Source organism: Schistocerca cancellata, chromosome 1 (assembly GCF_023864275.1).
Source record: "Schistocerca cancellata isolate TAMUIC-IGC-003103 chromosome 1, iqSchCanc2.1, whole genome shotgun sequence".
Classification (NCBI taxonomy): Eukaryota; Metazoa; Arthropoda; class Insecta; order Orthoptera; family Acrididae; genus Schistocerca; species Schistocerca cancellata.
Window position 1 is genome coordinate 1,006,625,212 of NC_064626.1, and position 72,089 is coordinate 1,006,697,300.

The window sequence follows — 72,089 nt, forward strand, 5'->3', positions numbered from 1 at the left end:
ATCACTAGCGTATTTGATGAAATCTGTGTAAAATACGAGAATAATCTGGTTTAAAAAAACCAATTTCGACAAACTCTTGCTTCGACTATTGCCCTCTATGCTTGCTTCCTCTTTCGAATGGATGTGTAGAGAAACTGGTTCTGTGATCCTTTTTGTAACATATTTAATAATTATAAATGCACTTTTTTCAGTCGTTTCACCAGTCATTATGATCCTGTCCTACTAATTGTAAACACGTCATTTTTTCCCGTTTTCCGTAGTTCCATTTTTTTTTTTTTTTTTGTGACTCATCAGTCTTCTGACTGGTTTGATGCTGCCCGCCTCGAATTTCTCCCCTGTGCCAACTTCTTCGTCTTAGAGTAGCACTTGAAACATTCGTCCTCAATTATTTGCTGGATACATTCCAATCTCTGTCTTCCTCTACAGATTTGCCCACTACAGCTCCCTCTAGTACCATGGAAGTCATTCCCTCATGTATTAACAGACGTTCTATCACTATGTCCCTTATCCTTGTCAGTGTTTCCCACATATTCCTTTCCTCTTCAATTTTGTCCGAAACCTACACATTCATTACCACATCAGTCCACCTAATTTTAAACAGCCGTCTGTAACACAACATCTCAATTGCTTCAATTTTTTTCTGTTCTAGTTTTCCAACAGTCCATGTTTCAGATCCATACAGTGTTGTGCTCCAAACGTACAGTCTCAGAAATTTCTTCATCAAATCAAGGCAGTGTTTTTGGCGGTACTAGTCTCCTTTTGATGTCTTTCTTGTTCCGTCCGTCATTGGTTATTTTGCTACCTAGGTCGCAAAATTCCTTAACCTCATCTACTTCATCACCATCAATCCTGATGTTAAGTTTCTCGCTGTTATCGTTTCTGCTACTTCACATTACTTTCGTCTTGCTTCGATTTACTCTCAATCCAAATTCTGCACTCATTAGACTGATCATTCCATGAAGCAGATACCTAATTCTTCTTCACTTTCACTCAAGTCAGCTATGTCATCAGCGAATCGTAACATTGATATAACTTTATCTTGAATTTTGATTCCACTACTGAACCTTTCTTTTATTTCCACCATTGCTTCTTCAGTGCAGAGATTTACCAGTAGAGATAAAGGACTGCTTCCCTATCTTACAGAGTGTACATATTGTACTCACATCAAAATAAGTTTTGCATCGCCTCGGTTCCCAGAACACCTGCAGATAGACGTTTACTCTGGCTCTTGTATCAGCGACATAGTCCCTTTGACTGTTCACATATGTCACTATGCCGGCCCAAAGATGTAAACAACCATACATGAGCAGCGTCTATTACACGGAGGGGGTCCGACAGCCGATCAATTCCAGTCATTCCATCAGGAAGGAAGTACACGGCTCGTGTTGTCAGTAGATCAACCATGCCTAGACGGTCAATACCGTCCGCATTGTTACTTTATGCCAGGAATGGCTCTCAACAAGGGAAGTGTCAGGCGACTCGGAGTGAACCAAAGCGATGTTGTTCGGACATGGAAGAAATTCAGAGCGGCAGGAACTGTCGATGACATTCCTCGCTCAGGCCGCCCAAGGGCTACTACTGCAGTGGATGACCGCTACCTATGGATTATGGCTCGGAGGAACCCGGATACCAACGCCACCATGTTAAATAATGCTTTCGTGCAGCCACAGGGACGTCGTGTTACGACTGAAACTGTGCGCAATGGGCTGCATGATGCGCAACTTCGTTCCAGACGTCCACGACGAGGTCCATCTTTGCAACCAAGACACCATGCAGTGCGGTACAGATGGACCCAACAACATGCCGAATGGACCGCTCAGGATTGGCATCACGTTCTCTTTACCGATAGTGTCGCATATGCCTTCAACCAGACAATCGTCGTAGACGTGTTTGGAGGCAACCTGGTCAGGCTGAACGCGTTAAACACTCCGTCCATCGGGTGGAGAAAGGTGGGTTTTCCCTGATGTTTTGGGGTGGCATTATGTGGGGTCGACGTACTCCGCTGGTGGTCATGGAAGGCGCCGTAACGGCTCTAGGGTACGTGAATGCCATCCTCCGACAGATAGCGCAACCATATCGGCAGCATACTGGCGAGAATTCGCCTTCGTGGACGACAATTCGCGCCCGCATCGTGCACATCTTGTGAATTACTTCCTTCAGGATAGCGACATCGCACAACTAGAGAGGCCAGCATGTTCTACAGACATGAACCCTATCGAACATGCCTGGGGTAGACTGTAAAAGGGCTGTTTATGGACGACGTGACCCACCAACCGCTCTGAGGGATCTATGCCGTATCGCCGTTAAGGAGTGGGACAATCTGGGGCAACAGTGCCTTGATGAACTTGTGGATAGTATGCCACGACGAATAGAGGCATGCGACAATACAAGAGGTCGTGCTACTGGGTATTAGAGGTACCGATGTGTACAGTGGTCTGTACCACCACCTCTGAAGTTATCGCTGTATGGTGGCGCAACATGCAATGTGTGGTTTTCATGAGCAATAACAATGGCGGAAATAATGTTTATGTTGATCTCTTTTCCAATTCTTTTTATGTGTGTATATTACCCGTCTCTGCCTGTAGCTTACCCCTATTTTCTCAGAATTTCGAACATCCTCCAACATTTTGCACTGTCGAACGCTTTTTCCAGGTCGACAAATCCTATGAACGTGTATTGATTTTTCTTTAGTTTTGCTTCCATTATCAACCTCACGTCCGAATTGCCTCTCTGGTGACTTCACCTTTCCTAAAGCCAAATTGATCGTCATTTAACACACTCTCAATTTTTTCCGTTCTTCTGTTCATTACTCTTGTCAGCAACTTGGCTGCATGAGTTGTTAAGCTGATTGTGCAATAATTCTCGCAGTTTTCAGCTCTTGCAGTATTCGGAATTGTGTGGATGATATTTAGATGCTATCTTGCCACACTCATAGGTTCTACACACGAGTGTGTATAGTCAATTAGTTACCACTTCCCGCAATGAGGATAGGTATTCTGATGGAATGTTATCTATCCCTTCTGCCTTATTTGATCTTCCAACGTCAAAGTTCGATTGTAATATTAGATCCACTGTCTGTTCTAAATCGACAACTCTTTCTTCTTCTATCACATTAGACAAACCTTTCACTCACAGAGGCCTTCAATATATCTTTCCACCTATCCGTTTCTCAGTTTCTTTAAAATTCATGGGGTTATATTCCATCTTTGCGGCTAAGTGGAAGGCAGTTTGTTCTTTGCCTTATGCGTTTCGCTTCTTTATGTATGAGGTATCTTCAGTGGTGGTTATATGTAGCCAGTCCTTGTGTGTCGTCCTGGGGATATGTTTACTCGGTCTCCATACGCCAGATGGCCAGTTTTAGACGTTCTTTCACCCATATTAATTACAACACTTCACTTGAACGTTTGTTAAACCCACTGCGAAATGTGGATAATTGTGCACTATTTGTATGGTTCAGCTATTAAGCTTTTGGAAGTGGTTGGTTTGATGACGTGAAGATCCTGCACCATCAGCGCACTATCGAATGTACATTCACACGTTCACACTTTCACAACTCGAGGCTGCAGTTTAATTTTTTTTTTTTTTTTACGACGACCGATTATCATTGGTGCTAATTAATACCGAATTCATTTCTTACACGGCAATTTAATATTGTCACAGTCCTGCGTCATCAAGTATTCCGCATTCAAACGCCGATTTTAACTCTTGACTTTTACAAGAATTTCAGTTTTATTATTAACATAAATTTCAGCGACTCCATGTCATTATTACTGCACTCCTGCTCTCGCGAATGTGGTGTGTCCCACCTCTCGAATAAACATCCAAAAAATCGCTTCATAATTTTATTTATTTATTTTTTTAGTGTTACATGACAGAAGCCATCTTGTATGACTTCATGTAACAGCTGTCATTGCTTAGGCAACTGACAGCACAACAGTAGGTCATGGACATCCTGCATCCTCATGTGTTACCTCTCATGTGACTGTAATATAATCCAATTTTCGAGCAGGATAATGCTTGACCACATGTGGAACATGTCTCATTTCTGTGGCTAGCAAGATCCCCAGATCTGTTACTGATAGATCATGTGTGGGGACACGCTCGGTCGTAAACCCTGTCCGTGTGCCAGTATCTTGGATATCGAGGAACAGTTACAACAGTTGTGGGCCAACTTCAGACAGAAGAGACACAATGGATTTATGACATCCTTTCAACAAAATCAGCGCATGCATCCAGGCCAGAGAGGGTGCAACGTCACACACATAAGTGGACTCGTATTGCCAAGGACTTCACAAATCTTTCTCGATTTTGCAATCATTGAAATAACTTATGCTGTCCTCCAATCTGTGAAGTTTCGTTTGTTTTCGTCCTCCTCTTCTGAGTGGTCGATTTCTTTTCTTTTGGCACTATATATTCATAGCATAGTACCCAGTATTATTTCGTAAATTGAAACGTTACAAACAGTAGAAGCGCAGACGTTCCAGCCTCAAAAGACAATGCGGCTCTCCTTCAGTTTTCCACCAGGTTCGTCTGTCTTCGAGATTCTTGTGCGTCACTGAACTGAATGTATTTCGGAGAATCCCTTTGACGCGTGAAAAGAATTTTTACATCTGTTCTTTGGAGATAACAAGCGTGAAACAAATAGTAGCGCTGGGCTACACAGAGTCACATCTCGGTTGTCTGACGATCGACAGAGCGGGCTAAAACAGTACGGGCGCATCAGGTAAAACAGATTAGTACACCAATTACCTGGAGACGAGCGCCGCCCGCCTGCGGCGAAGCGACGTCAAAGGATTGGCCTGCGCTTGCCGCCCACACCAATTATCGTTCGGCAAACAATTACCATTGTGACGCGCACAAAAGTTATTTATTGTTTCCTTTGTGAGGGGACAGACGCTGCGCAAACCAGCGGCCGGTTTCGAAGTTATAATTGCACAGAGAACCGTGGCAGGGCCTTACCATTTGGCTGTCCGGTCCGGTGGGAATCAGCGAGGAAGTCTGTCCTCTCCGTAACACGGCGCGCGGTAATCCCTTTCCCTGCTTTCTGCTCTTCTAACTGACTAGAGTTCTATGTAATTAATATAATCAGTTTATGTCACTTTCGTTTAATCCGGTTACTCCACGCATTCTGTATCCGGCATTGTAAACGTAGCACCTTGGCGGTTTTCGGCGGGCTTTCCGACCTTCTGGCGACTTTTAGCATCAATTATGGGGTCTGCTCTACTGAATATCCATTGTATTTGTTTAGGGGTGATGCTGCATTTATGGAGAGGACCTTTTGTTTCACAGCTGGCGGTTTTTAGACCTGTCGGTAATGTCGAAAACAGAGATGACAAGTGGTACGGAGATGGTCAGTCAAACACAAAAGCGGTAAGATACTTGTGTTTGTTGGTAAGTCTTCTGAGTTAGACACAAAATCCACTATATTTCCACGAAATAACTAGTAGCGAATCTCCTACTGAATATGTTTGTGTGTGCAGATAACAGCTGCTTAACCGGGGTATGCGCCACTCATGGAAGCGAACAAAATAAAGGCAGCAGTATTGGTGCAGAAAACATATGTGATGATCTAGACTTTTCTGATTTCCTTGCACTCATGCTGTCCGCAACGAGCCTATGCAAGAGCATTGGACAGTGCTTTCAGATGTCTTCTTCGGGAGTGTGTGTACGTTTTTTGTTTGTGTATGTTTGTGTATTTGTGGAGCTGTAGGATTTGCAGTGCTTAACAGACGGAAAAGTTTCTGGTAAATGCCTTTGGTACGTGTTCCAAGTTCCTCTTAGAAACTGGCTGAAAATATCACTATTGATATTCTTATTTATCACGTGTAACTTGATAGAGTCATCAGTGTTTATTTATTTATGTGTTTAATTTCCATTATCTAGGATTGTACTACAGATTATACACTCCTGGAAATTGAAATAAGAACACTGTGAATTCATTGTCCCAGGAAGGGGAAACTTTATTGACACATTCCTGGGGTCAGATACATCACATGATCACACTGACAGAACCACAGGCACATAGACACAGGCAACACAGCATGCACAATGCGGCACTAGTACAGTGTATATCCACCTTTCGCAGCAATGCAGGCTGCTATTCTCCCATGGAGACGATCGTAGGGATGCTGGATGTAGTCCTGTGGAACGGCTTGCCATGCCATTTCCACCTGGCGCCTCAGTTGAACCAGCGTTCGTGCTGGACGTGCAGACCGCGTGAGACGACGCTTCATCCAGTCCCAAACATGCTCAATGGGGGACAGATCCGGAGATCTTGCTGGCCAGGGTAGTTGACTTACACCTTCTAGAGCACGTTGGGTGGCACGGGATACATGCGGACGTGCATTGTCCTGTTGGAACAGCAAGTTCCCTTGCCGGTCTAGGAATGGTAGAACGATGGGTTCGATGACGGTTTGGATGTACCGTGCACTATTCAGTGTCCCCTCGACGATCACCAGTGGTGTACGGCCAGTGTAGGAGATCGCTCCCCACACCATGATGCCGGGTGTTGGCCCTGTGTGCCTCGGTCGTATGCAGTCCTGATTGTGGCGCTCACCTGCACGGCGCCAAACACGCATACGACCATCATTGGCACCAAGGCAGAAGCGACTCTCATCGCTGAAGACGACACGTCACCATTCGTCCCTCCATTCACGCCTGTCGCGACACCACTGGAGGCGGGCTGCACGATGTTGGGGCGTGAGCGGAAGACGGCCTAACGGTGTGCGGGACCGTAGCCCAGCTTCATGGAGACGGTTGCGAATGGTCCTCGCCGATACCCCAGGAGCAACAGTGTCCCTAATTTGCTGGGAAGTGGCAGCGCGGTCCCCTACGGCACTGCGTAGGATCCTACGGTCTTGGCGTGCATCCGTGCGTCGCTGCGGTCCGGTCCCAGGTCGACGGGCACGTGCACCTTCCGCCGACCACTGGCGACAACATCGATGTACTGTGGAGACCTCACGCCCCACGTGTTGAGCAATTCGGCGGTACGTCCACCCGGCCTCCCGCATGCCCACTATACGCCCTCGCTCAAAGTCCGTCAACTGCACATACGGTTCACGTCCACGCTGTCGCGGCATGCTACCAGTGTTAAAGACTGCGATGGAGCTCCGTATGCCACGGCAAACTGGCTGACACTGACGGCGGCGGTGCACAAATGCTGCGCAGCTAGCGCCATTCGACGGCCAACACCGCGGTTCCTGGTGTGTCCGCTGTGCCGTGCGTGTGATCATTGCTTGTACAGCCCTCTCGCAGTGTCCGGAGCAAGTATGGTGGGTCTGACACACCGGTGTCAATGTGTTCTTTTTTCCATTTCCAGGAGTGTAATATCCAGTTGTTCTACAGCCCACTTGTTTGGATAACGTCTATGTGGACCCAGAAAGGCTACTGTTATCTTTGGCGATTGCAGACAAGTCGTCTGCCGAGTGAGCTCTCCAAACATGAGTCATGACCCGCCCTCACAGCTTTGCTTCAAATGGTTCAAATGGCTCTGAGCACTATGGGACTTAACATCTGAGGTCATCAGTACAATAGAACTTAGAACTATTTAAACCTAACTAACCTAAGGATATCACACACATCCATGTCCGAGGCAGGATTCGAACCTGCGACCGTAGCTGTCGCGCGGTTCCAGACTGAAACGCCTAGAACCGCTCGGCCGCAGAGGCCGCCCAGCTTTGCTTCTTCCAGTACCTCAACACCTCAAGTATGGTAGGTAGAAGACGAGGTGCTGTTGGATGTATGGCTGTGAGGGGGTGGAAGGGGGAGGGGGAGCGTGGTTAAAACGTTCTTTGATACCTCAGTCGGTAGAGCACTTGTCAGCGAAAGACAAAGAACCCAGTTTCAAATCCCTGACTGGCGCGCACACACACACATACACACACACACACACACACACACACACACACACACACACACACACACACACACACATACACAAAGACAAGAAGCTGAAACGTTATATTTAGTGTTCTTGAAAGGGTTTGGCTAGAAGGAAACACCACCACACAAGTACACCATGCCTTCACAGGTAAATTCTCAGTTACATATTACTCCAAGTCCCGCTCTTGGTACCCAGATCGTCAGATTTTGGCCTTGCTATCTACACAGAGTATCGCTGGGGTTAGTAGTAGATTTTTGCGGAGGATTAACGGTTTATAAGCACATATCTCACATTCGTTCTTCATTCAGAACTTGGCTCGGCAGTACTCTCTCCTTATCTCTAAACATTCAGATGAAATTTCCCTACCTTCGATACAACTTGGGACACCGTGTGTATATTTAATTCTATAACTGGTTTAGACAATTTATTCCATTATCAAGTGAACCATCAGCTAAAGATACTATAGCAGAACTGGTTTTTCGGGAGCGGTGGTGCTGGATTGACAGACGTGCACACATTTTCAAAAACATCTTTATTTCTCGAAAGGCCATTGAAAGACGAAATTCCACTTCCAGAGGGTGAGGCATAGTCCTGCTCACAAATACACTCAGTATATTAACCCTCGTGTTCAAATAGTAGCAATGCTATTAATAACACACTTTCAAGGCACAAATACAAGCCAGCCTATAACAACGGCTGTCCAAGGTCCAGCCTCAACTAACATGACAGGCACTGAAGGTATCTACCCAAAATTCTTACACAAAACTCAGTCGTTTAAGAACAAGTACTTTAGCAGATATAATTCAAAGTACGACGACGGTCAAGCTCTAAATTCAGTTGACTTCAGACCGGCAGTGAAGGGGCCCATCCAAAATTTCTTACGTTGAAATTCAATTTATTTATAAACACAAAACGTTAGAAGGGGTAATTCAGAACAACGCTGTCAAGCTCCAGCTCCAAATAACGTCAGACTGATCAGAATGGCTCTGAAGGTGCTCATCCAAAATTACCATGTAAAAATTCAGTAAATTGAAAACAGAATATTACAAGGTTAAATTCAAACCACAATGCTGGTCAGCCCCAAGCATCATTCAACCTTAAACCGGCACTGAAGGTGCCTGCTCGAAATTGTTGGTAAAAATTCAGTTACCAATGCAAGTATCAATTTTTCGAACCACAATTGCTGGTCGAATTCCAGCTTCAGTCAAAACCAATTAATTCAAGGCACAGGTGCGTACCGGTATTGGTAAAGTGATATCAGTTACTCTGAACCAGTCCTAATTTTTAATCCCAATACAACTACTGTTCAGGGTTCTGATCCCGTTACTGTTACTACCAAGAAACGAGGTGAGGCCAATGGCTGCCATACGTAATAAAAGTGTGTTCTGTGAATTTCTCAAGGAATCTCTGTTTCGTGTGGTTGGCACACGCCTATAAGTGCGTTTTCTTATCATGACATTTAAAGTAGAACATGAATCATAATATATTTAACAGCTTCATAACAAAGTATTTTGTCTTACTATTGACGTCTAAAATTTAAGCTGAGTTAAACTCCTGCATTCCCATGCAGGCGTAGTCGACAGGAAACCTCGGAAAACAGCGACGTGGTCTTCAGATGTTAACACTTAACAAGTGACAGGTATTATTGTTCATTGAGAAATGAAAAAAATATCATTTACTATACGGATGTGAAAATTCTTTCGTACAATTCTTCGAAAAACAGCTTGTCATATTGTGCGATTTCCGAACTCAGATACAATTTCTTAACAGTTTCTGATTTTATTAATTTCTAATCCAGTAATTAAAATTCTTGTAACCAATTCTTCGTATGTGATAAAACTTTGTGTATTTTTAATCAAGATAAGTATTTTCAGTTCAGTTATTTCTATAAATAATATATTGTCACTGTGGTATAATACAAGGGTTGCCCAGAAACTAAGTTCCGATCGGTCGCTAAATGGAAACCACAGTGAATACCAGAAACGTTTTATTTGCAAGAGTTAGCTACACTTTCCAGATACTTCCCTACATAGTCGCCGCTCGGACTTAGAAATTTGTCGGAGCGTTATACCGAATTTCCAACACCATCGTCATAGAAGGCTGCCGACTGTGCTTTCCGATAATTCTCTACGCTAGTCTGTAGCGCATCGCCTGACCCCAAGTGTTGTCTTCGTATCCAGCGTCTCATGTGAACAGATATGATACTCAGGACCAGCTAATTATGGCTGTGTTGTGGGTGATCAAACACTCCCCATCGAAAAGGCTGCAGCAGCGTGTTCACTGCCCTTACAGCGTGCGGCTGAGAATTGCCATGAAGAAGGAAGTGCTTGGCAGTTGTGTTAGGTGGGCTGCATTCATTAAGGCGAAGCCTCTCAGCGGGCCCTCCTACTTGGCGGGAGACATCGTTGTTCTAGGCACCTTCACTCGCTCACAGATCGCTCATAACTGAAAAGAGCGTCTTGATGCGATCGATGTTCACACTAGAGACACTACCCAACACGTCTCTGCAAAGCTTCATCGGGTTTTCACTGTGGTGTCCATTTCGCGACCGATCGGAACTTACTTTCTGGACAACCCTCGTGTATAAGATGGTCACAGTAGTAAGATTGATTCGACGTCGGCATCTACTGTGCATTTCATATACAGCTTCCAGAGTGCAAAGGTTACAACTACTAATCATAAAAAATTGGATAAATAGTTTAAACATCATCATACAAACAAGTGAAAAACCCCAGATGTAAGTAATTGAATACAACTTAATCAGAATTAATCATGATACAGGCACACCCATGAGGCCTAATGCTGGATTTAATGTATATAACGGATTGATTAACGCTATGAAATTTTGTGGCCCTAACAGTGAATCTGAAGGTGCGAAATTTGCATTTCATCATCGAAAAAAAATTAAATATGATAATAAAACACAAGATTTAAATTATCTCTGTAGTTTATTACAAAAAAACTATTAGAACTGTAAAGGATCTGAAACAATCGTGAAATTACGCAGTTTACAGTCACAGAATTAACCATAAAAATTACAAAAAATGGTTCAAATGACTCTGAGCACTATAGGACTTAACATCTGAGGTCATCAGTCCACTAGAACTTAGATCTACTTAAACCTAACTAACCGGGGATATCACACACATCCATGGCCGAGGCAGGATTCGAACTTGCGACCGTAGAGGTCGCGCGGTTCCAGACTGAAACTCCTAGAACCGCTCGACCACAACGACCGGGTGAGAATTACAAAACTGGAACTATCGGCCCGCAGACTTCCTCAGTAATGCCAATAGTGCTTAATAAATTAGCATCTGACTTTGCCAAACTTATATCAGCCTGATTATATACCGATTAGATTGAATGTTTGTCTGACTAGAGAATCAAAGAAACCTATAGATCCGATGCTCCACATGTACGTGGGATAGTGAAAGCTTTCATGAATCGAAACTCACCTCCAAAGCTCGATTGCCCTAACATGCTGGAGCTGGTAGCTATGCTCCCCATGATTTTCATTGTAATATGAACAGAGTGATGGCACCGTGTCTCAGTGTAATGAAGTTCGACGCCAGAATCGCTTTACCGAGGACTCAAACACTGGACCTCAGCTGGCACCTCCAGTTGAGGGCACAGCCTGCGGAGTAACGATGTATTCAGCGCCAAGCCCAGAGATGAAGCCCCTCTTCTGAAGTTAGTAACGAACTGAATGCTCCTTTATTCCTGCCAAGAAAAATGCGACCACCGATGCTCTCTTAAAGTTACATTGGTCCACCAATTGTGTTGTTGTTTCTTTAACAAATCATCGGGTAAGAAGAGGCAAAAAGTAAAAAACCGATGGTCTCTACTTTCTCCCCTCCTTTCTAAAAAGAATTCCCCCAAGTGTTACAACCTCTTGACATCACATCTATTTCACCAGTCAGTACCCTCTCAACCGGCAGTTAGCCTCGCACTACAGGTCTCAGAAAAGCTAAAAGAACTGCGCATGAGGCTAGTGACAAACTCTGAGCCATTTTCTGAACCTATGGTATGTCAGAGCTGTTTTTCCACTTTTTTCGGAAGCCAGGATACGTTTATCTGCTGAAAGAATTTTTCTCAACATGGTCAGGGCACCTATCTCCTGCTGGCAAAGTTCCGTCGTCGTCAATTAATGCGTTCATATCGGATGTCCAAGATGGTTTTGTGCAACAAACCGCAAAATAGGCTGGCGCTAGCACGACGCTAGCCGAGGCGACCCTGTCCCAACACAAGGCAAGGGCAACTACACCTGCCGGTCCCTTTCCTGTAGTTCTGCGAAAGGCCGCGTTCCCTCGGCTCATTGGGAGTTTTTTGTCGGGCCTCTCTATAGGTCACCTGTCTCGTATCTACAGCTTACGCAGAAAAGCAACAGACATAGCCAGCACCATGTTAGATTAAAGAGAATTAAAAATAGGAAATGAAATCAGAGCATGCAATCCATCTAACCGAGCTCAACTTCCCTATAATCCAATTAATAAATATAAATAAATGAAAAGAGATGAACCAAATGGCTTGCCCTATTTTTCACTAGTAACAGCGTGCAGTTGGCTTAGGATAGCTGCACAATGAAGTAATGATGTTTCACTGTTTTTCTGTGACTTAAGTGCTTTCAATGTCACTAGAAATTTGTCCTTTAAGCAACGATCGTAATTAAGAAACAGTGCGCAAATATGAAGTGATTGTGCTAATGATGTTAGCAAGGATTAACATGCCACACACATTCATTAGATTATTATTTTATAATTTTCTGTGCTACAATCGTTTGCCTTAAAGTTATAATTAACGATTTTAGAGAGTAGTTATAAACAAAATGACTGTACAGAAACCATTTTGATCTGCTCTTCAGCAAACAATCAACGATGTTGTTATTGTGTTAGTAAGTTAATTTTCATAAATAATTACTTACATGCTGATGTGCCTTTAGATCGGTCCGTTAATACATGACGTTTTGGAACGCTTCAGACGGCATATGAGAGGTCAGAGTATGGTGAGCAAGACTTGGCGTTTGGTCGCAGTAACAGAGGTACGTGTTGTGGTATCAGCGCCAGTAAGGCCGCTAATTTCGAACATAAAATATTCTACTGCAAGAGCTGGTGGATAGTAGCATTTTAGTATGAACAATTTATAAGCGTTTCATAAGACATTTGGTGAACTTGTATTTGAAGTGTTCTCTGGAACGGAGGACTGGCTGTATCATGGCAACGCACCTGAAAGCTATGTGTGTTTAAAAATATATATGCCCAAAATTAGTTTTTATGAGCATATAACGTGAACCAAAAGACTATTTACCTATTTATTTATCTATTTGCAATTTTCTTTTATTCTGGTATCTGTATAAATAACAGACCGAATGTTACACATGAATGGGCATGAATAAGCACATAATATTTTAAGATGATTTCAAATGTGATGGTAATAACTAAGCATTTTGATATTTAAGGGCGGAAATCTACAAATAATATCTACATCAAAACGAATTGATAAGAACTATATTAATAATAATATCCAAACGAAATGTTTACGTACTACCATCTGGTCATCTGGCGACCAGATATCTGTTCATCCGTAACCCAGAAGGCACACACTACTGGTCTATTATATTATCCGGCTTTGTTAGATCACAAATTTTGTAATTTATAAATCTGGACTACACTAGTACTACCAAGACTATAAGACTCAGTACTGCAAATCTTAAACGCTTCATATCGACGGACAAAATATTACGTATGTGGCCGACCATAACACAGAGAGCGAGGCAAAGCATTTCACTGCAGGGTTCCTACATCTACATACTTGCTCCGTAAACCACCATACTGTGCATACCACTGCTAGGAATTCGCTTTCCTGTTCCACTCGCAATGGAGCGAGGGAACTACACCTGTCTATATGGTTCCGTTCGATACCTGATTTCTCTCGTCATCGTGGTCCTTGCGTGAGATGTATGCTGGTGGCCGTAGGATTGTTCTGCACTCCCAGTCATAGTAAATGCCGGTTTTATTATTAGTGTTTCACGAAAGAACATGTTTTGTCTAGGACTTCCCATATGCGTTCACGTAGCATTTCCGTAATACTCTCATCAGACCATGTAACGCTCGAACCAGTTGTTCGAACACACTGGTTACAAACCATGCAGCAAGCAACAGAATTACTTCGATTTCTTCCTTTCATCCGACCGGGTGGGGACCCCAAACCACTCGAGCAGAACTCAAGAGCGGGTCACTGAAATGTTCTGTGCGCTGTCTCCTTTGTAGATGTGCTGCACTTTTCAAGAAGTGTTCCTATAAACCATAAATTCGAGCATTCCGCTTCCTTACAAGCTCCTTTCGTTTTGTTTCATGTCACTTTGCAATACTACTGCCAGACATTTAATTGCCGTGGCTCTTCAGCGCACCACTATTACTGTATTTCAGTGCTACCAAAGCTAAAGTTACATTTTGTCGCTAATGTAGGATGTTCTCGACCAACACTGATGGAAGCTGATATCAGGAGCGCTACTTCCCACCAAACATCAGCTATGTGTACCTACATAAGTACAACTACTGAAATGACTGCATTTCTGTTTCAAAAACAGACATTTATTTAACATTTATTTAATGGTTTCTAGAGATCATTGTACAATATTCCTAGCCTGTGACAGTCCTAATCTGACATCAGCTCCACTGGCGAACAGTACAGTCCTCCATCTGGTGTAGGCACTGTAATGGCGGTATCGTGTGTTGTTGATGAGCGTCACGTCGTCTTCGGCAGGTGAGCTGCGATGACTGGTGCTGTAGCGGCGGCTGCGGCTGGAACTAGAACTGACTTTCGCTGGAACTCTGGAGAACACACTAGATGGAAGAAGAAACGGTACGCAACTTGTATACCAGTGCGCTGTGATACTAATGTCTGCACTGTTTGTTTTCACAAGATGTTTGACGTGAAATGTAGTTCTGCTCTGTCATCAACATCTGCAGCAGTAACCTGGAGTTTTTTTTAAATCTTTATTCAAACCAATAATATCATACATGATAACCCACCACCTCACACATTAGTGGGTCTTGAGATCTACAATACATTCAGTGATAATTAACAGCATTTTTTGTTCTAGTTTTAACCTTCTTACATGCTACAGGATATGATAAGTTAGTTGTTCAATAGGTAAGAACTAATCTCTATACTCTATACTAGAAGCTACTTCCTGCATCGTTAAATGCGTGCCAGTGAATGTGTAAACCTACTTTTTGGCCGTGCCCACCGAGCTAATCCCAGTGGGTGTGCCCCTGGCGCCGGGCTGGCCTTTAGAAAATCGCTGCAGGTACTGTTTAGAGAAGGCCTAATCTACTTCCTACTGAAAATTATCTATCTACTAAGTCATTATTGATGTGCAGTTGTCAAGTACGAGATATTTACGCACCTTCCCCCTGTTCTAGGACATGACGGATTCCTACCGTTACGGTGATTGGCCTGTCCACGCCCTGGAGGAATGGGATAGGTCGCAGTGTGTCATATCGTGATCAATAGTTCATATGTTTTCCCTACGATATTCCCGCAAGACCTTTGCCGATATCTCGCTGGCAAGGCGGTTTAAGATCTAAAATGTGGTCGGGTTCCTAATTAGGTGATAAGTGTCATTATTTGGTAGCTGGTGTCTTAAGTCAGTGGTTACATCATCGAAGATCGGACACTCGTAAATCACGTGATCCGGAGTGCCCAATTCAGCTCCACAGTCACACGCGGGGTAGCCCTTTTCCCGAATAGGCAAAGATATGTCGGGTACGGTCCATGACCTGTGAGGAAGTGCAGTATTCCCTTACTTGGTTGGAAGTGCGAAAGTTGGAGCCGTTCTTTAATGTTTGGCAGCAATTGGTGAGTCCTTCTGCCTGTTTCCTCTCTGTCCCAGCGTTCATACCATAGTTCTTCTCCTTTTCTTTCAATTGTAAACTTATCCCTCACCCGCACCCCCAAAATGCTTTCAGATTTTTCTCTTCTCCTCTTTTTACCCAGTACCAAGACGCCTGTTCCCGAATTTTGAAGTCCAGGAGGCACACCCCCATGGGTATCAGCAGTGCCCCTCCCGGAGATGTTCTGTTTGCTCCAATGGAACGTAGAAGCATGTTGCACTACACGCTCCTCACGGCCATAGCAGGTTCGACCTTCGTGAGCCTGTGTGCTCAGACTCCGGATCCGTAACCCACGATGGAGGCAAGAATAGTATTATGATATAACTTTATGAGTTCTGGTGGAAGGTGAAATCTTCTGTGTCCTATCATGAAAAGGTTGTTCAGAGCTTCTAATGATCTTTGAGTTGCCGCTTCGATATGCTTAGCAAAGCCACATCTCTCGTCAATGATCACGCCCAGATACCGGTCCTCACGACGCCGAATTACTGGTGAGCCCCCGATCCTCACCTTCGGATTTCTGGCCAATTGGCCTTTCAGTAGTAAGTATGTTGCCTTGTTGGGCGCTATTGTCATTTTAGTCCTGTGGCACCATTGTGTGAGATAGTTAACGCCCTTCCAATCTTAGGTTCTAGATCTTCGCGACTCCGGCCGCCAACCAGCAGAAAGACGTCGTCCACGGAGGCTTTCGCCTCTGGCACTGCTCTCCAGGCTCTCCAGGAGAGACTCCATATTTATATTCCAAAAGACACACCTTTGTAATCTTTTTACCAATTCGCTCGCTAGGGGACGATAACCAGACCTCCCTTTTCATACAATAGCTCCTAAGACAGCCGTATAGCGGCCCTGGACACTCCATCTCCCGCAAGCAAGAGAAGAGCGAAAACCACGAGTGGAACGTAGGCGCCATTGATATCGACCATGATGCCAACTATGTACTTGTGCGGAGACGACCCAAAGACCTCGGCCGCCAGTGCAATTGCGTCAGACGCAGATCACCCCTGCCGAAAACCGAATTGCCCGTCGCTCATCCCACACAGCACTCAGAGTGCCGTCAGTCTGTCAGCTAGCAACCTCTCCAACAACTTGCCCAACAGGTCCTACAGACAAATTGGTCTGTAGGACTTTACTTCTTTTGCGTATTTATTCTGTCCTTTTTTGATGATAGCTACATTGGCCTGTTTCCAGATGGAGGGAAACGTTCCGAGGCGCAGGGCCTCATTATGGATTTTTGATAGAGGTGTTACCATTTGAGGAGCGGGGTATTGGACCACTTCCGCAACAATGCCGTCTGGTCCTGGGACCTTTCCTCTCTTAAATGATTATATGTGCGCCGCCACTTTCTCTTCCGAGAATGGATAGACCATCGTATTATTCCTATATTCTTCCTGCATTGCCTGCCTAATTAGGCATTGCTCCTGTGTGTCTTCTTCAGCTCTATCATCAGGGAGCTGGGAGCGGAGAAGGACCTCAGCAGTTTCCTGCCAAGACCCCGTCATCCGGTTTCCGTCCCTGACTGTGCAGAGCACCATTGGCGACCCTAATTTTCTCCCTTACTATCTTATAAGGAATTCCCCAGCTATCGATAACCAATTGACTTTGCACATATTTCTCGAAGCTTTGCAGCCTGACTGCTGGTAGTTCCTTCTGGAACTGAACTTTGGCTACTCTGTATGTTTGCAGCCAGCGTTGTTTCTTCTCCCAGACGACAATTCTCTGGTAGTACCTCCTCGCCCTCCTGACAGACTGACGCATCTGCCCAAGTTCTGCAGACCATCGTGATGGAGAGACTGCTACTGCTCTCCTCCTGGTTGCTACAGCAGCCTTCACCGCCCTGGTGAGTGCTATGTTCCCTGCAAGAGAGTATGGATCCTGCAAACAGAACACGTCAAGCCTCCTCTCCTCCACCACTCTCCGAAGCTCCTGCATGACCAGCCTGCTATTGTGTACATTCAGCTGTCCTGTCTGAATTTCTGTAGACGTGGGAAATATGTGTGTACATAAGATTCCGGAAAGGTCTTCCTCCAGTCATAGGCTATTCTTCCGTTACATAGGACAGATTGACTGTATATTTCGTTTAGATCAAAGGTTTCATTTCGTCTTCCGAATACCTTCTTTACGAGGTCACGCAGGGCGCCGAAGTCGCTGGGAAGATTCATAGTCTTTAGTTGTACTCTGTCAACAGACTCCATGACCGAGAAGGTGACCTTACGCCCATATTTATGCCCCACCCGCAATAGGTGTTGTAGTGCCATGGTCAGGACAGCCGGCTCCTCCAGGCGGTATAGTTGCAAAGAATGTTCGTGATTTGGATATGTTCTAACAGGATCAACCGCTGTTCGTCCAGCTGGTTGTTGCCCCGAGACAGTGCTAACATTTGCACTACTGACTGTGTCTACATTTGAGCTACTAACTGTGTTGACCTGCACTGGCGGTTCCAGTACAGAGCTCCCTTAAACGAAAACTGGTCGGCCCACTACTACAGGAAGCCTGTCTTGAATTGCCTGATTTTCTGGCGCTCGTGGTCCCCAGCAATAGGGAGAGGGGTCGGCCACTTGTTCCCATGGGTCCGTCTGGACGCACGTAATCTTCACTTCCCTTCTTCCATTTTTACCTTCTGCAACTAATGTTAGGAACTGTTTGAACTTAGCTGCTCTGGCCGCATTAATTAGCCTCTTGCATGGGGATTTTCGCTTGGGCATCCTGAGTGCCGGAGTGGACTCAGCCATAGCTAGTTCTTGATATTAATCTCTGTTCTAGCATCCTGTATGTAGGGATATTCCGACCTGTGACATTGCATGTCTTTTTGCCCCTCCTGATACAGTAGGGTTTTGCGCAATTCTTTTTTACATGATCTTCTGCTACGCACCTGGAGAAAGCCGACTTCCTTTCACTTTTTCCAAATTCTACCAGAGACTTCCGCCACATGATGCACTACATCTCTATCTCTTCGTCCCGTTCTGAATCTGAGTTTAAATTCATTTTTGAATTTAATCTAGAGTTTGCTAGCAGACTTGCTTCTCCTACGCGTGTAGTTTATGCCGCTCACCTTCCGTTCCAGCAGGGAAGGCTAACTGGAGATGCAATTCGCGGTCGCAACAACAAGATTATTTTTCCTACTTATCGGCAATAATTTAAGAGGACAATTTTTTTTCAAGATCCAAACATTCACATAATTAAAACTACATGAAAGTTCGATGAAGCTTTCCTGTCGATCGCACTTTTCAGTTCTGACAGCACATGAGCATGTACACTGATCAACCATAACGTTATGACCACCGACCTACTATCGATATAATCCCGTCCAAGCAGTAGCAGCGTCACCTGGCGACGAATGACTGCTAACTAGGTGCGCTCACCGTGCATCTAGTACCAGTGAGCGTCTACCCACGTGGAGAATGGGAAAGGCGTGCGATCTATCTGAGTTCGACCGAGGACAGACTATGATGGCCTTGAGGTTCGGCACGAGCATTCCAGAAACTGCATGACTTGTCGGGTGTTCGAGAAGTGGTGAGGTGAGTGTCTTCAAAACGTGACTAAAGCAAGGTGATACAATTTCCGGACATCATTACAGATGCCAGACGTCGTAGGCTGGGCAGACTGGTGAACCAGGACAGGCGGCGAACTAACATCAAACTTTAATGCTGGGCAGAGTACAAGTGTGTCTGAACACACAGTGCACCGAACCCTCTTGACGATAGGCCTCCGCAGATGACGGTCGACGCATGGGTCTATGGTAACATCACGACATCGGCAACTAGGACTGGAATGAGCACGTGACATCGGCACTGGATTTTGGCGCAGTGGAAGAGCGTTACATGGTCTGATGAATCCCGATACCTTCTTCATCATACCCTTGGGAGGGCGCAAATCGACTGAAATGGATACGTGATCATCGACACTGGACGCTGCTGAAGTGGCAGAGCGTTGCATGCTCTGATGAATCCCGTTATCTTCTTCATCAAAACGATGGGAGGGCGCTAATCTTTCGTCTTCCAGGGGAACAGCTCCTTGACATCTGTACTGCAGGGCGGAGACAAGATGGTGGCGGCTCCTTTATGCTCTGGGAAACGTTCACGTGTGCATCCATGTGTCCAAAGGAGCTCGTGCAAGGCATAATGACGGCCAAGGAGTATCGTACACTGGTTGCAGACAACTTGCACCCCTCTATAACGATCACGTTTCCCGACAGCAGTGGCATTTTTCATCAAGATAATGCACCGTGTCATAAGGCCAGAAGTGTGATGAAGTGGTCTGAGGAACACAGTGGCGAGTTCCATCTGATGTGCTGGCTCCCCAGCTCCGGAATATGCGGTAATAGGTGACTTGTGTGTGCAGACGTGATGCCAGCTCCCTCCAGTGACCTACCAAGGCGTGTTGCCGCTGTTATCCGTGGACATACCGGCAATTAGGCAGGTGGCAGGTGATCATAATGTTCTCGCTATTATTAGAAAAGTAGAGGCACCGGTGCAGTGATAAGTGTGTTCTCTCGTTCGATTTTTCATGTTGACGAGTTCCACCTGATTTCATGCAACGCACATAAAATAGCCGTCAAGCATGATACCAAAGTGTGGCAATGATGCAAGGACTGGGAACTAGGACGTACAGACATTAATCATGCAAGCGTTCAGAGAAGGAAACGAGTGTCAAACGATGGCCTTATCCATCAAGTGGACCTTATCCATCAAGTGAACCTAGAAAACCGTCTACGCAGGGCAGTTCAGAACAAGCAAAGACCACACGCTATAGGTGCAACAAAGAGGCTCCTGCAGCCTTTTCAGTCGGAAGTGTTTGATCACCGTCATACTTGAGGGATTTGGCTCCTTCTGATTTTCAACTTTCTGTTCACATGAAGTGCTAGCTATGGGAACAGCATTTTGGCACACACAACGAGCTTCAGACCAGCGTAGAAATGTATAAAAACCGCAGGCAGTCGCCTTGAAATTAATTTTGAAATAGGGGTAAACTTAATAAAGAAAGTAAATGTGCGGCCGTTACGTTAACAATCAACTACCGGTAATTAGATATTTGAGATTTGGGGGAAATTACGGTCGCCAGTCCTAAGGACAATTACTATAGTAACTGAAAAAGAAAGATTATTACACATATAATTAGCACTAGAAGCGTGGCAACTGAAGGTTGACAAGTGTAGTGTGAAAACTGAAAGTTTGTCAGAAGTAATAAATTTCGCTACGCTCTGACTTAATTTAGCAAAAGAATTAATAAAACCGGAAAATCGAAAGTTAATTTAGTGACTGAAGTTAATAGTGAGCTTCCTTTCTGAAGCACATCGAAATTCAGTAAAATACGGTTAGTCTTGGACTACCTCAACAATCATTTCAAAAGCTACTTGAATCTACGCAATTTAGAAATAAGAGATTTAACTTTGAACTTGAATTAAATGATTCTGAACAATTGACAATAGTAAAATTTAGTACGTACCAAGCTGAGCTGCAGTCACAGGTAACTAAAATACAGTAACAAAACTCGCACTCTTAATTTGTGCTTGTGCAATCTAAATACTGTAGCCAGCTATGAATACCTTAACTGAACTTTGAAATTAAAGCAGTGGAATAAAATGATGCTGGCGTTTGAATTTCAACGACACTCGGGTTCATTCCGGCAAAGGAAGGGACCCTGCTTGGTAATGCAACTGGGACAATGAGCAACAAAGGTTCATGCTAAGTTGCTGTAATTTTGCGAGGCAAATGGAACAATTTTAAAAGCTGAGGTCTGCCATACAGTTCCAAAACTTTACGTGCTTGCAGTCTTCCTTGTTGGTTGATTGAAGGTTTGAAGCCGTCGATCGAGGAGGTGGCGACAGTCACTCATTGTCGGCCGTCGCTGTTGCAGAAGCTGGATGTTGGCGCGCCTTCTTCTCGACACGGTCACCAGACGAAACGGGCTCTTGATGTGCGCCAGCTAATGCTTCCCGTCCGCGACACCATGTCAGAAACTATCATCGCAAGTCGAGCGCAATTACATGCTGCCAAACCCCGAAAGCGCGGCAACTCGCGGGAGCTTCACACAACACACCTGCTCCACTCGCTACTCCAGCCAGACTCTCTCTCTCCCCAGCCCGCGCTCCACGCGACAGAGTTAACACTACCAAAGATCCTACACACTTTGATTCTTCACACGACCTATCGATGTAATCGTTACAAATAGTAAAACAATTACAATATGTAAAGACACAGAAATGTCATATATTCAGGTAAGAAAAATAAGGAAAACAAATTTATAGTACAATAGATGGAAATAGGAGGATATGCATTTCCGGCGTTACAAACTCTACTGGTCGACTTCGGAGCTAAGGTCTTGCTGCATCAATAACGTCGACATCGTCCACGTAGTTCTTCCCGCGGTGTGCATTCTTCATTGAGCCAAACGGATCAAAGTCGCAAAGGTGCGAGGTCCGGGCTGTAGGATAGATGAGAGAGAGCAGTGCAATGAAGTCTTGTGAGCTTAGATTGACTGCGCAGATTGTCAACACTACCAACAGAGACATCCAGTCGTGCAGCGAGGTGTTTCATCCATCGACCACCTCGAATGAGAGTAGCCACATGTTTCAGCATTGCAGCAGCCACAGCCGCGTGCCGGCAGCCGGCGCGTGGGAGATCGGACAGGTTTGTGCGACCTTGTTGCGATGATGACAGACACCTCGCCCGACGACCCACCGTGCTTTTGTCTACTGACATGACTCCGTAGACACTCTGCAAGCGCCTGTGAATGTCTACGATGCTTTATTTTTCCGCCAAAAGATACTTACTGACAGATCTCTGCTTGGAACGCACCTCCATTAGAGACGCCATTTTGAAGGCAACGAATAGCCACCAACCGGAACTTTATGAAACTATAGGAGCTGAAGCTGGAAGAAAGACATCGAAGCAATTCGGTGGCAGGCTGCTAGGTTTGTTATCGGCATGTTCAAACAACATGTAAGTATTACGGAGATGCTTCGGGTACTCAAATGGGAATCCGTGGGGTGGGGTAGGTTGTTGGGGGGACAGGGGAATGGGAAGGCAACGTTTTTTCCGAGAAACATCATTGAGAAAATTGAGAGAACTGGCATTTGAAGCTGACTGCCAAACGATTCTACTGGCACCAAGATGCACTGCCTGTAAAGACCAGGAAGATAAGATATGGGAAATTAAGGCTCATGCGGAGGCTTATAGACAGTCGTTTTGCTCTCGCTCTGTTTGCGAGTGGAACAGGAAAGGAAATGACTAGTAATGGTACAGGGTATCCTCCGTCAGACACCGTACGGTGGTTTGCGGAGTGTCTATGTGCATGTAGGTGTAGAGCATTCCATGATGTCTCACAACAAACTGCACATGTTTTCAACCGAAAGTTGCCGAGGAAAAAATGTGTAGCATTAACATACAGAACGCCCCTCGATGCCGGAAGGTGTAACTAAATTTTGCAAACAAAACATTTTTATTTTCACTTCTGTTTTCATTTTGTGATCGGAACTTGCAAAAAAAATAGCTTTTTTACATTCTTCCACATTTAGAGGAAGCTGCCGCTCATCATACCAATCAAAAATTCTTTACAAGTCTTCCTGTTTTCTCCAACAATCATTCAAAGGCGAGAATGTTATAGAAACAAATACGACAGTTTATGACCAACTAGCGTTCATGGACTGGAGAAACAGTGTGTGGCGGTTTATAGACTTACGGTCGTGTAAGCAACTTCTGTTTGTCTTCAGCGGGAGAAGAGGGAGTAGCGCAGTGACACCTGCTGTCGACAAAATCCACAGCGCGTGACGACTTTGTGGCCGGCGATAAGTAGCTGTCCGGGAGCGGGTGCTTACGCGGGCTGCACACACGGAGCTAAGCAGGCGGCGGTAACCTGGCCTTTAAGTGTATCGGTTACGAGGCCATGCATCATTCATGGGGCTGTTAGCGGTGCTCATCAAAAGGCCGGCGCCCGCAGCCCGGATTTACGACGGCCGTCGGCGCTTATCTCGCCAGGGGGGACCGCGGCGGCTCGTCGGCGCCGCAGGCACGCGTAAAATCATTTTACGCGCCGGGCCGGCGTTTCCAGTACCCTCTGTCCTTGGGCGTTTGTGCGCTCGCAATAAGCACAGAGGCGACGACGCGTCTGCTTTACTGTGACAGCACTTCACGCGGAATTAGCCCTAGACGTGTCTACTTAACAGGAAACACAGTCCTTCAGGTCGTTACCTGGACAGGCGGTAGAATCGATGTCGCAACTAACTAATCCTCCACTTCAAATAGCAACATGATATTCAGTACTTCTCAGTTGAAGTTCTCGGCACCGAGCGATCGACCTGTCGTCCTCAGACGACGTCACTGGATGCGGATATGGGGGCGCATGTGGTCAGCACACCGCTCTGAAAGATGATTACAATACAAAGGCCCAAAGGGAAGCTTTTATTAAAAGAACACAAATACGCAACTGTAGATCGATGTACAATGCAAGTCCGTAACAGTCGTGTCATCGACTTATTCCTATTCATAAACGCAGTCTCTATCCTATCGTAAACACTGCTGGAAAGTGTCGTTTCCTCCTCGATCTGATACACGGTGTGACAGGAACTGTAACGGCTACTGCTGTGAAAACACTCGACGACTCTCGCTGCTGGATAACTCTTCGGTGGGTAACATTCTCTGCCGTCTAAGCCATGGCGCGTGACTTATATGTTTGCACGGAGCGACGCAACAGCTCCGTCTTATTGGGAGCACGTGATGATTGATGTGCATCGTAGTCCCTTACCGTTGCCCACGTCAGCAGAGGTGGCGTTCGGGAGGACGGCGTTTCAAACCTGTCTCCGGCCATCCTGACTTAGGTTTTCCATGATTTCTCTAAATCGCTTCAGGCAAATGCCGAGGTGGCTCCTTTGAAAGGGCACGGCAGATTTCCTTCCCTATTCCTCCCTCATCCGAGCTTGTGCTCCGTCTCTAATGACCTCGTTGTCGTCAAGACATTAAACACTAATTTCCTTCTCCTTCTCAGCAGAGGGCCACTGGAATTTTTACGTTCTAGTTTCACCTGCCGTATATGCTATTCCAGTCACCTCCCGTGCGTGAAGGGTAGTCCTTATGACAGAGATTACGACCCAAAGTGACAACATACACCATCAGTGGACACAAATTATTATTCGGAATGTAAGAAAGGGGATCAATACGTGATGGTGATTCAAAATGATTCCTGTGGAGCGATTTTGACTGTTTGGGATCTTGTCCATCCACGCACCATGAGATGTTCCTGTTAAACTAGGGACTTTTGAAGTCTACCTAAAATTGCGTGATTGTCTGCCACGCTAACTTTTTCTGTGTGGCGAATTATCTTTCCTTTTCACTTACTCGTAATTTAGGAGCTTTTCATCTGTCAAAAAGCGTTGTGACTAACCTGCTACAACGCCAGTGCGATGCTCATTTGTTTCGACAGTGCTAATCATTATATGATTTTTTCATTAATGACTGAAATCAGAGCTTTTGTATGTATTCTGTTCGCTATAGTTAAAGCTGCCGTGTACCGCCTTTTTAATAGCTTATTCGTCTACAGATTTGGCCGCGCGGGATTAGCCGAGCGGTCTCAGGCGCTGCAGTTATGGACTGTGCGACAGGTCCCGGCGGAGGTTTGAGTCCTCCCTCGGGCATGGGTGTGTGTTTTTGTCCTTAGGATAATTTAGGTTAAGCAGTGTGTAAGCTTAGGGACTGATCACCTTAGCAGTTAAGTCCCATAAGATTTCACACACATTTGAAAATTTTTTTTACAGATTTAGTGGATGTTACTACAACTTGTTGAATACCTGACATGTTCTGAATGTGCAGTTACATTTTGTAAAAGGTATCTTCTTGCCGTTTTACTACCAGAACTACACCCTAACAACACCGTAAGTTATGCCGCTGTTATTTGAAAAATATCTGAGATTTGCCAAAATCGTCTCAGAGTTGATATTATAGCGAGTGATCGAACATTGTATGTTACAAATTTGTGTGAAAAACCGCAGACATCTATGTGATCCGAGGCATATGCCTCCCATTTTTCTACTCCTGTTTGGTGTAATATTATTTATATTTGTATGTGACAGGTCGGTAGGAACTCAGGCTTCTTTGTCGTTTTGTTTCCCCTAAGGATCTCCGATAGTTTTCAATTCTTCAATATGGCCACATTCCTATTCTAACAAGGGAACCTCCCCATCGCACCCCCCTCAGATTTAGTTATAAGTTGGCACAGTGTATAGGCCTTGAAAAACTGAACACAGATCAATCGAGAAAACAGGAAGAAGTTGTGTGGAACTATGAAAAAAATAAGCAAAATATACAAACTGAGTTGTCCATGTGCAAGATATGCAAAATCAAGGATTTTCGGAGTTCAGCAGTGCCGTGGTCCCGTGGCTAGCGTTATCAGCTGCGGAACGAGAGGTCCTTGGTTCAAGTCTTCCCTCGAAAGAAAATTTTATTTTCGCAAAGTTATGATCTGTCTGTTCGTTCATTGACGTTTCTGTTCACTGTAACAAGTTTAGTGTCTGTGTTTTGCGAGCGCACCGCAAAACCGTGCGATTAGTAGGCGAGAGGACGTGCCTCTCCAATGGGAACCGAAAACATTTGATCGCAAGCTCATAGGTCAACCGATTCCTCCACAGGAAAACACGTCTGATATATTCTATACGACACTGGTGACGGCATGTGCGTGACATGACAGGAATATGTTGTCGACCCACCTAACTTGTACACTTGGCGAATGGGTTTTACCTTGCCCGATTTAGCTTTTCTTGTGCATGTGATAATCACTCCAAAAAAAGTGATGAAAACATAAGAGTGTGTCACATAAACTGCAACAAATGAATGCAACAGTTTCACAGTCGCACAGTTTTCCCTGTGCTCTGTCAAAACATATGTTTTTAACGGTTTTTAAAGTTTTCAAATTTTTGCTTGTGTAGACCGTCAAATCCTGAACATGTCCTGGAATTTTGGAGAGCGAGGTTCATTATGTGTCAGTGCCTGAACTTTGATAATTGTCTGAAAATAAAAAATTAAACTTTTCACTCGAGGGAAGACTTCAACCAAGGACCTCTCACTCCGTAGCTGCTCATGCTAACCACGGGACCACGGCGCTCCTTGGCTCAGACTGATCCTTAATGTTGCCTATGTTGCACATGGACTACTCAGTTTGTATACTCGTATTTTGCTTATTTTTTTCATAGTTCCACAAAACTTCTTCCTGTTTTCTCGATTGATCTATGTTCAGTTTTTCAAGGCCTATCCACTGCGCCAACTTATAACTAAATCTGAGGGGGGTGCGATGGGGAGGTTCCCCTATAAGAAAAGCAATAGGTCTAGGTAATGAATACGATGGCATGAGAATAACTATAATTCTTGTTATGATGCGTATTTTCTGCGTAAGGGATTTTCTTGAGTGACTTACACATATGTCCGCCATTTGATGATGTCTTTGGTCAGATCAGACAAGTAGTACCGATAGACTCAATATTTCCTCATCGCAGCTACAGTGCAACACTGTTTCATACTACACCAGCGGCGTAACGGGTGCAATACTGTGTCACGGATTGCAGCAGTTATGTTGGCAAGTGAATGTAATTTCCCTTCCCTAGCATTTCATGCGTAGTCATGTTCTCGCTTGCTTCGACCGCCTGTATTTGGACAGTAGACGCGAAATGACTTTTCGTATCCTATACGTTCACGCTAGCTCTCTGACGGCGATTATTTCTCTTTGTCAGACAATGCAATTAACAGAACAGAACAAGAGAAGCGCGTTTTACTCCAGGCGCCACAAAAACCGCTCTCACGGTGTTTTCGAAGCGTGCCCGAAGAGCGACAGTGGCTTTTGCGTGCCAGCGCGGCCGGGGCGTGGTGGACGAGCCGTCAGCTGCACGTGGGCCGTCTTTGTTGGTGGCCAGCCAGCTCCGATCGAGAGGCGTTTGTGCCGGTGTCACGCGCGCTACTCAACACCTGCGCTGTCCGCCGACAGAAAGAGCCCCTGTCGTCCCCTGTCCCTGTCCCGGCCCTGCCGCGTAGCTCCAGCTCATCGTCACAGGCGTGTTGCTTTGCACCTAAGTATCCCCCGTTCCCGAGAATATCGCTTCTTCTTGGTACAGTCAAGGTTGTCTCACAATTTAGTCAGTACGGAAAGGATAGTAGAACAAGGCTGATCCAAAAGAAAAAAAAAATGTCAAGGGGATCTGGACATCTTAAGAGCAAATCAGAGTCATTCATGAAGCCAATGTGTTGAAGTTAATTTTCCATTTGAGCATGTGATTGTACTGTACAGGGTAACTCAGCTCCTCTTCCTTTGCGTTTTATGCAACCCGCAACACCTTCAAAAACCAGGAGCGAGATTTTCATATTCTCTCGCTCGCTATGCACAAACTATTGTTTGTTTTAGATGCGTATAGTATATCAGGTTACATGTAAGCGTTAAAATTCATCTTCCGTCAGCACATACTTCATCTTCGGTTGCCTATAGTGAGTCTGAGCAGTGGCGACTGGCACTAGTTATGCTCCACATGCGTCGCTGATACCGACGCTCGTCTGGTCTTATATCTCTGACTGTTCGGCCTTTGGTTTTCCGGCTTGGCGTGTGGCCGACCTTTCTCGCTGGTCGGCGTTCAACGAGCCGACATGTTTTGAAGGCAGGCCCTCGTCTCTGGGGTTGGGGTTGGGTTGTTTGGGGGAAGAGATCAAACAGCTAGGTCATCGGTCTCATCGGCCGTGCCATTTCAAAGGAACCATCCCGGCATTTGCCTGGAGCGATTTGGGAAAATCACGGAAAACCTAAATCAGGACGGCCGGACGCGGGACTGAACCGTCGTCCACCCGAATGCGAGTCCAGTGTGCCCGCGCCTCTATACGCTGTGCCTGGGCCCCGCCGTCGTCGACGTTTTGCCGCGCGACCGGTGTACGGTGCTGATTAGTCGAAGCGTTTGCGTGCGAAACGGTGGCGGGTCCATCGTCTCAGGCTGGACATCTTCTCATCGCGTAACTGGAAGCATTAAGATTCATATGCTCCTGTTAACCTGTGAAGATTTGTGAAACTTATGGTGGCATGTTGTATCTGTCGGAGATCAGCTGAGTATGGTTCTGAATAACAGAGTGTTATACTGAACTTACGAAGTCTAAGGCTTCCAAGAGTTGTTTACTGCTTGTTTTAAAGGTTACTTCCAGTGTTAATTTGATGCAGTATATTAAGTAGTGTGCTCTTCGCCCAGTTTTGGTATTAGACTTTCTTTTAATATGAAGGCAGAGCTTTGTAAGTCAGTGTAATTTTAATTGTTCTTTTATTCGGTAAATGTCCCAGTGTGGTTGTCAGTTATGTTACAGGTGGTCGCGTAGTTAGTAAGCCTTGCATGGTCTTGAAAAATCTGAATCACTGGTTGAATTTGTCTGCCGTGTGAATTATTTGTTGTTGCATAAATGGTCTGGTATGTGGAGCAGATGGTGTTCGACTCCTTGGAGGGTAGGCTAAGGTCGCGTGTGTGTGTGTGTGTGTGTGTGTGTGTGTGTGTGTGTGTGGCGTGTTTTCTGCCCTGATTTGCAGCCTGGTCATCTTCAAAATTGCTTGGCGGTTGCTTTCTACGCGTTTGTTCCGTGTACCACCGTGTATAAGCCGTGCCCCCATCCTTTAGTCAAGTATCAGGCCTGTCCGCCGGGCGGACGAGATCTTTTTATAAGTAACTCAAAGTGAATCATTGGTGTTGTGTACATTTTGGTTACGTAAGAAATGAACTGAACAGTGGGATTATGGTGCTGACTGTCTGTGATCCTTTTGCAATCAGATCTAATTATAACCTTTAAAATACTGTTTGTTATATTAATTCATGGCAGATGGTTGAAGTCAGTTGTGTACTCTCTTCGCAGAGTTAAATTTTATGTTGTTATTCCAATTTTGTAGCTCCGTAATAATGATATTTGTTCATTAGTGAAAATTAAAATTATGTGTCAACCACAAGTTTGTCCATCAGCAAAGGTCCCTAGCTTCCCATCTCCGTTGAGAAGCTGTGGTTGAATTGCAATTTTGATTCTTCTAGCACGTAACCTGAGAAGTTCACCAGTATTATTTTACAAGCAATCCCTTTTGCAGTTTTTACCCTGAGTATCATAGACATCAGTGTAGTACTTATACAGAACTCAGATGCTGGACGATACGTCGACGCAAGGCACTGAGTAACAGCAGCACCATCGCTCTGAATTACCTCAATAGCATTGAATAACTGTATTGTTATTACATTTGCTAGGAGTAAGTGAGGCTCACAATAATGAATTTACAGAAGAATAAAGGACCAGGGCCTGACAGAATTTTGGTAGAAGTGTTATATCAGCTAGTAGACTAAATTGTACCATGTATAATAGTGTTGTTAAACGAATGCCTTTCGATGGGGCATGTGTCAAGAATCTGCAAAATCTCGAATACCTTTATACGAAAAAGAAGGAAAGAAAAATAACAGAGGCAACCGAAACATTACAGGCCCATTTTCTTGGTCAATGCTCTAGCGACAGTGCAGGAAAAGCTACTCTGTCGCCGCAATGGGGACCACAGTCGAGCTCATGATTTTAATCACCTATTTTTCTAAAACTTTGATATCTTGCAATAACCGATTTCAGTATATCGATTGAGACACTTATACCATCTCTTTAGTGAACCCTTGCGTCGGTAGTATGCCTTTGGAAAGCCAGTTGGCCATCAACCGACAGGATTCGTTGGATGCCTTATTGGAAGGAAGATAGCCATTATGCCATGCTTGCCTGTTGTTGCCTTGTTTTTCAATATTTTGGAGTTTTAAGACGTATCCGGTTGGTGGGCTTTTTGAGGATGCATACAGTAGGATGCATGCTTCTGGGTCTAAGTCACTTTTGTTTGATGGGAAATGTGAGACTGAACAGTTTTTGCAGTGTTTGGTAGGATTACTACAGCTTATATTCTGTGCTGAAGTGGAGTTCATCGTGTGAGGTTAGCCGTGCTATTCATGAGTATTGCTCCTCGCACTTTTATCCCTCTGCACGCTTAGGAGGAGCGGAATAGGTTCGGAGAGTGCGATTTATTAAGGGCTTGGAAGCGGGTTCGTACAATGTGCCCATTGCTTTTCAAGTTTAAACAACTTCAGTGTTAAAATCATACGTTTTTACTAAAAACGTATCCTCTTCACACAAACATTAGTTAAATGTTCCACCCTGCAAAGCCACCGTCGTGCCTTGTTGCAGAATCAGTTATTTTCATCACAGGCATTCAGTCACAGAGTGGGAACAAATCGTCATTAATACTAGCAAATTCTGTAATATCTTTGCATTGTAGTTAGTTTCCAGGACTTACGTAATGTAAGGCTACGTAAGGTTCCTTGTTTCAGGGAGCTGATACAAGACATGTAGTAATACCGACTCACTGAATTACCATCATTATACAGCCGACAGAATTTTAGGTATCGGTTAAATGATTTTTCAGCTACTTAACTATTTTCTGTTGACAGGACCCTACAGTTAATGTTGTTCCAGATATCTTACCACTTTCAGTTGGTTTCTACGCCTCTATTCTGCCTTTCACTTCATTCCGCGGAAGTGTTTGGCAGACGGATGGCATGGTGATATGGCTTTTAATTCTACAGATTCACTGAAAACAGCGTGCTACGACAAAATAAATTCTGACAAGCTTCAATTAAATATTTATTCACAGTATGTGTGCAGGCGGATCTGACTCTCTGGCGCCGTTGTATTTAATAATAATGAGATTATACAGTCACCGTATTTTTGAAGAATTTTCCGAGTTCTGTCGATAAATAATCTCAAAGTCTTCTGTCGGATATCCATGAGGTCTAAGCCGCCTTCTAAACACCTCAGGGATGTTGTAGCAGCAGATGACTTAAATACATGTTCGTTCCATATGAGCTGGCAAACTGTTGTCGTAGTGTTCTTTGCAATTCATAAGGGGCTCGGTAGGCACCGACCTAGATAAATAGCTTTTGAAAGGATAGTACAGTTGATCATCTGCACTCTCTGTATTTCATCCATTTCTCAATCTCTGCGTTTTTTCACTATCTCCAGAGTGATGCCAACATTTCTTTCCAGTTTGCTGCAACCGTTCTGGAAGGGCACTTTTTTCTATATGATTCATCAGTCTTCTGACTTGTTTGATGAGGCCCGCCACGAATTCCACTCCTGTGCCAACCTCTTCATCTTAGAGTAGCACTTACAACCTACGTCCTCAATTAATTGCTGGATGATTTACAATCTCTGCCTGCCTCTACAGTTTTTGTTCTATGTATCTCCCATTAGAACAATGGAAGTCATTCTCTGATGTCTTAACAGGTGTCCTATCATCTTGTCCCTTCTTCTTGCCAGTGTTTTCTATGTATTCCTTTCCTCTGCGATTCTGCACAGAACCCCCTCCTTCCTTACCTTACCAGTCCACCTAATTTTCAACATTCCACTGTAGCACCACATCTGAAACTCTTCGATTCTCTTCTGTTCTGGTCTCCCCTAAGTCCATATTTCACTACCGTAAAATGCTGTGCTCCAAACATACATATTCAGAAATTTCTTCCTCAAATTAAGTCCTACTTTTAATACTAGCGGATATCTCTTGGCCAGGAATGCCCTTTTTCCCAGTTTTATCCTACTTTTGATGCCCTCCTTGCTCCGTCCGTCGTTGGTTATTTTTCTGCCTGGGTAATAGAATTCCTTAACTGCATGTACTTCATAACCATCAATCCAGATGTCAAGTTTCACATTGTTCTCATTTCTGGTACTTCTAATTACTTTCGTCTTTCTTCGATTTAATCTCAGTATTCTGTACTCATCAGACTATTCATTCCATTCAGAAAATATTGTAATTCTTCGTTTTCACTCAGGGTAGCACTGTCATCAACGAATCGTATCAATGATATCCTTAGACTTTCAATTTTGATCCTACTTCTGAATCTTTCTTTTTTTCCCATAATTGCTTGCACAGATTGAACAGTAGGGGCGAAAGACTACAGCCTGTCTTACAACCTTTCCAATCCGTGCACTTCGTTCTTGGTCGTCCACTCTTATTATTCCTTCTTGGTTCTTGTACATAATGTATACTACTCGTCTCTCCCTACAGCTTACCCCTATTTTTCTCAGAATTTTGAACATCACCCACGATTTTACATCGCTGAACACTTTCTCCAGATCGACAAATCCTATGAACGTGTATTGACTTTTATTTAGTCTTGCTACCATTATCAACCGCAACCTACAGAACTGCCTCTCTGCTGCCTTTACCTTTCGAACAACCAAACTGATCGTCATATAACACATCCTCAATTTTCTTTTCAGTTCTTCTGTGTATTATTCTCGCCTGCAAGATGGATGTGTGAGCTGTTAAGCTGATTCAGCGATAATTCTCGTGCTTGTCGGTTCTTGCTGTCTTCCGAATTGTATGTGGATGATATTTTCCCGACAGTCAGATGCTATAACGCCAGACTCACACATTCTACACATCAAAGTGAACAGTCGTTTTGTTGCCACTTCCCCCAACGGTTTTAGGAATTGCGAAGGAATGTTACCTATCCATTTTACCTTATTTGATGTTATGTCTTCCAAAGCCATTTTAAATTCTAATACTGGATCCCCTATCTCTTCTAAATCGATTCCTATTTCTTCTTCTACCACATCAGACAAACCTTGCCCATCGTAGAGGCCGTCAACATACTCTTTACATCTATCCGCTCGCTCCTCTGCATTTACTAAGGAATTCCCGTGGCGCTCTTAACGCTCCCAACCTTGTTTTTGATTTCACGGAATGTTGTTTCGACTTTCATATATGCTGGGTCAGTCCTTCCAACAATAATTTCTTTTACGATTTCCTTATATTTTTCGTGCAGCCGTTTCGTCTTAGCTCCACTGCACTTGCTATTTATTTCATTCCTCAGCGACTTGTATTTCAGTATTCCTGAATTTTCCTGGACACTTTTGTACTTTCTTCTTTCATCTATCAGCTGAAGTATTTCTTTTGTTACCCATAGTTTCTTCGCAGTTTCCGTCCTTGTACCTATGTTTCCCTTTCCAACTTCTGTCATAGTTCTTTTTAGAGATGTCCAGGCCTCTTCAACTGTACTGCCTTCTGAAAAAAATGGTTCAAATGGCTCTGAGCACTATGGGACTCAACTTCTGAGGTCATTAGTCCCCTAGAACTTAGAACTAGTTAAACCTAACTAACCTAAGGACATCACAAACATCCATGCCCGAGGCAGGATTCGAACCTGCGACCGTAGCGGTCTTGCGGTTCCAGACTGCAGCGCCTTTAACCGCACGGCCACTTCGGCCGGCTTACTGCCTTCTGAGGTATTATTTATTGATGCATCTGTAGCCTAAGAGAATTTCAAGCGTATCTTGTCTTTCCTTAGTACTTCTATATCCGATTCTTTGCATATTGATTCTTCCTGAGTAATCTCTTAATCTTCAGCCTACTCTTCATCACTACTACATTGTGGTGGTAATTAATAAGTTGTGGTAAGTTCTATGGGACCAAACTGCTGAGGTCATCGGTCCCTACGCTTACACACTACTTATTCTAACTTAAATTAACTTACGCGAAGGACAACACACACACCGAAGCCCGAGGAAGGACTCGAACATTCGAAGGGGGAAGCCGCGCGACCCGTGACAAGGCGCCCTAGACCATGCGGCACCACATTGTGATCTGAGTCTATATCTGCTCCTGGTTACACCTTACAATCCAGTATCTGATTTCGGAATTTCCGCCTGACCATGATGTAATCTAATTGAAATCTTTCCGTATCACCCGGCCTTTTCCAAGTATCCCTCCTCCTCTTGCGATTCTTGAACAGAGTATATCCGCTATCACGAAGTGAAGTTTATTACAGAACTCAATTAGTCTTTCTCCTCTCTCTTTCCTGGTCCAAATCCCATATTCTCCTGTAATCGTTTCTTCTACTCTTTCCCATACAACTGCGTTCTAGGCCCCCTGCATACTAGGTTTTCATATTCCTTTATGTACTGTATTATCCTCTAACTTAATAAAGATTATTTCCAGTGATATCTGGTGAACTGCAGATTGCGCCCATTTTAATCTTGCATCATGGAAACCTTTCATATTAAGGAACTAACTTTTTGTTTTGCTCATTTCTATGCAATAAAGCTGAATTACATCTTTAATTTTCCAGTGTCGTCATCACTCCCAATTATTAAAACCCTATCTTTAGCTTAAACATTTGTCACTTTTAGTTCACAGTTGTGCTTTATAATGAGAGGTTCGCCTGCTATAACATACACTGGAGCGCCAAATAAACTGGTAGAGGCATGTATATTCAAACACAGAGATATGGGCCGGCCAGGTTACAATCTGGAACCGCACGACCGCTACGGTCGTAGGTTCGAGTCCTGCCTCGGTCATGGATGTATGTGATGTCCTTAGGTTAGTTAAGTTTAAGTAGTTCTACGTTCTGGGGTACTGATGACCTCAGAAGATAAGTCCCATAGTGCTCATTTGAACAGAGATATGTAAACAGGTGTAATACGGTGCTGCTGTCTGCAATGCCTATGTGATACAACAAGTGTCCGGCGCAATTGTTAGATCGATTACTGCAGCTATAATGGCAAGTTATCAGTATTTGAGTGTGCTTGAACGTGGTGTTATAGTCGGCGCTGGAGTGATGGAACACAGCATCTCTGAGGTAGTGATGATGTGCGGATTTTCCCAGACGACCGATTCACGACTTTTCCGTGAATATCAGGAATCCGGCAAAACATCAAATCTCCAACATCGTTACGGCCGGAAAAAGATCCTGCAAGAACGGGACCAACGACGACTGAAGAGAATCGTTCAAGGTGACAGAAGTGTAACACTTCTGCGAATTGCTACAGATTTCAATGATGGGCCGTCAACAAGAGTCTGTGTGCGAACCATTCGACGGGAAATCATAGATATGGGCTTTCAGATCCGAAGGCCCACTTGTGTACACTTGATGACTACAGGTCACAAAGCTTTACGCCTCGCATGGGCCCGCCGACACTGATATTGGACTGGAAACACTTTGCCTGGTCGGACGAGTATCGTTTCAAATTGTATCGAGCGGATGGACGTTTACAGGTATGGAGACAACCTCGAGAATCCATGGACCCTGCATGTCATCAGGGACTGTTCAAGCTGGTGGAGACTCTGTAATGGCGTGAGGCGTGTGCAGTTGGAGTGATGTGGGACCCCTGATGCGTCTAGATACGAATGTAACAGGTAATACTACTTAAGCTTCATGTCTGATCACGTTCATCCATTCATGTCCATTGTGCATTCCGACGAACTTGTGGAATTCCAGCAAGACCTTTCGACACCCCACGCGTCCAGAATTGCTACAGAGTGGCTCCAGGAACACTCTTCTGAGTTCAAACACTTCCGATGGCCAGACGACTCCACAGACATGAACATTATTTAGCATATCTGGGATGCATTGGAACGTGCTGTTCAGAAGAGATCTCCAGTGCCTCGTACTATTATGGATTTGTGGACGGCCCATCAGGATTCATGGTGTCAATTCCCTCCAGCACTACTTCAGCGTGCTCGCGGAGACCCTACACGATATTAAGCAGGTGTTCCAGTTTCTCTGGCTCTTCAATGTGTAGCGACGTGGACAGCCGACTGTCTTGTGGGACGCCCCTTCGAGTCTAGGGCAGTGTCTGCTAACGAGTATTCAAGGTTTCTTCCCTGTGATCATATTCCGTAGAGACATTTGAAAGTGATTGCTAAATCCCATTTTTTTCAGAGTTGCAGAAAAGGCAACAGTGCCTGATCCGATAGTGTTATGGCGTAACCATAAGCGCCAGAACTAAGATGTAGAACGCAAGAGAAGAGAAGGCGGTGAAACGACGTCGGCCAATGGTGAGCTGATTACATCCGCACCAAGACAGGAGCGGCTTCTGCAAGAGGAGAACATAACTGCCGTTCCTGCCAGCCTTGGACGCTGAGTATTCGCTTAGTATTCGTACACACAGTATTAGCACTGCCTAGCAAAGAACGCTACGATAGCAGTTATTGATCCACAAATTGTGTGACAAACTTGCATGAACATTGCATATAGCAAAGGACTCTCATTTGTATTGAATGTCGCCCTTCGCTTGCGACACCATTGTAAATACAAGTTAAGTATTGTCAATCTGCTTTATTCAGATATAACTGCTAATATTATTTGCTTGAATTGTTGTATAGCATTCCGAGAACGCAGCATCGCTTAAGCACCCTATACGCGACGAGTGGGCAGGACCCCACAGACAGAGCGCCTTTGCGAAATCGATAAAGACTAAGAATCCTTTTCCTTTACTAGCTACGAATACTGACACAAAGTTTCACATTCTCTGCCAGTTTTTTCCTCCAGGGAAGGCTGTGTTGTAGTGTCTTATTACCTTTTGTGTTATTCTGTTCATTCGGTCTTTTATTGCTCGTGCATCTATTTCATAATCAGACATTAGGTCTCAGTTTGCTTACTACCTTTGTTCCCCTATCTTTTTGTATTAACATCGTTGCACCTCTTTGAAGTCTGGAAGTCCCAGTGATGACTTTGTTAATGACATCGGTCAGCTGTTCTCGTACCGGTTTTTAAAAATCCTCTGGTAGTCCATCTGTACCAGGTATGTTGTTCACTGGGGGTGCTGTTATGGTCTCTAGCAGCTCTCCACAAGGAAAGGTTGCCATTATCTCTGTATTCTCATCCTCTATTACAGAATCATCTTTGCCTTCGAGGAGTACTCTTTGTTCCGTGAGTATTACCTCATTTTACTCACCCAGATCATCAATTAACGTTGTTTCAGCAAATGATATAAGGAGGATTTTTTTCTTCTGTGAGTGATTGCGATCTGGATTTAACGTTCAGGCCATCGAGCTTTGTTATTTTTAACTTAGTTAAACATGATAAAATTCTCTTGAGCCTCCAGCCGCATCAAGTGGTTTAAAATCCACGATCTGTGGACCGATTACTCCTCGGCCATTGCCAAAAAATTCAAGGAAAGCGCCTACAACAACCACTAGATTTCGCACGCCGTCCTTCCGAAAACACGGAAGCAGAAGGACTTCGGGGAGGACTCGAAGAAGCTTGCGTTTATACAGTTCAGTGGCTGAGTAACAGAAAAGTTTAGCCGATTCACAAAGAGCCATAAAATCGATTCTCTCTTTAGGGTTCCAACAAAAATTCGACAACTCATGAGGCGTATGAAATGCGATGTACTTCTCAGAACGCCAGTAGTATATAAAATACCGTATGGATGAAGTGAGTTTTACGTCAGGCAGACGGTGCATACTATTGAACAACGCTGTGTAGAACACGAGAGATGCTTTCGCCTCCTATATCCAGAGAAATGAGCAGCAGCGGAGCATGCTGTAGAAAACGGACATCGTTTTGTGTTCGAAGACACGTTAGTCATTACACGAACCGGGAGTTTCTTAGGCAGACTACTTAAAGAAGCGATCGGGATAACAATTTGTGACAACACCCAATAAAGACGACGACCTACATGTAAGTACGGCTTGAGATCCGACCACTGGAAGTTTGAAGCGGGTGCGGCGGGAGCGCAGATAAGACATTACCCTTAGTGTACTGGAGTGCGCATCAGTGATATCGCAGAATGCATCGTGGTAGCAGCAGCAGAAAAAAAAAAAACGCCACTTGACACTTACAGAGAAGTACTCAGCCGAAAGCTCGTGGATTTTAAACAGCTTGAGAGGATTTTATCAATACCTTTCATGCATTCTTATATTAGTTAAAACCGCCTTTATTTTCTTTATATTCCTGAAATAAAGGAAACAAATGAAAAGTTTGGAGTAGGTATTAAAATCTGAGAGATGAAGAAGCTTGCACAGGATAGAGTAGCTTGGAGAGCTGCATCAAACCAGTCTTTGGAGTGAATACCACAACAACAACATTCCTGAAATGGTCAGCAGATAAAACTGGGCTGCTATATCGGTCTCATAAGCACTAATAATAAAATTACATTATTTTATTTATTAGTATAGCTGTTTCTGTTGCATATGTGATCAATGTACGTCAGAGCGTGTTCTTCGCATATTGTATCCACCAGTGAATAGTAGAATGATATCTTCGTCGTGATTTCACGCAAAAGTTCAAAGCCTCCTGGATTTGTGTGTCGGAAGCTTCATCTTAGAGGGCGGTGTTATTAAATTTCCGTAATTCAGGACCCCAATATGTTTCTCGCCTAACTAGGGTTGTACTGTAGCTTACGACGCAGTGATTCGAAAAACTAGTGGGTACTGTTTCTACCGTTCAAATTCAGCGTGTTAGGCCTTCCGGTGTATAGATCCTGTAAAGAAGACAATTATTGCGAAAAATTAAAGTTAGGCATTTGATCTTTCCTTGCTAAAACACTATTTCGGTCTCCTGTTGTTATTGTATTTTCTGCAACATGGTGTAGTAATTCAACTACTTTTTTTAGATTTGTTCAGTCTGTCTTTAAACTACTGTCGGATTCACTGATGTTATACGAAAAAATTACTCAATTTTCCTCTTCTTGACTCTAAAAGATACACCGATCTCGTAGAATTAACGGAGTACATAGACCAAGATCAAAGAAGAGCAGCACGTTTTTTTATTACAGCGAAATAGGAGAGAGAGTGTCACTCTCGTGATACAGGATGTGGGATGGACATCATTAAAGGCGTTTTTCGTTGCGGTGTAATCTTCCCACGAAATTTCAATCACTAACTTTCTGCTCCGAATGCACAATTGTTTTGTTGACGCAGATCTGCAGAGGGAGAAGCGATTGTCATAATAAAATAAGGGAAATCAGAGCTCGCACGGAAAGATATAGCAGTTGATATTTTTTTTTTGCGCGTTGTTCGAAATTGGAATAATAGAGAATTATTGTGAAGGTGGTTCGATGAACCCTCCGCGAGGCACTTAAATGTAGTTTTGCAGAATATCCATGTAGAAATGTAGATGTAGATGTGGATGTTTTGTGAGCCTGTGTTTCAGCTGCTGGATGAGCTATTCGTTTTTTATTACGCTTACGAGGTTTTGGGACACGGTCTTCAGATCCATTACTGTCCGTTTGCACGGCTGGTGTGTCATCTGGCACTGACGTCGGTTGCAGAACTTCACAGATTTCTGTGTTCTCTGCATGTCCCGTCTGCTGTTGACTAACATAATTACGTCCAGACTCTGCGTGCATTTCTAAGGTTTCCATCATTGAGGCATTCTCGCCGTCTGTTTCCGGGATATTACTTGGCGTCGCAGGTGGTGAGGGCGCTGCGTCGCCGGTAGCGGCCGCATGCGTCAGAGGCATGTTTACAACTGCGGCCGTGCGCTCGACTGCGTCCCTGAGTGGTAGACGGGCACGAGCTGTCGCGAGCACTCGGCACACACATGTTCTGTGGAGGTACATGTCGAGTACGCTCTGGGCTGTCCATCGTAGATAACTAATGAACGTTAGCCACATACGCTTATGAATGACGGGATATGTTTCAATAAATCAATCCCAACTTGCCAAATTCCATTGAGAACAGGCAGTATTACCCACTTCTCTTCGTAAACGGAAATTGCACTCCCATGTTCACTTACCACTCAAGCGACGTTACCATTAGCAGATTCAGAGGAGAGCTTGAATACTCGTAGTACAGTGTGCAACCAGAAACCAGCATACGTTTTTTGAATCTCAACTCTACTTCCATTCGCATAGTGTAAATTTTCCAGAGCCACTTATCTCTTCAGATAATCAACAGTAGTCAACTGCGAAAGGTGTACACCAATAATATCATCTGAAGGGATTCTCACCTTCTCAAACACGAAACTACAAATCTCAAATTCACACAATCACTATCAAAAGGAAACTTGAAAGTATCACGTTTTGAAATCAAAGACCTCTTCATATAATATACATTAACAAACCGAAATTGGCAACCACAACGTTGATCTGATGTCCATAATAATGATTCATCTGAATAACTATGTAAAAGAAAAATAGTCAACAATGAACAACACAGCAAACTTCCCTTGCTGTCAGCAGCGCATAACTCAGCTTAAACATGTCCTCTCAGGACAGGGGCTGATGCCAGACCGACCACTCAGCTATGGAGGCGGACGTAGTTGCCACTATATCCAGTGTACAAAACTATTATGACGATATATTTACCAAATGGACTTATAGTCTAAAGAGTAAATATTTGATGTCAAGCAGAGGTACTATTTACTACCTTCTAATATTAGCCTTTGGGAGAAGCCCACATAACCACTTAACAAATCATACAGCAAATTGTGAAAAATGAGCCAAACGTTTTGTGTATTTGCAAGTGAATCAAGGATCATTATGAAGGGTGAGATATGTTATGTACGTTGACAAACAATGAACTGCCTTTTGTGCAGTAAGAAGTCTCTTAAATGCAATACGAACATTGTTCGTACAATTTCTGATCCAGAATTCCCACCGACTGAGTTAGCACAGTATTGAGATGTAAACCCCTTCCCGTAGAAGAGGGGGGGGGGGGAGGCGAGGGACTGGGGTTCATATCCTTGTCTAGCCATCTATATTTAGCCGGCCCGTGTGGCCGAGCGGTTCTAGGTGCTTCAGTCCGGAACCGCGTTGCTGCTACGGTCGCAGATTCGAATCCTGCCTCGGACATGGATGTGTGCGATTTTCTTAGATTAGTTAGGTTTAAGTAGTTCTAAGTCTAGGGGTCTCAGATGTTAAGTCTCATAAAGCTTAGAGCCATTTTCAGCCATTTATATTTAGGTTTCTCTTAATTCTCGCAGTCACTTCAGAAAAAAGATGGATTGATTAATTTCAAAAGGACATGACCGATTTCTCCTCCTATTTTTGTGCTGTTTCAGCCTTTTCTTCGCCATTAATGACCTTGTAGTTAATGCACATCAAAGTCTAAACTCTAATCTACCTGCTACTATAATGCCCAGTATGGGCAACTTAAGCCAAAATCTGTGCTAAATTTTTGTTTTTGGAATTCGGATGTAACGGCATGAAACCTTTGTCTGAATATTTGCTTTGTTGTAAATCGTGGAAAGCTTTTATAAGATTTCTGAAGTGTTAGTAAAAGTGTTGGGGAACATGAGCTATGCAACAAAATATAGGTTTTAAAGTAATAATTATGTTTCACCGATAAATGTCATTGCCTATACAGGGTGAGCCTTGCCACCAAGAAAAACTCCGGAAGTATGATTGGAGCTGAAAAGTTTGTGGGACAAAACTTGCGTGCGACAACGGGGGCAACAATACGACTTTGGTTTTTTGTTGCCAGGTGGGGTAGCGTCAGAGATATATTTTCTGATAGCGGCTATAGAGATGAATCCAGTGACGTGTAGCAGTAAAGTCTTTGAAGGTCAGCGAAGGTCAAAAAGGTGGCATGAACGTCCATTTACAGAAGGTGTTAGAAGTGAAGACCATTGGTATCATTTCAGCGCTGCAGTCTTCTCATCATGGACTGAGTAGTATTCCTCATCACACCGGCACTTATCGATGCACATGCTCTGACAATTCTCTCTCGCATATCTTCAGATGTAGTTGGAACGTCTTTATAAACAATGTCTTTCACGAATTCCCACAAGAAAAAATCCAGAGGCGTCAAGTCTGGCGAACGAGCCGGCCACGACACATCTCCTCCGCGTCCAATCCAACGATTTGGGAATTGTCTCTGCAGCTCATTTCTAAAATGGTTCAAATGGCTGTGAGCATTATTGGACTTAACTTCTGAGGTCATCAGTCCCCTAGAACTTAGAAAAACTTAAACCTAACTAACCTAAGGACATCACACACATCCATGCTCGAGGCAGGATTCGAACCTGTGACCGTAGCGGTCGCGCGGTTCCAGACTGTAGCGCCTAGAACCGCTCGGCCACCTCGGCCGGCAGCTCATTTCTAGCCATCAGCGAAAAATGTGCGGACACCCATCGTGTTGATACAACATTCTTTTCCTTGTTCCTAAAGGGTTTTCTTCCAATAACAGACCTAATGTTTCTTGCAGGAATGTGGCGCACTAACTAAAATTAAGATTTCATTCAATGAAATAGGGGCTTATAATTGTGTCCTCCAGAATCCCACGCCGTACATTCACCAATCACGGTTTTTGGTGTGCAACTTGACGCACCCACCATGGATTTTTAGTTGCTCAATAATGCGTGTTATGCAAATTAACATATCCATGGTTCGTGAATGTACCCTCGTCAATAAATAAAATCAAATTATTAAATTTGTCATCCCTCTGAATCTGAAGTTGAGCCTATCGGCGGAATTCAATGCGACACATACAATCCGTACCAGTTAATTGTTGGTGGCGACTGATATGATAAGGATGATATTTATGGCGTTGATGAACACGAACAACACTACTTTGGTTCATGCCAGTTTCCCTTGCGATTTGACGCGAACTAACACAAGGATCTAAAAACCACAGTGCCAAGAGTACCAATTTCCGTTTCTTCCTTAGTAACTTTCCTTTGTTCTCAATTTATCATACACATATTTAAATGTACAACGTGTAGGGTGAGTACGTTGAGGATATCTTTCAGTGTGTAAGTCTCTATCTCTCACTGAATTTCGTTGGCATTCTTCGTAAATCAGAAGCATATTGAATTGTTCTTCGAAGGAATACATCATTCACATTCGCTTGATTCAACGATACTAGTCTTACCGTTCCTATTAGTGTTGCATTGCGAATCCGTCGAATGGTGTTTACATGTCAATGGCACGTTAGATGGATACGCCGTATTCGGCGAATATTTACTATTTTCACGATGTACGAGAGAGAATTGTCAGAGCATGTGCTTTGATAAGTGCCAAGGTAATAAGGAATAGCACTGAATACACGATAAGACGATTGCAGCACTGCATTGATACCAATGGTCATCACTTCGAACACCTTCTGTAAATGGACATCCATTCCACCTGTGTGACCTTCCTTGACCTTCAAAGACCTTACTGCTACATATCACTGGATTCGGCTCTATAGCCGCTGTCAGAAAATGAACAAACTATAGCACCACATTAAAAAAAAGAAACAAGGTTGACCTTCATATCTCTGTCGCAACCCCACCTAACAACAAAAAAAGCCAACGTCATATTATGGCCCCCGTTGTCCCATCCAACATTTGTCCCACAAGTTTTTCAGCTATCATACTTTCGGGAATATTCTAGGTGGCAATAGTTAGTGACTCAACCTGTGTATCAAAAGTACTATATACCAAAAAATTAAAATAAAAACTTGCAACAGAAACGTAAATTTACAATGGAAAATAATATTTTGCTTCTTTCACATGATGCATATTAGCTGAACAATACTGGTACTTGCCTAATTTTCAAAGTTGAAAGTACAAAACCTTTTCCTTTTAATACAATGAATCGTCAATGACTGCTCAAAGTTCATGTGACCAGCTCCCACAACTTTCACACTGGATCCAGTTTTCTTCGAAAAATCCCCCACAAACCATGATGGTCTGAAAAACCCCATCTGCTGAATCCTACGACTGAGTCTGATCTCTTTTTTCAATGTAGCTTTAGGAACATGAAAACGGTTGATAGCAGCTCTTTCCACCCCCTGAAACTTCACTGGTAAGCAGCCTCTTGCCTCTATGCATTGTGACCTAAAAACAGAAAAACCAAAAATAAATTTTTTTATGCGGCCCATACTACCCGACTGACATTGCATTTTAAAACATCTCCGAAACAGGAACCGGCTCGAATGAGCGGGATCTTATTATTAAAATACGATCTACATTACAGGACTAAAATATTAAATATGATGCTGTTACTTCCTTCCTTCAAGAGTATCAACAATGGCACAGAGACATAGATAGATGTTGACAAATGGTGGCACTGGAAATTACAAAGTTGTCGTAATCCGACATGATTCGCGACGCATTTACTTCAGAAGTTCACCTTCAGATCAGAGGTGAAGCAGGGTTTTTGGTCATCCATTTCGTGGTATGCGAACGGTTGCGTACAGGAGTAAAACAGCAATGGGGTCAAGTTGAGATTTCTTTAGGTCTTTTTAGTTGGAGTGAATATAGAATGACTCGGATGTTAGGCTAAGGAAGCAGGTAAGTGGTTGAGAGGGGAAATGAGACTGTGGACTGGATCGCTGGTCTGCTTCTTATTGCATCTTCACGTGCTAACAAGGAACACGTAGAAGAGCATAGATATAGTTTATAACTTCAGTAACTGTATAACATAAATGAGGCTTACAACTAATTACCATCCTTATCTGTAACTTAATTAAGATTGAGATATATACAGTAATGTATGGTAGTACAGATCACAGACCATGGAGGTTCCAGATTCTATTGGTTTAATCAAACCGTTACGTTCAAGTACTCATCAAGTGAAAGTGACACAGAGACATATGAGTAGGTAGATGTTGACAAATGATGTAAAGTGGTAACTGTAACCCAGAGTTATATACAGGCAATCATTTACAAGTCCTTCTTAGGGCACAATGTTAACTGAGTCTGACTGCTCATTTACATAGAATTTGCTGTTAACTCGTCCATTTGAGGTGACTGTCACTGAATCTCTCGAACGTTACCGAATTCTACGTCTTGCTTGGCATTTGAGGACATTTATATACGGCGTTCGGGGCTGCTTCATTATAGATGACACACGGCTGTGTCTCTTTTTAACTCCAGTTCGCAAGTGGTGCACGTGAAATCAGCAGTTTCTCAGTGCGTATGACCTTTTAATGGACTGACAGAAGCAGCTTTAATTGTGCACCTCTACCAAAGTTATAAGACTTACAGCTAATTTTCATACTTGGATGAGTTTTTCTTTTTTTTCTGGCGACCTTTCATGGTATAGTCACTATACTATTCACCAAATTTGACACTCAAAAATAAATGAAATTTATTTGTGACACAAACTCGACTGATACACTAGGTAAATTCTAGCAGAGTGATGTCTGCGCTTTATTCCAAGCACCGGATGCGTCCGCTGTCTAACGGCTCATACTTCCCGCTGGTCCACACTGACTTCCGTTCTCCTCCTCCTACTACTACTACTACTAGTAGTAGTAGTACAAAATCACCTTCTAAGCAAAATGTTACACTATGAAGGAAAAATTACTTAATTATGAACTTTCCATATTGAAGACAGCGATATCCTAAATGTTTGATATGCAGCACATCATGCGTGAACTAGAAGTAAATACTTAAAGTTTTTTGATCTTATAATAATTCCACGGTGATGGGAAAAGATTTGGAAAATCAATTAACAAAAGGAATATGTAAGAGTTCTGTCTGAATAGGCCAGACAGAGTTATGTCATGAGAATCTAACCATTCCATTGTTGTTGGAGAGGCTTTGATGATATTCTTCCAGTCTCCACTGAATCATCCCTTGAGACATTTCTCTGCAGTGTGGTCAACGGTCCACTCTGAAGCTTCACAGTTATACAGTGGGCAGCCTGAGAGTCCCCGTTTGTACGTGCAGGACTTAGTTCTTCCGTGTCCGCAAGGGATTCTGTTTGGTTGACACTAGGCTCTTCTCGGCAGCTGGAAGCCTGACAGACGTGTGGGATCTTCGTGGCCATGACGACTTGAGCTGGTGTTGTTTCTTCATGTCTCCATCTAGACATATTCAATCTTGAGTAGTTGAATCTCAAGAGCTGTCCAGACTGGTTTCCTTGACTTGGGATGGGTGCTAGGTGGACTGAGCATAATTTTCTCGACAGGTAGTCTTTGGGGAAACACTATATTATTAAGCTTTTCCCATTCATGGATCACTATTCATTATAACACCGATAATGGAATATAGCTGAATTAGATGGTACTTGAGAATTAAATTAAAAAAAGGAGCTCTGAAAGGTCCTGTAAAATATATTTAATGACAACGCGTTTATCAAACTATTCTGTATATTAATTGAATAAAACAGCGTACATAGCTTGCCGCTGTTTGGAACACGACGTTATACATCTACTGAAACGAAACAGTTCTTCCTCTAGGTAAGAGGTCAAACGTATATACAGTGTAAACATCAAATGACCTGTTTTATTCAAAAGAATTAGTTATTAATTAATGTAAACACAAAACTGAAATTCAAGATATTATGTTCTAAGGGATTCCGCAGTACTTCACAGTAAATGAATAAAAATGTGCAAGAACGCACGCCAGTTATACTGTTACTGCGTGGTATAAAAAACCCTTGCAAAGAAATCGAAATATCACATTATTGTATTTTATTTCGGTTATGTAGGGCAACAAACCAAAGAAGTTGTGTATATCACTGTACATTGGGAAAGAATCAACAACACATTAGCTGTTTGTGTCAATAATGGATGGCTATTTGCAATTAAGAAAACTGCCAGCATGCAATAGTATTATTTTCTGATAGTCCTACTTTGATTTTCTGTCTGAAATTACAGTGTTCCTGAGTCAATAAGTAAAAGACGCCAAACCTATATCATTTTATATCTGTTGTCATTGGTGTTGATATTCGTACATTTTGTCGATACAGTAAACCTCTGAACGACTCACAGGCATAAGTAGTAGTGGAACGCGTGTTCAGAATCAGAATTTATGCAGCAGTAGTGTCCAGTTCTGTTCCAATCATATCCACGGCCGCCAAGTCTCCACTCCCTTCCCCAACCCCTCCTAGCCACCACAGCCACCGGCAGAGACCGTGAACAATCGGGCAAGCTACGCTGTACGCACATTGATGCTTTGTCATCAGAAAGAATAGTGTAAATTTCGAGGTATCTATTTCACTGCTAAGAAAAGCCATGCAATTTTTAGGAAAATACTTAGTAAAATGGTTGACTCTTTCCTATTGTATAGCCTAAGGCTTAACAGTGGACTACTTATCTTTCGTAATTGGCAATTCCAGTCAATGGTCCCAAAGTAAGTAATTCACCACTAGGAATAACGAGGTTTCGTCGTGAAAAGAACGGAATTTCGTAGCTTACGTTTCACACACTCAGTCAAACGTCGATGTTTGTGAAATGTAGCCAAACTATTGAAAATCTTCGTAAAGATTCACATAACGTGTTATCTACTTTTGGTGCATAGTATGTGGGTCCCGCAGTAACGAACCACTTTATGAGGATTGTAGAGGCGTCAACCACAAAATCCCTCATATTTCGTAAAAGGTTGGTGTATGGAAATTGGGACTTCCACTTACGTAAATTTTTCCGTGTGTTGAAATATAGAAGAACAAATTACAAGTGTTGCCCAGAAAGTTGCACCGCTTTTCCTTCTTCAACAGTTCTTTATTGAACATTATGAGAATTACACGCACGAAAGAATGGTGTTTTATCTGCACACCACATTTTTCCACGTAATCCCCATCCGTTTCATGGCCTTCCTCCAGCATGAAACAAGGGCGTGTATGTCCTTCGGTACCAATCCTTGTCTTGGAGGATTCACTATGTGAATCATCTCGACGAATGATATTCTTCAATGTCCCAAATAAGTTGAAGTCCGAGAGGGATCGCCGCAACATTGGAAACTTCCTAATATCTTTAGTAATCAGGATTTTAATAAAAATGGCAAGGTAGTCTTAATCTGAAACAGGGAGGAGTAGTGATCTAAATAACAATAGATTTGTTCATTCTTAACATCACAAGACAAATAAAATGGCTAAAGAAACGTCACACAAACATTTTTATTTGACAAACGCTTTGACTAATATGGAGTCTATGGTGGTCAGCTGGGGATCGACACACGACACTAACCAGAATACTAATCGCTTTATCTGTCTTCATACACGTGAATCCAGAATATGACACAAAAACTCCGCCACAATCAAGCATGTATACTCCACTATTCCATAAAGAAAACTATGGTTCCAAAGAACAGGGTACTCAGAAGTATATACTGGAGCCCTATGCCGTAGCAGCGAATGCTTGAAGGCCGGTTCCCACTAGGGCTGACGCGCGTCAAAACCGCGCGTCAGCGGCGTGGTTGCCATGGAAACGGCGTCAGCGGCAAGGCGCGGCGGGCTCTGCGTCGCGGTTTGCCCATGTCGAACCGCTTCCGCTGCCGCGTGACGCGCTCCAGGTGCGCGCCGCCAATCACAGAACGCGCTGAGCGTGACGTCAGGTACGGCACCCCGGGCCACACGAAGTTCCGCCGAAGCGCTGGCGCGGACGCGGCGGCAGCTATGAGAAACATATCATCCGATTCCAAGGAAACTATTCGGTAGAAAAATTTGATTCTTGGGCATGTTACAGCCTGATATCTTCTCTCGATAAAGGACCTAATTTCTTTTCGTTATTCGTCGTGGTTACTTGCTGTATCGCATTTACGTAAACCTTTACACGAAATTTTAATGAGTGTGCAGAGGTGAAAACGCATTGCGTGGACTTTGCGTACAGTTCATTTTAGGTTATACATTATTGCGTATGAAATTTAGTCAACATATCGAAATTGTTTTTAAAGCTGAGAGCAGATCGATAGCTATCACCGTTCTCGAGATATTGGATGATATGTCGGCGGACGGGCTGTGCCGTGACCGCAGGCGGCTCGCTCGCGACGCGACCGATACTTCGTCCTGCTCGTCGTAAACCATGTGGTTGTATCAACCGCAAATTTCGTAAACGTTTCAAGAAATCGAAACGTGTTTTTTTGCAAACGATAACTTGTGAAAAGTCATGTATTGCGTCGCATGATAAATATCCTAAATCTGTTTATCTACCGAGATATGAAAGTAACTACAGTTTTTCAGAAGGGATAGATGAATTTTTTAAACGGCGTTAACAGCATGTCGAATGAGAAGTTAAACCGAAACTAATTTGCTGGTATGTCATAAGATGTAATTTACTAAATATGTAGAGATATTGATTATTTCCTTTCTTTTTTCTTTATCCAGTGTACTTTACTGATTCAAGACGCGTTTCGCCTTTTACTTTAAGGCATCTTCGGTGGAATCTAGAATGATTCAGTTTTGTTTTGATATGTGATACTTGCAGATTATAAAACAGTTCACATCTTTTTTTACGTGAATGACTGACTACTTACAGTGAATCGAGTTTTTGGCGGACATATACGTTTCCCCTCACCTGGTCACATGCTGGAGGTTGAACTAAAACTTAGATTATGGAACATAAGCACATCTTCATGTTCGCTCTTTTTTCTTCTGTCACTCTAGCAGTAGACGTTTTACTGAAAACTCTGATTTGAAGTCGTAACTACAGTGTGTTCGCCTCATGTCCCTTCCTGTCTGGTTTGTTTATGTACATGTTGCCAAACTGCAGAATTATATGCTGAAAACTAATGTTTGTTTATTTTTGTTCTCCTTATATCTGTATGTGTGTGTGGCTAGCCGGTGATAGTTATAGAAAGTTGAAAGTGAATCCAGTAGTTGTCAGACAGTGGTTGCAAGATTTGGTGTTCAGCTGATTTCAGTTTCGGTTTAAATGTTTTGTGGAGGAGTGCATGGAAGAGTAAATTCACTGCTTACATTAATAGATAAAATAGTAGAATAGTATTTCAACAGATGATTATTATCAGAATAGTATCACCCAACCCCTTTGTCCTCACTCTTTGACGCCCCATAATACGTCCTGTCAACTAACCCCTATTGTGGTCAAAGTTGTGCCGTAATTTCCTCTTCCTCCTCTATTTAATTCCGTACCTCTTCTTTAGTCACACGATCCTCGTATCTAATGTTCAGCATTCTTATGAATCACCACGTTTTGAAAGCGTCTATTGTCTTTTTGGCAGAACTGTTCATCATCCAAGTTTCACTTACATACAAGGCTGCACTCCACACAAATACCTTTGTAAAATAGTATCCAACCATTAGAATTTATATTCGGCGTGAACAAATTTTCTTTTTCAGCAAGCTTTTCTTGCTATTGACAGTCTTCAGTCAGGTTTGCGTCTACACCAGGAAATGCCTTACAATTTAAAATCTGGTTTCGAAAACTGTTCCAAATATATATTATTCTTTCGTGATTCTTAAGCAAGGTGCTGGCGATGATTAAATGATGCTCTGTGCGAAGTTCTATCAAATGGCTTCCACTTTCATCCCTTCCACCTAGCCTTTGTGTTCTTACTGTTTCGTGTACCTGCTACCATATCACATTTTAAATTTTTGTCTCGCTTAACTATCTGAATAATTTCTTTTGTCGTACATTGTTTCAATGTGTTAGGAGATAGTGAACAATCGTGAACGGTAGTCATGAAATCTGTTCATGGTGAAATGAGTGAACATGAATAATGAAATATGTGAAAGAGTACATTGTACAGAAAATGAAAAATTGGTATGTCTTCACCCAACTTCGTCTTTCCTTCATGTAGGTTTAAGATATAGTTAATCAAACGCACCGCGCGTTTCAGTGGGTCCTGCCCCGTACCTCAGTGGCTGTCCGTCATTGGCTACCGCTAACGCCTGCCGCTTCCAGATGGGAACGCCAATTCCGCGAGCCGCCGCGTCAACGCGGAAAACGCTTACCGCTGCCGCTGCCGCACGCCGCGCTGCCGCGCTCTAGTGGGAACCGGCCTTTACCCTCCTGCTTGTCAGGGCGGCACACCACGATGCGTTCAGTGACTGAAGTGATGGACGGGAGCACTCTGTTATTCTACATCTACATCCATATTCCGCAAGCCACCTGGCGTAGGGTACTTTGAGTACCTCTATCGGTTCTCCCTTCTATTCCAGTCTCGTATTGTTCATGGAAAGAAAGATTGTCGACATGCCTCTGTGTGGGCTCTAATCTCTCTCATTTTATCCTCATGGTCTCTCCTCGGTGAAGGTAGTTCTCGAAGCTTCAACTAAAGCCCGTACCAAGCTATTGAGCGTCTCTCTTGTAGAGTCTTCCACTGGAGTTTATCTACCATCTTCGTAACGCTTTCGCGATTACTAAATGATCCTGTAACGAAGCGCTGCTCTCCATTGGATCTTCTCTACCTCTTCTATCAACCCTATCTGCTACGGATGCCACACTGGTGAGCAGTATTCAAGCAGTGGATGAACAAGTGTACTGTAACCTACTTCCTTTGTTTTCCGAATGCATTTCCTTAGGTTCATTATTATATTATATTATTACTGTATTATATTATATTATATTATTAGTATATTATTATTATTATATTATGTATTTTTAATCTTTATGTGCCTCTTTTAAAACGGGATAACAACTCTTTGTAGAACACTGTTTTTCCACAAAACGGTGATGCCAAATCTGACACTAAAGAAGCGACTTCAGCTTCTTTGCTAAGAGGAAACAGGTAGTAGGCAGGTAGGTCCTGACCACAGCCGTGAAGCATCAGCAGCTATAGTTCTTCAGTTTCATATATCCACTGCCCTGCAACGAGAAGAAGTGGAGGTTAGGGCATGATCCGGCAACACCATGGTGAAATGGATCCATACAAGATTACAAGAAATATGAAATAGACAGTACACGTAGAAACAATGTGTCACCCTGTTGGCTGCGTACCAAATAGAAGAAGTTCTGAGAGAGGAGTCATTGGTAGCCTGCACCTCAGCAATGCTCATCCACAGAAGACTGTTTTCATCAGGACACCAGTCACATTGTTGCACATGCCTCATCACCACCAGTTCTATTATTGTGCAAGTCCCATTATCACATCCAGCAGAAATGATTTTTTGGGTGTCCATCAGCAAAGGTCCTCAACGACTCAAGAAGTTGAGAAGTGATGCTGTGCGCGAATATTAATGGCGCGCGCCCGTAAAATGCAAGTACGCCGTCTCGCGTTCGGCTAATTCTGAACACAGTTATTTTCCTATGAGCCTCTGAAAACCCAGTGTATTCCAGTGTGCAGGTGGACCCGTTTGCTGGTCTGCCAAACCAATTTGACTCCGTGCCACGACTATGCGTTATGGAATATGTCAAATGTTTAGACGGCCGACTCAAAACAAATAAATACACCCAGGCATCACTCATTGTGTGCGTGATGCTCGAAGCAGTACCTCTGACGGTTCAGAAGATGACTGGTTCGATTCCCGGCGGGGTCAGGGATTTTCTCTGCTTCGTGATGACTGGGTGTTGTGTGCTGGTCTTAGATTTAAGTGGTTCTAAGTTCTAGGGGACTGATGACCATAGCTGTTAAGTCCCATCGTGCTGAGAGCCATTTGAACCAAGATGACTGGCACAGGCTCTACGTTTCACACTAGCAAAGGACACAAGTCTCACCGTTTAGGTGAAGCCCTGCAGTTCTTTAGTAGCGAAGCGCCAGTATACGAGTGTCCTGCTCTCCTCTGAGCTTTCATCGCCAGCTCGGCAGCAAAACACATTTACATCTTAGACTACTCCCACTTTAGCACAAGCCAGTTGCGAGATAGAGCACCGCATTCGAATATGGGAGATTGCCCCTTGCTCTGCATACACAGATTTGACCAATCAGAGGCTTTAAAGTTAATTGGGAGAAAAGAAAAAAAAAAGATTCAGCTTCGTTGCCTGTTTCCCATGCGTTTACGCCGTGTCTTTTGCTAATAACAAGACCTGGATGGAACCACAGCCCCCCATAAAGAGATCGTTACCTCCCCTGAGGCGTTCATTTCGAACTTTCCAAAGAACGGGCATAAAATCGCTAAAAGCCTCGTGCCTTCACAAATATGTTTTGTAACAGAGTCTGGACGTCTGGGCGCCAGTGACCTGTCCCACAGAAATTCGCAGAAAGCTCACAGCAGTCTCATAGGTTTCCTGCCTAACAAGGGCCCATCCATTGCTTTATTGCTGCTTTTCAATGCTCTTCCCATTGCAGCGGCGACTTCTCGGCGCTAGACACCCTACCTGGACGCGGTCGCCGACCGACCGGCACCATCCGACGTGTGTCCACAATGAGAACCCGAAACTCGGCGGTCCGCAAATGTTTTCACCCAGGTTCCGCAGAAATACGCTCTCTGCCCTCGCTTCTACTGAAGTCGTTTAAATCGGCACCCTATTCTTTTGAACGCAGGTAAAGCTTACCACTATTCCTTCCCTAGAGCACACAGGCAACAACATTAACTACACTTACCATTTCATCATGATGCATGAAGTCAGATCGTATCCAGGTACAGCAGCCAGATAATAAAGATGAACTGCCATAAGAACATCACGCAGCCTAACACCGTGTTAGAAGTGGGAGCGCCCCGCAGTCTCTCAATATGTCAGGTGCGACAGCCGTGGATGGTCTCCCCGACAGCTGCAAATCGTGGCGCTCCGCCGAACCGCCTGCTGATGACTTCACCCTCCGTGCCCAGTGACTAACTGTTCTTCTGTCGACAGCAGATGCTCCATAGGCTTTGCACAAGTGTTTGTGAATGTCCCCACAGTTTCTTTCTCAGGAGTGAAATTGCTTGTAACGTACGTCACCTACTGACGCCATTTTGAAACTGTTCTGTAGCTACCTATCTATTGCAAGTGACAGAAACTTCCTGCGCTCACTCTCAGGAGACTTCAGATGATACATACGTAGCATTTAGCAATCGTAACATTGTTTTAGACTGAGAAAAAGAACGCGATGCGTTATTTTCTGGGCAACTCTCGTACGGTTATTTTCTTTAGTTTAGTGGATTTAATGTGTGTGTGTGTGTGTGTGTGTGTGTGTGTGTGTTTCCACCCAGACTCGAAAATTGCATTTACTCCCTACTCTTTTATCATGTTTCTTTCCTCCCTTATGCTTGTGCAAAAGAGTAAAAAATGCCCAGCTAACAGTTACAGCGCTATAACTGTTCGTTGCAGCTACTCCATCATGCTGGAAGTTCATAATTATTTGTTTTCTCAAATTGCAGCTCATATTACATGATGATTTTTGACTATGTCCTTCTGCATCGCCGAGCGGTTCTAGGCGCTACAGTCGGAACCGTGCGACCGCTACGGTCGCAGGTTCTAATCTTGCCTTGGGCATGGATGTGTGTGATGTCCTTAGGTTGGTTAGGTTTAAGTAATTCTAAGTTCTAGGGGACTGATGACCACAGAAGTTAAGTCCCATAGTGCTCAGACCCATTTTGAACCTAATGTTTACCTTTTCGGAAGGTACAACGAGGTTTTCGTCATAGCTTCATTTAATGCTTACCTCCTAAATATCAGACATATTTCCGCACTTTAATTATAACGTTCATTCATATCACCTCGCAGTTACTCATTGTGACGGTTAGTGCAAATATTATGGATAGTATAACTTCCGGTAGTTATTAGTATAGTGTAATTCCTCCTTTGTCCACACTTGTCTTTCTTCTTTCTTTCTTTCTCTATAATTAACTTCTTAACTCAAGTTTGAAACCTAATATTTTTGTATGTATATTCTTTTTAATTTCAAATTATTGTCTGAACCTGGCAATAGGATATTTTATCCTACTCTTGCTTGATTTATCGGCAAAACTTTTTTGTCTTCGTGTAGGTGTAAGTCCCGTAATTTTCCTGAATTGGGTTGACCCAAAGGGTAGCATGCAGGTAGTGGGATATCGACTATCTTATATGGCCCAACACGTAGTAGCTTCCGCTTACGGTTTTGACATGGGTTTCACATCTTCGGATATACTATTTTAGACTACTTTACGATGATCTGAAAATGGGCCTCGGCTCGAAACTAGTTATCGAGTGAAAAAAAATAGTAAAATTTGCAACTTTGGGCTGGTTTCTCGTTGTAAAAATAATTATTACTAACAAAACAAGCGAAAAGATTCTGAGTGATCAGGAAACTAACTCACAACTTATTGTCAATTCTTTTAAATTTTATTTCCATATATTTTTTTCTTCCGTTTTGTATATGTATAAGGAAGAAAAGTAAACAAACAAGACTTCATATGACTGAACAACAGAAAGAGGGAGGAGGGTCAACAGTATGCTAACAGAGAAACTTTGATAATGTAAGCTAGAATTCAACAATAGTAATTGCACACTGTTGACATTTTCCTTCTATAGACACCGCTAGTTGTGGTCTAATTTTTAGTTGTTCTGCAGCACTATGAATTTCTTATGTTTTTCTTACCACACTTCACTTCAATAAAGCCAAACGTATCTGGTGAAAGAAAAAAACGCATTTTTGTGTTGCAACGACAGAACAAAAATACCGTCAAGAAATCTAGCCACTTAGTTTGTTTGTAAGAGGCATAAGTCCTAATGAAACAGTTAAACTCTTTGCCTTCTCTTTCTACGGAGTTTCTTCTGGTTGGAAGTGTGAAATTAGAATATGTTTTACCTTTTGTTCCTTTACAAAATTTCTCCACTTGTTGTTTGTAAAGCTGTTGAAAGTACCACCGCCTTACCAGCTCTCGACAAATAATTGTTTACAATCCTTCAGATAACTCAGATGACAGGTGGGAAAATCACTGTTTTAACCTCATACTTGCGAAAGTACTTGGTAAAAACATAATTTTATGAAATCACGTATTTTATCCCGCTCCTAGCTTATGATAGTGGCCACCTGCATCCAGGGACACCAACTTCAGTGGTTTAGTATGAATAATTGGGTTTGGTTCTGTTAAACTAGGTGGGATTTGGGTGTTTCTCCTTTTGACAAATGACTCATTTTCTGTGTCGGACATTAGGAAAATAACAATACGAACCGATATAGTCTGAGCACTTGGATACCCAACAGCTTCTCCATACGTGTGTGCGTGTGTGTGTACGTGTGTGTGTGTGTGTGTGTGTGTGTGTGTGTGTGTGTGTGTGTGTATGTGTGTGTGTGTTTGATGAAGTCATCGATGTATGCGTTATGTAAACATAAACACCACCGGAACGACTCTGGTGTGCGACGATGAAACAGTACCCCTTGGTGCAGAGTGTACTACTTACCCAGTTCTGCACCGTTTTCGTCTCGTAGTCTCCGCTTTACATTCCGCCAGCGTGCGTCTTTTTCCTCTAATTTAATCCTAATTGGCCATATTCTCATGTAGTGTCGTCGGTAGGTACCGACCTACATAAGAAAAATGTGGAAATCGGATGTTTGTCCCGTCAACTCGCTGAACTTGTGTAAACCTTGGAACTAGCGTGAAAAGTGCGCCTGCTATAGTACAGGGTTATTACTGTAAGTAGGCTGTTTATGTTTTCTTTATGTAAGTAGGCTGTTTATGTTTTCTTATTGGCAACGTTACATAGCGCTCTATATGAAAATCACTGGCTGTGCTGTGTGCAGTCTGTGGCTAGTTTGCATTGTTGTCTGCCATTGTAGTGTTGGGCAGTGGCAGCTGGATGTGAACAGCGCGTAGCGTTGCGCAGTTGGAGGTGAGCCGCCAGCAGTGGTGGATGTGGGGAGAGAGATGGCGGAGTTTTGTAATTTGTCATCAACTGCTATATATATTATGACTATTAAGTTTGAATCTTTTATTTAGCTGGCAGTAGTGGCGCTCGCTGTATTGCAGTAGTTCCAGTAACGAAGATTTTTGTGAGGTAAGTGATTTGTGAAAGGTATAGGTTAATGTTAGCCAGGGCCATTCTTTTGTAGGGATTTTTGAAAGTCAGATTGCGTTGCGCTAAATAATATTGTGTGTCAGGTTAAGCATAGTCTTGTATAAATTGTTCTAAGGGGACGTTTCATTACAAATGATTGAAGCGATTTCACAGCTCTACAATAACTTTATTATTTGAGATATTTTCACAATGCTTTGCTTACACATACAAAAACTCAAAAAGTTTTTTTCGGCATTCACAAATGTTCGATATGTGCCCCTTTAGTGATTCGGCAGACATCAAGCCGATAATCAAGTTCCTCCCACACTCGGCGCTCACTGCAGGCCGACCCGTTGATTTCCCCTTACAGAGGCATCCAGAAGCTTTAAACTGCGCATACCATCGCCGAATGGAGTTAGCAGTTGGTGGATCTTTGTTGAACTTCGTCCTGAAGTGGCGTTGTACTGTTATGACTGACTGATGTGAGTGCATTTCAAGCACGACATACGCTTTCTCGGCTCCTGTCGCCATTTTGTCTCACTGCACTCTCGAGCGCTCTGGTGGCAGAAACCTGAAGTGCGGCTTCAGCCGAACAAAACTTTATGAGTTTTTCTACATATCTGTAGTGTGTCGTGACCATATGTCCATGAATGGAGCTACAGTGAATTTATGAAATCTCTTCAATCATTTGTAATAGCCCTGTACTTTGCTCTCCTCTTATGTATACTACATCAAAATTTATCTCTTACGAGGAAAGACACAAATGGGCAATATGCCTGTGTAGCAATTTGCAGGTTAGCAGAGAGGACAAAGCTTGATGATCCTAGAACATTTTTGTGTGCTTACCGCATAAATAGTACCGAAATTTCCTAAACGCTCGAACGACTGCTAAGGCTTCCAGTTCTATTACCGAAAAAGATCTTTCACATTTTGTCAGAGATCTACTTGCACACGCATACGACAGACTTTTCATCAGTTTTTCTGATTTTAAATTGCCTTGCCTTCCATTCCTTGCAGTGATGCGTCGTGCTGAGTCTTGGCTCATATTACTGTGATATAACAAGTCAGCATTGAATAGGGCCTCTTTAATTGCGTCTAAATCTTTCTGGCATAGCGCTGTCCAGAACCACGTATCGTTCTTTCTCAACACTTTTAGCAGGGAATTACTGTTTAGCAATTTATTTGGAACTAACTTCCTAAAAAAGGACGTTGCTTTCTGTTGTGTTTCATTTTTGGGTTCTAGAAAATTTTTTGTTGCATCGATCTTTCCTTTGTCTGGTACTACTCCTCCTGATTAAATCATGTGACCTGAAAATCTTGTTTCCTTACATCAAATGTCGGACTGTCTGAACCTTTCTAGCATTTTAAGCAGCAATTCCAGATGAAGTACTATCAGTCTGTATGAGGCATATCATCTGGTTCCTGGGCCACCACATTGACAACGTTGTTGAAAGAGGAAACGACCCTGACCGCCGTGTCTTTCACTAGTATCTGGAGACCGCTCATTGGAAGTGGCTGTGGTTCGAAAGTTATCGTACCCTTTTGATAATATGCTTTTTCTTGCTTTAATCGACAAGGTATTGGTTAAGTTCAATTGTAGTCTTTGACTCCTCGCTCTTTCTGTTGTTCAGTCATATGAAGTCTTGTTTGTTTACTTTTCTTCCTTATACATATACAAAACGGAAGAAATAAAAATAAAAAAAAATATATGGAAATAAAATTTAAAAAAGTTGACAATAAGTTGTGAGTTAGTTTCCTGATCACTCAGAATCTTTTCTCTTGTTTTGTTAGTAATAATTATTTTTACAACGAAAAACGAGTCCAAAGTTGCAAATTTTACTCTTTTTGTTCACTCGATAACTAGTTTCGGGCCGAGGCCCATTTTCAGATCATCGTAACGTAGTCAAAAATAGTATATCCGAAGATGTGAAACCCATGTCAAAAATGCACAACTAACAGTTACAGCGCTATAACTGTTCGTTGCAGCTACTCCATCATGCTGGAAGTTCATAATTATTTGTTTTCTCAAATTGCAGCTCATATTACATGATGATTTTTTACTATGTCCTTCTGAATGGCCGAGCGGTTCTAGGCGCTACAGTCCGAACCGTGCGACCGCCACGGTCGCAGGTTCTAATCTTGCCTTGGGCATGGATGTGTGTGATGTCCTTAGGTTAGTTAGGTTTAAGTAATTCTAAGTTCTAGGGGACTGATGACCACAGAAGTTAAGTCCCATAGTGCTCAGAGCCATTTTGAACCTTCTGAATGTTCATGAACGTAACAAATCAATTTGATAATAAAAAGAATAAAAGAGTGGTCAGCACGTCTAACAGCCATGCAGGTGGCCTGGGTTCGATTACATGCCGGGTCTGAAATTTTTTCCGCTCAGGGAGTGGGTGTCGTGTTGTCATCATAATCATCGTCATCATCATCATCATTACATCATTATCGACAGGCAGGTCACCAAATGTGACGTCAACTGAAAAGACTTGCAACTCCGCGGCCGAACTTCCCCAGATAGGGACTCCCGGTCATCAGTGCTCTACAATCACTTCATTTCGTCTGTAGTGACTAGCATTTCTCGAATATGAGCTGGAAATCGTCGTTTCAAAATTTTCAGTGGTTCTGCATGGGATATGAGTTTGCTCAAATATCTTGTTTTGTCAATATATTTTTCAAAATGGTTTTTAATCAGTCATTTTTTCCGACTGAACGGTTGTGGGTTAAATGTTTTCCACCGTAATCGTTATCGAATTACTGTCGACCAAAATATCTCCAAAAACGACAGCTCGAATCTGTTATGGGTCTGATTCGTGGGTGCCGTATCTACAGCTGAGGTCAAGTAGTCACCTTGAATGAGCTGCGCCATCCAGTGTATTTTTTGTTCTTCAGACCAGCTATGGAACAGTGCATTACAAAATTCTCTTATGAGTGTGACTGGATGTACTTTTCTCGATTCAGTAGTGAACACCTGAAATCGTTTGTTTCAAGAGTCTTGCACAGCTTCACCAAAAGATAAAAATCTGCTCTTGGTGTACGTAACATTGACAAGTGCTGTGGTGTGTGGTCACTTGTTTAATTTGTCATTAACGGCAACATTATACACTGATGGGCCAAACCATTATGACCACCTACTTAATAGATTATTTGTCCATCTTTGGAACGAAAGACATCACTGATTGTGCGTATCAGGGATCCGTCAGTTTTTTGGTGGGTTCGTGGAGATACGTGGCATTAGATGTTTACGCACAGGTCATATAATTCACGAAAATAACAGGCCACTGATTTGAGTAAGCGGTGATAGCGCCGGATAGCGACCCAGATAGGTTCCATAGGATTTACATCACGCGAATTTGATCGTCGAGACATCAAAGTGAGTTCACTATAATGCTCCTCAGACCACTATAGCACTGTTCTGGCTCAGAGAACGGACAATTATACTGCCTAAAGATGACATCACGCTTGAAGGGATGCAGGTGGTTCCCAGCTGTGAGCATGTCTTCGAGTACTACCACTGACCTTATGCAAGTGCAGGAGAATGTCTGCCATAGCGTAACACTGTTCCCACCAGCCTCGGTCTGCGGCGCACTGCACGTTTCGAGCCGCTGTTCACCGTGATGACAGGATTCGTGGAGACGACTAAATATGATTCGCCCGAAAGCCGACACGTTTCCATTGATCAACAGTCGAATCCCGATGGTCCCGCGCCCACTACAATAGTAATTGACGATGTCGCTGCGCAACGTGTGAGTACCTAGCGGTGGTCTGCTACGCAGCTCCATGTTCAATAATGTGTGATGAACGTTGTGCTCCGAAGCACTTATGCGTTTACCAGCGTTGTGCTCTCTCGGCAGAGATTGCACACTCATGGACGTCCAACCATTTAGGGCATAGTTTCACTTTCCTTCTACCTCTTTCCGTAGATGCTCGCGAAAGTAGCATGTGAACATTCGCCCACACGCCGTTTTAGAGACATTCTTTGGTAGGCTTTGTGCAATAATAATCTGCCCTTTGTCGGAGTCGTTTGTCTCAATGAATTTCCCCATTTGCAGCCCATATTTTCACTAGAGTTTGCTCCGCTTGCACATTTTTGCTACCGTGTCACGTGCCTGCAACGCCACCAGGCGGCATCCAACGTGGGCAGTGATCATAATGTTATCGCTTATCAGTGTATGAGCCGTAAGTTTTGTCGTTAATCTCATGAATCTGCAAGGGTGGAGAGTTATCCTCTCGTCTGCATAGCAAACACTCTGGCATGGTTCGGGTTTTAACTTACTTTCGTTCGTTCGAAGTGATCGTATCAGCGATCAGTTTCGAACAAATTCGTTGTACTGCATTTTTGATACCGATTTCTACCTTATCAAGTCCGCCCCGGTAGCTGAGTGTTCAGCGTGACAGACTGTCAATCCTAAGGACCCGGGTTCGATTCCCGGCTGGGTCGGAGATTTTCTCCGCTCAGGGACTGGGTGTTGTGTTGTCCTAATCATCATCATTTCATCCCCATCGACGCGCAGGTCGCCGAAGTGGCGTCAAATCGAAAGACCTGCACCAGGCGGACGGTCTATCCGACGGGAGGCCCTAGCCACACGACATTTCCATTTTATACCTTATCAACAATTTTCTTTTCCTTCTCGTATGTCATCTTTTCTATTCCCTTTACGTAATTTCTGTACTGTATTACTAGTTTTTGTGCAAGTGTAGTACCACTATCAAAGACGCATACTCATGCACGGTAGTACAATTCCTTTACATCGGTACTATCAGGCATTTTTAAAAGTTTTATAAACCCGACCTCCTCCAATAGTTATTGTATGTTGTCGGGAAGATCATTGCAAACTACTTGCGGTTCAGAAATTTCTCTCTGAGCTTCCATTAGGGTTTTTGTTATTTCATCGTGCGCAATTTGCAGATCTTGTTTCGCAGTTATCTAACGTTGCCGCAGTTTGATTTTGTTGTTCTAATATTTGCGTAAACTTTTAATGCATTTTTATCAAGATTTGTACACTGCTGATGTAATTTTTGATCGAATTTTTCAGGAATTACAGCATCCCATTAGGACTGTTCGTTATCAGCTGAGGCAATGCCTAATGTTTGTGACGCTGCTCCGGTCATAAACATCCTGTTCGAGCGACCTCAATCTGAAATTTCCTGTCGTTCCGCGATACCTCTTACGTAACTGCTGTTTGGAAAAATATTTTCGGGTGATAATTCGTCCACTATCTGGACTGAAATATTACCTAAAAATTGTCTCGTTCGCGCTTTCCTTTAAATCCATATTGTGACTGCCTTTAATAGTGTTGTGATTCTTATGACGTACTATCTCTATCGTTTGCATTAGCACGCCCACACTTAGTGCCTCCTGAGAAATGTTTACATTAATTTGTTCACTTTTCTTTTGTTTCATTTTAAAATGGCTAAACAGACGTTCTCACACAAAAATATTACAGTGAGTCGTAATTATTCTTTGTACATTGGAAAATGTTTAGCACCACATTCGCTTACACGATGACTTCTTGTTTCTACGAGAATGTTCTGTGCAGCAGAAAACTAAGAACACAGAGTACTACGTTCTACCGAAAGTTGCTACCAAAAAATCTACGTAGAAAAGGCCTATTATTGTCTATTGAATCTAACTGTATATCGTTTAACCTACTACAGGCGGGTAAACATCAAGCCTTCGTCTTAAATGATGGCGCCTTATTCATTTGCCGTTTCCTATATTACTTCTTCTTGTATTATAATTTTTTAGAAATCTCGTTTCACGTCTCTTGTCTTCTTTCGTCTACCTTCTGGTTCGTAATAAATTTTGAACTTAGTTACACCACTTTATGTTGTTGTTGATACACTCTACATTTGTTTTCGTAGAAATCTATATCATATTTCCATTTCAATTCACTGACTTCTGCTGTATCTAAACTGATATTTTCAGTTTTATAGCTGCCCTATCCCATCTTCAATTCTGACATTTGGACTGGTAGGAAGTTTTTCGCTGGATTGTAAATCTTTTCCTAATGGTAACCTTCCCTTAATAGTTTCCTCTCATAGATCCGAATAAAGGACAAATCAGCAATCTCGCGCCAATGAAGAGATCATCATTAGACTATTTCAGTTATGATCCACATTAACTGTGAATAGACATTGTGTTATGATTGTTGTAATGGGGTGGTAGTCTTATATGATAGATGATTTTGACAATGTTTGTTATCTCCACCTCGAAAAAAATATCACCATGGTCATGATTTGTTGTTGTTTTTGTTGTTGTTGTTGTTGTGGTTTGAAGGACTGGTGTGATGCAGCTCTCTGCGCTAACCTCACAATAGATCTGTATTCCCTAGGGAAAAATAACAGCTGTAGTTTCTTCTTGCTTTCAGCCGTTCGCAGTACCAGCACAGCAAGGCCAGATCAGTTACTCATCCAGACTGTTGCCCCTGCTACTACCGAAAGGACTGCTAGCACTCCACAGGAACTTCATGTTTGTCTAATCTCTCCACAGATGTTCCTTCGTTATGTTCGCATCTACAGTTATGCATATCGTTGAGCTACGCTAGCCACCCCGCCTCAACAAGGTCCGTGGTACATTCGGGGGAGAGGCGAACCAGGCTCAGAATACCAGAATTTTCGAACTGCTGTGCCTTTAAATTGACTATTATTACCAGATACCTCAAAAATGAAGTTTTTCCGCTTTTAAAGTTTAGTAATCAGTTCAGCACACTCCTTATTTTTGGAACACACTCAGTCTAATTTTATATAAAAACTGTCCCAGGATACATACTGAAGCTACCCAACGTCAGTTGGCACTCAATTATTGTTCGGGGAGATCCAATAGAACGGCTCAGCCGACTAAAAGGCAGAATTTTCTTGGACAGCTGCTATTGGCCCTTTTGTTACGTAGTGAATACGTTGCAGATTTGGCTACATAATACAGGAAACAGTTAATTGTATGGTATTGCGTCTGTAGTGTTAAACACATTTACAGATGAAAGGCAGAAGAGTTTATCTCGAAAAACATCAGGGATACACAATCCTAGGGGTAACTGTACCAGTCCTTCGCCAAAAACTCTGTGTCCATCTGTAAAGGCGAAGAACCATTCCAACTACGTAGCACTCGTTGATATTTAAGCTATGACCAGTTTTTGATTACTGTTGGTAAGAATTTCTGGTTTCAGATGTCTTTATACCAATACTTTAACCCTAGCATTACCAACGTATTTTTTGTTACATGTAATACCAACGGGGGGGGCCTCAAAGGCCCATAAAGAATACCACAATTTATTTTATCACAAATCAAGTTTATTTACTTCTGATACCTCTAATAACAATTCAAAATGCTTAGACATTGTTTTTGTATACTGGATAATAAAATATGTTATTATAATAGGAATAAAATGAACAAATCACGAGATTCAGTTTATATATTTTTTGGAATAATGTTTCAAAATAGTGTTTTCTTATAAAAACGACTTTTTTAATTCGATACACTACATGAAGCAAACAAAATTTACTGTCTCATTCTGCAACGCATTTTTCACACAACACTGTCTTCCTGCAGTGTTTCCCACAGACGTGTTTGTGGCACTGAGAGCAGGTAACAGTTGACTTTCCCAGCTTGTTGTACTTGATCTTTTTAGATGCAGCTTCTTGGCAGCATAGGTGGCACCGTCCACGTGTTCCTGGTTCTGCTGTTGAGGATGATGGTTCTACAGAGCAGCTGAGCTTCCGTTGTGTGATGCTTTCCATTGCCATTATTACTGGCTTCTGAAGTCCATACAAATTTTGTGCCCGTTTATCTACTTGAGATCTTATTAGTTCGAGACCTAAGTTAGTGATAAAACTCTTCTGCGGTTTAGCAAATTCTTTTTCCAATTCGGAAAGTTGAGGAGGAAGAGTGAATATGCATTTATTGCTGCTATGTCAATGAGTGTGTAGAAGAGGGACAAAGGCCATCTTCTTGTTCCTCTCTTTGTGCTGTAGTGTCTTGCCATCTGGTCTATGGTGTCCACGCCTCCCTTTGTAGAATTATAAAAAAGATTTATGTTAGTCTTTTTTGAGTCTTCATTCAACACCCCTTCTGAGTGATAAGTTGAAAGCATCAACAGCAGTCGTTTTGGCTTCTCGCGGACTAGCGTTGATGCAAGAGTAACTGGTGGCCTCTGTGTCTGAGGGTCAGTATAAGCAAAGGTGGAAGAGTGTAAACTGCGGCCAGTTGTAGTCTTCAGCTCTTCAGGTATGTGTCGTCTGTTAGACTGTAGGGTGCCAACAAGTGTGAGGTGAAAATCATTCCATAGAGTCTCAGCAAGCTCCACTGAAGTATAGTACCGATCTGTGGTAACATTACGGCCTGATTTTTCAATAGGTTTTATTAGTCTCTTTACAATTTCCATCGGTCCATTTGAATGCTGTGTATTTCCTGACTTGCCTGTATAGATGTCCATGCTGATCACATATCTAGTCTCAGAATCAGACAGCATTCGAATTAGAATGCCGTATTTTCCAGGTTTTTCTTTTAGAAACACCTTGAATGGACAGCGACCACGGAACAAAGACAACATCTCATCCACTGTTGTATGTAGACCAGGAATGAAATACAATGGAAGTGAAGAATTGAAGCTTTCAAAAATTTCCCTCATTGGAGCAAACTTGTCAGTCTGGCGACGAATTTCTCTTGTGTTCTTATCATCAAACCTCAATATTTTAGTCAATTCGAAAAATCGGGTCCGACTCATTGATCCATAGTACACTTGTCGGCCCTGAAGCAAAGACCATAAATCTTGGACAGGTATCTTATTGTCATGCTTTGAACCCATGATCAGCAAGAGTCCTATATAACAAAATAACTCATCTTCATCTGTGTGCTGAATACCTAGTCGAGAAGCCTCTTCATTTGAGTGTAGTTTTATTAGATTCATAATTTGAGGTGTAAAAAAGAGCTCTATAGCGTCTTTCGGAGACGCAATTCTTCCTTGTTGTCCTAGCCCCATTCTTTCTCGCACTATATTTTGTACAGAACGCCGATATTGTCGAGATGGCTTCGTAATATACTCTCGTCCACTTTTTGCAATGAATTTATCACATTCCGTATCATTATCATCTGGTGGATTGGCTTCAACCTCATCTTCATTCTCAGACGATGAATCAGTTCTAATTTCTTCCACATCATCATCCACTTCACTTTCCTCTAAATCTGATTCGTTCAAAACTTCTTCTAGCACTCTTTCAATGGAACTATCACGTAAACGATGTCTACTCATGTTGCTGGTTCAACAGCAGCAGAAACACTGAAAATAACAATGGTCCGCTTCATAATAATATGTCTGAAGGCAACAATGCCAAAATTCGTTTCATGGTAAGAATTTGAAACGAGAGACTCAACCTCGTAAATCTTTCCTTGCTATTACCAACGGGTGGGCTTCTAAGGCCCACAGAGAATTAAATCAAGTAAATGAATTTTAATTACATTTTTATTCCGAAATTCTGTAATGACTCAATAGTACATTCAATAACGAACAATTACCTTTGCTTTCAAGTTCATATATCAAAGGGTGTGGATACAACATAGAAAAACTGAGTCAGTGGGCCTACGAGGCCCCCCCGTTGGTATTGCTAGGGTTAAAGTAAACCTCGACTCTGAGATCTTCATTAAATTTCAGCCAACTGAGTGCTAACTCTCATTGTATTGATAGGCGATATACATGCACTAGACTAGAATCACATTTCCACTCGTCGTAGAAAAAGCAAGGACGATTTTTGTTCTGTTAATGTCTCCTAAAGCCCATAGATTTCCGTTTGTTGTGTAACATACCTCTATCTCCACATTTCAGTATGATTTTAATTGATTACCATTCTAGCATCGTTATACAGAAAATTTACGTTACCGTTTTCCGTGAATAAGATGTCGTACCACAAGATTTTAAACTTTAAACTGTGAGACGTAGAACTCACCATATCGTGGTACACTGGTGCATGCACATCGAAGACATAAAAAGTGACACATTTTTGACTGCTTGCTTGGAGTACAGAGAGCTGGAGGTGTTTGGATCATTGTCCTGTCAAGAGCTTCATTAGAGATTAACTGCGTATACGAAGATAAACAAGGAACTGCTAGTGGTCTTGATCAGAGTAACGTGTTCGCACAGTTTTCAAGGCAACTGCATAAAAATAAATACGCCAAAAATTCGTTCCAATATTATTTTTTTTCTAAGTAGGAACAATATTCCATTGGTATTGTCATCCATCCACTAAGTCTTCTAGCAGCACTAAGTCTTCTAGCAGGTGGGTATTGTGCAGTACTTACTGAGACTCACGTGAATATATAATTTGGAGAAGTGGGGCAGTTTTTATCCTTTTTAGGAGCATTAAGTATGTCGAATAGAGCTAATTGGCTGGGTACTTCATAAGGCAAGAAAATTTTCTTGGAAGAATTAACGGCGACATGAGGATTAACCTCGGTAATTTTCCTAGTAGCAAGCATTCCACTCGCTGGCCTGTTCCTCGCCTCTTTGAAGAATCCTCGTCTTCTGCCACTGCCCCTGCCCCTGCTCGTTATTAAACCCGCTCCTCGCAGAGCTCCAGTCCCTGCGGCGAGCGCGTGCAGTCTCGAGGACTGTGATGTTACTAGGTTATAAAAACTTCGTAAAGAAAAGGGAGTTCATTCTAAAAAAAAATTGTAAGAGAAAATACGTATTTACTGGTGAAACATTACTGCGTCTTATATAACAAACACAATAGACCGTATAAGTTGCCAGAAAGGACGTTGATGTGAAGTTTTACAATGCTATTTTGTCTTATTGTCTTCAGTTCTTCTCTTTAGAGATGGTTTCTGTTCTTGTCCTAGCGACTGTTTGAGCGGAGAGAAACACTTAATTTGTATATGAAAAATGGTTCAAATGGCTCTGAGCACTATGGGACTCAACTGCTGTGGTCATAAGTCCCCTACAACTTAGAACTACTTAAACCTAACTAACCTAAGGACAGCACACAACACCCAGCCATCACGAGGCAGAGAAAATCCCTGACCCCGCCGGGAATCGAACCCGGGAACCCGAGCGTGGGAAGCGAGAACGCTACCGCACGACCACGAGATGCGGGCTATTTGTATATGAAGTGGAGCTGAATGTTAAAAAAAATTGTAGTACGGAGTGTAGAAATGTTGATGTTTTAATGAATTACTACGAAAAATAATTCAAAACAGTTCTCAAGAGAAGAGAATGTAGCAAAGAAAATGTCCGGTTCGCCTGTAAGCCGTGGGAGGGTCGCTGGCGCCAGTGATTCTCTTTTCTAGTAGGAGCAACAATCCCGCTCGTTCCGGCATGCGCGTGTTCTCTTTGATTTTTCTCTTCTGGACGCTATTTAACCGCGGCGCTTCCGGCTATGGCTCTCTTGGTTTTCCGTGGCCGTTGCTTGGGCATATGATGTGTTGGCGAGACTTGGAGTGACCGTTACGTAGGAGCGTTATTTGCTCGCGGCGCTGTGTTATGATTTGAGGAGTTTGTCGGCGGCAGGCTGGTTGTGATGACCTCCAATGCACTAACAAGTGCGTGTATTATACTACCTGATGCTCGATGCCGATGTATGCTACGTGGACGGTGGGCATCAGCCATTTCTTTGAAGTTGTGTTTGTGATAAATCTGATAGTAATTTGTGTTTACAGCCGGAAACAGTGATTTGTATGTGGTTATCCTCGCTGTGGCGGGAATAAGGAATTCACTCTTTCTTCCGGTATATGTTGAGTAGTGGTGTTAAGATTGTAAAACTTGGTCAGTGACGGGAACACTGAGCGTGAGTAGTGTGAAGGCTATATGAGTCATTCTAGGATAGTGCGCAGGCCATGTTCAGTGTTAAGACAGTGTGCTTGTAATGTTACTTGAGTATCTTATAATTTATACTGTGGTCTTCGTTTGGCGGGGACGTGAGTTTTGTGAGTTGTGTTATGGCTTTTTATTGCCTTGTTCGGCAGGCCGTAAACTTCTCCAGATCTTATACTTCTTATTGGTGGCTGCCTGTAGGAGTAAAGAAGTATGAGCTGTAGATAATTTTCCGTGCTATTTGTTTGAGTTATTGCCTGTGTTAAGGGTATTAAATTTGAAAGGGGGGAGTTTGTGTCCTTCGGTTTGGTTTTCTGTCCTGTTTTCTTTTTTTCTTTTTTCTTTTTCTTTTTTTTATGTTACGACTGTACTACGAACGGCGGGCACAATCAGTTCCGGTTGACTAGTACGGAGCGGCGCCTTGATTGAAATATGTTCAAACGTCGTTAGCTCGGCCAGTTACGTTTTGCTGACGCTCGCCGCTACTTGTCTGTATGCTGTCAGAGTCGCTGCTCTCCCCAGCAGTTGACAGAAGTTCAGTATTCCCTCTCGTAATTATTTAGCGATTCCTTTTGTTAATATGTTCGGCCTGCGCCAAAGTGCGTCCCGTGTTCCTGGAAGTTTGGTCACTCTTGTTTTAGGGTGAGTCATCCGTTGGGCTGTACCCGCTGTTGCGTGGAATTTAAACTGACTGTTAAGATAACTATCTTTTCTTCCTATATATTGTTGTTACACTTGAAAGGGACTTCACGAATGGATTCAGTTGAATGTTACTTTACAATACGTGGAATTCCGTTGTTCTATGATCTGTTTATGGTCTACGATTCCCGTTGGGGATTTGGCTCCTTTACTTGAAATTTGTTATTTAATATTATATAGTGTTGCTTGTTTTGCTAATGGGGATTTCGTCTTGATAAATTCCTGTTACATTTGTGGGGAATTATACTTGTCATCCATATTTATCTATAGGTTATTTAATTAAAAGGAAGGATTTTTACTTAACTGGTTTCATTCCGTATAATATTACAAAGACTGTAGGAGGTTTTTTTCTTATATTTGTTATTGGTGCCTATTGGAAGGCCGGTTTGAAAAAGATTTTGTACAACTGTTTTTGGGGATATGTGTAATAAAACTGTATGAACTACAAGCCTGTGTTTGCGTTTTCTCGTGACTCCCGTCCGAGCCTCCATTACTGTTACACGAGAATAACAGCTGAAAACTGGGTGACGGCATAGATCGCACTGCCAACTCACAAGAAGACACACGGTGAATGATCGAACTTTATAATATCTACGAACATTGGACCATGTAAGTGTGTTAAGAACAGGTTTCAGCAAAGAAGAGCTACCAGCAAATCTTCATAAAATTACGTAAAATATGAACATAACTGTCATAAGTAATAAATAATTTACTTGTATTTATGTTTCTCCCTATTGCGATAGTCACACAAATTATTTTATTGATGTATTATAAGTGGCGACCTTATAGGGACTGTGCCAGTGATAACAACTTACTTATACATGTTTGTGAAACACTGAATATTATGTGATAATGGATGTAAATTTCGGTTATACTGAAAAAGTTAGTGATACCACTATTCTCAACATAATCACCGGCAAAGAAACGCTAACAACGGTAGTTCAGGTATTCATGCCGACGCTGGAGGTGAAGATATACACTGATGAGCCAAAACATTAAGACCCTCTGTTTAATAGCTTTTTTGTCCTTCTTTGGAATGAAATATGTCGCTGATTGTGTATCAAGGATCCGATAGTTTCTGTAATTCGCGTAAATAACGAGCCGTTGACTTGCGTACACGGTGGTAGCACCCGACAGTGACCCAGATGGGTTCCATAGGATTTCCATCAGGCGAATTTGGTCGTCGAGGCATCAACGTTAGTTCACTATAATCCTCCTCAGGCCACTGTAGCACGCTTCTGGCTCCGAGACACCGACAATTATACTGCTGAAAGATGACATCGCTATTGGGAGAAGACGTCAAGCATGAAAGGATGCAGATGGTTAGCAGCTGTCAGCGTGTCTTCGAGTACAACCATAGGTCTCACGCAAGCGCAGGAGAATGTACGCCGTGGCATAAAAGTGCTCCCACCAGGCTGCGTCCGTGGCGAACCGCGCGTTTCGACCCGCTGTTCACCTCGAAAAGGGTATTTGTGGAAACGACCATCGATCTAGTGTAGCAAAAATGATTCATCCGAAGACCTGACACGCTTCCAATGTCAAACGGCTGAATCCCGATGGTCCCGTGCCTACTAGAATAGTAATTGACGATGTCGTTGGGGCAACATGTTAACACATAGGGATGGTCTGCTGCGGAGTTCAAATGGTTCAAATGGCTCTGAGCACTATGGGACTTAACATCTGAGATCAGCAGTCCCCTAGACTTAGAACTACTTAAACCTAACTAACCTAAGGACATCACACACATCCATGCCGACCGTAGCAGCAGCGTGGTTCCGGATTGAAGCCACTACAACCGTTCGGTCACAGCGGCCGGCTGGTGCAGAGTCTTATGTTCAACAATGTATGGTGAATGGTGTGTACCGAAACACTCGTGTATGCACCAACATTGTGCTCTTTCACCAGAGATATTACAGATCACCATCTATACTACTTTACAGAGCTGACAAGCCTCCTAATCCATGTTATGTGAAGAGTCGTGGACGCCCAAGTATTGAGCGCCTCGTGGTACTTTCACTGTCCTACCTCTTTCCCTAGGTGTTCACGACAGTAGCACGTGTACGTTCGACCAGCATCGCCGTTTTCGAGGTGCTCGTTCACAGGTTCTGCGTAACAATAATCTGCCCTTTGTGATAGTCGTTTATCTCAATGGATTTCCCCATTTGCAGCCCATATATTAGCTAGGGCGATCCGCTGTCCGTGTCTGCTCCGTTTGCATACTTCTGTTTCCGTGTCATGTGCCAGCAATGCCACCAGATGGCATCCAAAGTCGCGTTGGGCAGTGGTCACACTGTTTTAGCTTATCAGTGTAGAGGTAGTACATGAGGACAGTGAACCCTTAACTCTAAACGAGAATGAAAATCTTATAATCATGAGAGACTGTAATAGCGAAAGAAACAGAACTCAGAGTTTGGGGAAAATACGGTGTAGGGTGTAGGAATTAGAGGAAAAAGATTCATGATTTTTTCAATACACTTCAATTTCCTATCAGAAAATATATTGTTCAAGAATCACTGGAGGACGTGGTATAACTCATAAACGCTTGCAGAAACGGTCAGATTCCAGTTAGGTTACATCACA